Consider the following 72,089-nt stretch of genomic DNA (forward strand, 5'->3'; position numbering starts at 1 on the left):
ACACCGACATCCATTATTTATGGGATAATCGTTATTATTTAATACTGCAGACAACTATTTAATCTGAATTAGTAAATATGCATATCAGAGATGTGGTGATACATAACCATCCTTTTTTTTATTTACAAAAACATAAAATAGTTATAAAGACATTAAGTTTAAGAAAACAGACTTCAAACCACTGAATTTCACTGGTATTTGTTGAGTATGTTGACTGAGTATCCAGCTTTCCCTGAAGAAACATCCTGATTCAGTTTCATGCAGGACTGATGGTGTAAACCCAGTGTTTTTTTATGGGAGTTGATAGCACATGGAGAGGTGTGTGGTGATACAGTTGCTATATTTCTTTCAAGACAACTTAAAGTCCTAACAACATTTGGGTTGACACTAAAGTCAGACAGAAAGTCTCCACTAAAAAGTGGAAGCTGTTATACCTGCAACAGGAAACAGTTCAGAACGAGATGTCATAAAATCTCATGTAGGGGTAATTTTTAGTCAGCTCAATAGTTTTTGTCTGCAAAGTGTATTTTAGAATTCAAAAACTGAAACGTAAAAAGCACATTACATTTTACCCTGAACACTGCTTTCCTTTTCAGAGACAAAGCCCTTAAAGAGAAACTTACACTTTGTTTGTTGATCTGTGCATGAACAATGTCTGTTGGCTCTGAGTCAACAGACATATGCCAAGTGTTTGCTTGTGGTTTTGAGATGTATATCTAAGAGTGAATATAAGTGCAGGACTGAGGCTTATTTAGCACATCCACTCTGTAAGGCTGAGGTTATAGTCTGACACTGACAAGAAGAGAAGATATCCTACAATATTTGTGACATAAGATTCCTGATCATCTTCCATCCTTCCTTTTATTAACTGCTGGTCACTTTGGGTCTTCTGTTTCCTGCAGATACTAAAGATCACCATGATGAAGCTGATGACTGCTTCTGCACTTCTCTGTGCAATGGCGACCCTGACCACTGCTGCTGGTGAATATTATTGTATATTTCTTTTATCATACTGTAAAGGCAGGGAACAACACAGATGCAATAATTTTGGCTTCTTAGTGCTCTGATTACTTTGAGATAATATTTAGTATGTCTGGTTAACCTGAACTGAAAATTTAAATTCTAAACCGCCATAAAAGCCTCTAGAGTTTCTATCTTTAACCTCAACCATAACAAACAACTTTCCTAAATATGATATGTCTATTTTTCTTTTTTCAGAATTACTTGGAGGCAGTTGTTGGAATACATATTTGCTCATACAAAGAACATTTTAAATATATAGTTTAAACACCACATAATATTATCATGTTAATCTGCAAAGTCTGTGGTAAATACAATGATGTTAAAGGCTTATTTGATCAAATTAAACCAAACATATCTAATAATTGTTTTGTTTTTTTTATTCAGATTCTAATTATGAATATCGTAAGCAGTAGGGGTGCAACAATACTCGTATTGATTTTGAACCGTTCGATACAGTGCTTTCGGTTTGGTACGCATGTATCGAACAATACAATTTTTTACATTTATTTTATCAACTTTTCTTCTGACAATGCTGTCTGTGTTGAGCGCTCAGTGGATCTGCGTTCGACTACTCCACCTAGGCTGCACTGTCGAGTGCAGATCCACTGAGCGCAGCGCAAGCTAGGAAGACAGAAGCTAAGCTCATTGCAACATGGCAAATTGAACCTCCCCCACCCTCATTCAGATCTGGCCTTTGGAACTATTTTGGTCTTCATGTGAAGTATGACCCTGAAGGTAAGCGCGTCATGGACAAAAGTAAAACAGTATGTCGGATGTGCCACGCAACGCTCAATTGGTGGGAACTAGTGCGTTAGCGCAGTTAGCTTGTTAATGTGTTGATGCCGTCCAGCCCCACTCACGGGGTGATCCGCGGTAACTTGTTAACGGAGATTTGCCGCATTATGGCGTTAATATCATTTTAACGAGATTAACCCTGACAGCACTAGTGGGAACACAACAAATATGACTGCACATTTACGCCGACATCATCCTAGTGCAAAGACAAGTGGAAGCAGACAAAAACAACAAGCACGTGTGCTACAAACTTTACCCGAGTCATTGCCGTTAGCACATGATTCTCCTTATGGGGACCTGATATGTTTAATATGCTGCTGAGAATATAGCCCAGAAGAAGGGTACAGTATAGCTTTTATTTTGGAAAGAGCCATTTCTCTGTAATAAACTCTCTTTTCCAAAGATGAGCGATTTCTCGATCAGATAGATTTATTGTTTTTATTATTTTGTTGTTTCAGCGACATTAAATTTAAAAACTGTACTTTTGAGTTAAAATATATATTTATAATTTCAATAAATGACAAATTAAAAAGGCATGAACATTTTTTTGTATTGAAAAAATATCGAACTGTGACACCAAAGTATTGAACCGAACCGTGAATTTTGTGTATCGTTGCACCCCTAGTAAGCAGTACTAGTGTCAATGAAACCAGTTAATCACATACAATGACTCAATTCAAAATCATGTTGTTTGTCAATAGGAGAATGGTATCTTGTCAAGAAGTCCCCATCTTGTCCCTGTGGTTGGACTGAGTACTACGACCAGTGCTTCATCTATGTTGCTAAGCCCATGAGCTGGGCTCAGGCTGAGGTAATATCAGTGATTATCACCAACCAGTTTCTTGCAGTCTCACTCTTTTGGTCACTAGCCAGTAGTGATGTGTCGGTCGCGAACAAAACGGCTCTTAGAGCCGGATCTTTGACGTGAACGACGCGAACCGGCTCCTTATCGCGAGCCGTGTTTTTTTTTTTTCTTTCTCTCACCCTCTTTCTCGCACTTTTTTTCCGCTTCACTCAGCATGCGAGCCTTGTGCTTTGCGCTGGGAAGAGGGGGGAGGGGCGGTAGTTACACTCTTAGTAGCACAGGAACCGAGCGGGAGGGAGAGACAGAGAAAGAGAGCCAGGGACAACAACGTCACATTAGAAAGGTATAGTAATCATCCACAACTATTTTCAGTTGCAGATGATTAAGGATTCAGAAAGTTTATTCATGCAGGTCTATATGACAGAGAATATGGATGTTCTTGTTGTTTTGATATTTTAATTTATATTTTATTGTATTGTGGTTTGCAGTGTTTTGTGTTTTTTCACTTTACATTTGTTTAAAAGGAAAAAGCTGAAAATTTAAATAGTTAAAAGTTGAAATGTGAATAGTTGGTTTTTGTATTATATGATTTATTACATTTTATGTGGAGTGAATAAATAAAAGTATATTTACGGTGGCCCCTAGAGACAAAGCACGTACAAACTTCAAAACACGTACGAACTCTGAAGCACGTACAAACTCCAAAACACGTACAAAACACAACAGAAGTGCTCCAGGATGCTAGGTGCAGTGTTGATCTTTTGTTACCTAGTGGCTACACAAGCCAGCAAGTACCAATGACCGGGTTTGATGTGTGGTAGTAACAGGTAAATGAACATTTTTTTAATTATTTGAATATATATGAGTGCCTGTGTGTAAATACACATATGCTTTCAATTGTGTAATTTAAGTGATCTAGGTAGCTCTGTTTTGGAAGTTCAGTTAACGCTAGAAAAGTGTTTTGGAGTTTGTACGTGCTTTGTCTCAAGGGGCCACCGCATATATTTATATATAAACATATATAAATAAAACCACTTTTTTTTTTACATTAGTAATTCCTTTTGTGCATAATTTTGTATTGTTGTTAATAATAAATTAATTAAAGCAACAAAACAGCCGAAAGAGCCGGCTCTTTTTAGTGAGCCGAGCCAAAAGAGCCGGTTCTCTAAAAAGAGCCGGAAATCCCATCACTACTAGCCAGAGCTCGTGGCCATAGGTCAGGGTAGAAATGTAATACTGAATAGACACCTTTGCGTTTACGCTATACATGTTCTGCCCTCGCACTTAACTAGGCAGATAGATAACTGTCACGGTTCTGGGTCCGTCGGACCCAGTATTTTGAGTTTATTGTGTTTTGGTTTCATTTTGCATCATGGATTGTTTTCTTGTTCTCTTGTTGTGGTTGTGATGATTATTGTTTGAGTTTCATGTTTCTGTTATCCATGTTTTAGGAATTGTGGTTTCATGTATAGTTCAGTTCCATGTGTCATTTTCTGTCTCTCTGTGTTGAGTCCGTGTCTCTGAGTTGTGATACATGTTTCCTGTTTTATTGTGAAAGTCTTTGTCTTATGTTAGTGTGTGCAGCTTTGTTCCCCATGTCTCGTTAGCCCTGATCTCTCCCAGCTGTGTCACCCTCCTGTTGCCGATTCCCCCATTACTACCCTGTGTATATAAGCCCTGTGTTTTCCCATGCTTGGTGTTGCGTCGTACCATCAGATTATGCCTGTGTGTTTTTTGGTCTCAGTGTTCAGTCCTCACTTCATGTTTTGTTTTCTTGCCAGCAATAAAGCTGAGGTTTCTGAGTTGCATTCCGTTTTCCGAGTCCTGCATTTGGATCCTCATCTCTGCCTGCCCGCAGAGATGCATATATATATATATGCATATATATATATATATATATATATATATACATATATATACACACACATATATATATATATATATATATATGCATATATATATATATATATATATATATATATGCATATATATATATATATATATATATATATATGCATATATATATATATACACACATATATATATATATATATGCATATATATATGCATATATATATGCATATATATATGCATATATATATATATATATATATGCATATATATGCATATATATATATATATATATATATATATATATATATATATATATATATATGCACCTGATTTCTATAATCCATTCGATTCCGGTTTTCAAAGTCCCGATTCGGTTCAACTTAGCCTCAGACAGTCAGAAATATTATAATTCTGATCATTTATCAGTACTGACTTCATCAGAATTGTGAACATCACAGCAGATGCCTTTGTGTGAAAGTAACTGAGAATAAAACACAGAAAAACATGAAGGAGATTTTCCTGGTCTGGCTTTTTATAGCAGATAACCTTAAGCTTGAAACCTGGATCCCCCGTAGCCGGTTACCAAGATTACGTGAAGTACCCTCAGAAGGTCTGCTAGATGATATTAATGCAGCACTACGGACGATACCTACAGCCACGATTACCGACACTAACAAACTGATCTACAATACGGCAGCAGTGATCAGTGAGATGCTTGGCTACAAGCTGAACAGCCACAAGGGGCAGTACCCTCCATGGAGAAGGAGGCTAGAGAGCAAGATCAAAGCAGCACGGAGGGAGGTTAGCCAACTAACGGAGTTGCAGAAAGGTGCGGCAAAGAAGGTGCATAAGAAATACAGCAAACTGTCCATACCTGAGGCCTTGGAAACTGCCAAGCAAAGACTCACAGCCTTGGCCAGCCGCTTGAGGAGGTACACCAGAGAGATAGAAGGCAGGAGAATAAACCAGCTGTTCTCCACAGAACCAGCAAAGGTGTACTCTCAGTGGCAAGGGAACAATAAGAGAACAGCACCACCAAGGCTGGAGACGGAGCAATACTGGAAGAGCATATGGGAGAAGGACGCAACCCATAACGGCAATGCTCAGTGGCTAGTGGATCTGAGGGCAGACCATAGCGACCTCCCTGAACAGGGACCAGTAACCATCACAGTGGCAGATATCCAAGAAAGGGTCTCCAGTATGAAGAGTTGGACAGCACCAGGGCCCGACATGGTTCACGCCTACTGGCTGAAGAAGCTGACTGCACTCCACGAGCTTCTGGCAGCACAAATGAACCAGCTGCTAGTTAACGAGAGACACCCGGAATGGCTAACCGAAGGTCGAACGGTCCTGATCCCCAAGGACCCCAAGAAGGGACCGGTCCCATCCAACTACCGACCAATAACCTGCCTCAGTACTACATGGAAGCTCCTGTCAGGCATCATATCGGCTAAGATGAACAGGCACATGGGTCAATACATGAGTGGGGCACAGAAAGGGATTGGCAAGAATACCAGAGGTGCAAAACACCAGCTACTGGTAGACAGAACAGTCAGCCGAGACTGCAAGACCAGACTGACCAACCTGTGCACTGCCTGGATTGATTACAAGAAGGCCTATGACTCAATGCCCCACAGCTGGATCCTGGAATGGTTAGAATTGTACAAGATCAACAGGACCCTAAGAGCCTTCATCAGGAACTCAATGGGGATGTGGCGTACAACACTAGAGGCCAACTCCAAGCCCATAGCACAAGTCACCATCAAGTGCGGGATCTACCAAGGAGATGCTCTGTCCCCACTGCTGTTCTGCATAGGCCTGAACCCCCTCAGTGAGATCATTAACAAGACTGGCTACGGATACCGACTACGGAACGGAGCAGTTGTCAGCCACCTCCTGTACATGGATGACATCAAGCTGTATGCCAAGAGTGAACGAGACATCGATTCACTGATCCACACTACCAGGCTATACAGCAATGACATTGGAATGTCGTTCGGACTGGAGAAGTGTAGTCGAATGGTAACGAAGAGAGGGAAGGTAGTCAGAACTGAGGGGATTGAACTACCAGAAGGCAACATTGCAGACATAGAGGACAGTTACAAGTACCTGGGGATCCCGCAGGCGAATGGGAACCATGAAGAGGCCGCTAGAAAGGCTGCAACCACCAAGTACCTGCAGAGGGTCAGGCAAGTCCTGAGGAGTCAGCTGAACAGTAAGAACAAGATCCGGGCCATTTACACCTACGCCCTGCCCGTGATCAGGTACCCTGCTGGGGTAATAGGCTGGCCAAAGGAGGAGATAGAAGCCACTGACATAAAGACAAGAAAGCTCCTTACCATGCATGGAGGGTTTCACCCCAAGTCCAGCACCCTGACGCTGTACGCTAAGTGGAAGGAAGGGGGCCGGGGACTGGTGAGTGTCAGCACCACAGTCCAGGATGAGACAACGAACATCCAAGAATACATTGGGAAGATGGCCCCAACTGACCGAGTGCTCAGTGAATACCTCAGGCAGCAGAAACCCAAGAAAGAGGAGGGAGACGAGGAACCATCATGGAAGGACAGGGCCCTGCACGGTATGTACCACCGGCAGATAGAGGAGGTGGCTGACATCCAGAAATCCTACCAGTGGCTGGACAAAGCTGGACTGAAAGACAGCACAGAGGCACTAATCATGGCAGCACAAGAACAAGCTCTGAGTACAAGATCCATAGAGGCTGGGGTCTATCACACCAGGCAAGACCCCAGGTGCAGGCTGTGTAAAGATGCTCCAGAGACAATCCAGCACATAACAGCAGGGTGCAAGATGCTAGCAGGCAAGGCATACATGGAACGCCATAACCAAGTGGCCGGCATAGTGTACAGGAACATCTGTGCCGAGTATAACCTGGAAGTCCCGAGGTCAAAATGGGAGATGCCCCCCAAGGGTGGTGGAGAATGACCGAGCTAAGATCCTGTGGGACTTCCAGATACAGACGGACAAAATGGTGGTGGCTAACCAACCGGACATAGTGGTGGTAGACAAACAGAAGAAGACGGCCGTAGTGATCGATGTAGCGGTTCCGAATGACAGCAATATCAGGAAGAAGGAACACGAGAAGCTGGAGAAATACCAAGGGCTCAGAGAAGAGCTCGAGAGGATGTGGAGGGTGAAGGTGACGGTGGTCCCCGTGGTAATCGGAGCACTAGGTGCGGTGACTCCCAAGCTAGGCGAGTGGCTCCAGCAGATCCCGGGAACAACATCGGAGATCTCTGTCCAGAAGAGCGCAGTCCTAGGAACAGCTAAGATACTGCGCAGGACCCTCAAGCTCCCAGGCCTCTGGTAGAGGACCCGAGCTTGAAGGATAAACCGCCCGCAGGGGCGAGATGGGTGTTTTTTTTATATATATATATATATATATGTATATATATATATATATATATATATATATATGGAGTAAAACTACTGCTAATAACTAAATTTGTATTAATTGTGGTTAATATAAAATGCAACATTGATTTATACGTTTACCAATTGAAAGAAAAAAAAATATTTTTTTTGGCAATTCTGCTGTCTCTTCACTGTAGATAAACTGTCAGTCCATGAATGCAAACCTTGCATCTGTGCACAGCCTTGAGGAGTACCAGAGGATTCAGAGTCTGATATCTGATGCTACTCAGCAGAATGGACATGCTTGGATTGGAGCTTCGGATGGAATAAAGGTATGCTAACATACATAAAGTTATTTACCAGGAAATTAAGAAAAACAAGAATAAAAAAGAATTCCATATGCAAAAAACAAAAAGGTTTTTTTTTTATGCCTTTATAGACAAAAGACGAAAGACAACTATCAATGTGCCTTTTTTAGAAAGCATAATTTATTATTTTGTGTTTCCCAGGAAAAGGTTTGGTTTTGGAGTGATGGGACACCTCTCAAATACACAAACTGGTGTACTGGACAGCCTGATAACTTTCAGGGCAATCAGAACTGTGCATATGTAAATTTCTCAGGTAAATCACTGTGTGGTCATGATAAAATGATCATGTGTTTACTTAGCACTAACTAGGTTTTTGGTACTTACAGACAACAAGTGCTGGGATGACGGTCACTGTGAATCTGTTATTCCATCTGTCTGCGCCAAGAAAATCTGATGAAAGCACAAATACTTCACACAAGATATCACCTGAAGAATCTGTGTGTCATTATACATCTTTTATCTCCTTTATTGCTGTAATGCTACGCAAGGAATGAAGCGACAAGTAACAAGAGCTGGGTTGTCTCTTAAAACAAGAGAAATGAATTTGTTGTGGAAAGAATGCTTTTCGCACAGTTTCATTTAGATGTAGACTGAACTCTTATCTCTCATCTTCTAAATCAATAAAGAAAGAGCATTGAATGAAGGTGTGTGTGAAGAGAAAAGTTATTAGAAAGGCAAATGAAGTCACACTCAGATATCTAATTTTTTTACATGCGCATGGGCGGTCAGTCCGATCTGCTCTGCTGTCAAAGTGCGCACAACAGATGTGACAGAAAAACCGCCCAGGGCTCTCAGCGCATTCTTTATTTATACTCCAAGTGAGCTTTCAAGGAAGTGGGAGTGGTATGTTCAGTATACAAAAACGTTTCCATAATAGGAGAAACCTTTAGCTTGTCTGTTGAAATAGGAGATAGCTTGGTATGTATAGAAACTTAAACATTTCCTTAAAAGGAGAGTGAGAGAGGGGGGTGACCGTTAACTCAGGATGTAGTATGTATGTCACCGCATTCCTCTACACATCTGGTTCCACTTTCCTTTCCTGTGGTGGTTCCAACTCACAAGCTCTCCTATCTTAAATGAAGCTACAACTAAACAATAATCACAAAACTAAAAAATCTCTTATCATTCCCTCCTGTTTGTAGCGATTTTAAGCAAATACATCAATGTGTTTCAGACACAGACCCTACATTGTGAGTGCTTTCGGTCTGGTCGTCATAAAATGTGTATCATTCAAACATAATCATTCATCACATTTGTTTCATACTCATCGTCTTCTCCTTCTTCGTCGTCTGGCACAGTGACATATGCAACAAGAGATTGGGATATCATTCTTGATACCATTCCTCTTACACAGGGGATAATGAATGTAGTAAAGATACAAAACATAATAAGTATTAGGCCAATAAACATTAAAACCTTAAACATCAGTGTTCTCCATGAGCCGCTCATAAACCAATTCCACCAATTACTTTGTGAATTTGCCCAATCGGTTACCTGTGCCTGTTGAACGTTTCTAAGTAATTGTAGAGCATTTGTCATATTATCAGAATGCACATTGTCTGGAATATATGTACAACAAGTTATATTAAACAAAACACAGTCCGCGCTTTTCTGCCAAGATCATGTCCAGGGCAACTCGGTGTTGCATAACAGTTATTCTTATGGCATCAATTTCCTGATTTTGCTCTTTGTTGATGCTGGTCGATGCATTTAAAAACAGTCCAAAACTATAGTCCAATAGTCAGGAGGTCGCTGTGGTTTAGGACAATTCCTAAATATTGATAACCTAGACTGACAAAGCTTGCTGCGCATGTCACTTGAATCATGTTCATAAGTCTGCCATATAATGTAGCATGCTGTGTTGTAGCAGGCATGTGTGAGCATATATAACAATCTTTGTCTTCTTTGCGATTATATATATATATCTATACCAGGCGTTGTTCATCCAGGGATGGATGTGGTCCTGTGTCACTTCAGTCAGGTGTGAGTTGTCATATGTCCATGCTCTTCTATGCATGTTGGCTTCTTGATCCTTTAAGTGCATCAGGGTCCATGCTGTAAGCAGCAGGGCCAAGGTGGTAAGCAGAATAATCTTCATGATGACCAGACACACCGATTTACTCTGGTGAGTAGACTACAGGCGAGAAGTAGAAGGCGGGATATACCCAATCAGCCCTCCCTTCACTTGTAGATCACCAAAGAGTCGGGGTGGTGGTGTCTTTAGGTTGTGCTGTCACTCACTTCCATTTTTGCAATGGCTCTGGTGGATCCAAGAGGGCCTCTCAGCGATTTTGCAAGCTGTTGGCGTCGTTAGGAGTACTTGGTATGGACCTTCCCACCGGGATGGGTTCCAATTCTTTCTCTGGAGTACTCATATAAGGACCCAATAGCCTGGTTTTAATCTGCAAGAGACTTGAGAAGCGTCGCACGGCAGTTCAAAACAATATCCCTATTTTCTACTAGTTTTGCCATTCATTCTACTAAAGTTGTCTTTCTAACAGATTTATCTATTGGTTCATTTTCATCAATTCATGCATCTTTTCACTGAGATCTGATTCAAACTATCTTACTTCTGATTCTTTCCAAAAATAATTTCACATGTAACATTTTATATATGTGTGTTTTCTATTTTTGTTTACCTCTTTATTGTGATCTGGTGGACATCTCTAAACACCATCATAAGTTCAGACTTCAATTTCAACCCAATTATACTCCTCTGGGCTTCACCTTCCCACTGGCCCCTGTACCCTTCTCAAAGTGTCCTTTGTTGTCTTAAATCTCCAGCAAACACAATCTGTTTCTTCTCTGTTTCTTCCTTTTAGATTAAGTCCCAGCCAGGCAAAATATCACATTCAGTGCCTTTAAACAGTCATGTCACACTGTTCTTACCAGCCTGCTGTTAATTCTTCAATTCCACGATATTCTGTTGGTTTTCATCAGGAGATTGACTGTCCTTTGAGCTTCTTTTCAGGATCGGGACAAGTGGGAGGTCAAGCTATAAAATTTTAAGCCAAACTTTGGCTTGTTTTCTCCCAATTATGTTAATTTATGGTTTTGCTGCTATGCTCAAAATTCTAGGTTGAGAAAAGTCCACCTTTATTTATTTGTGACCTATATTGACACACTAAACCATACCATTAATATCATTTTCATTTCTTTTCTTAAAGCCTCCATTTGCTTCATCTGGCTAGAGTCTGTCTCTTCTGTTTTTCTCTCTGGGTGCTCACTCCTTATATGGGCATGCAAAGTTCCTGTCACACACACACTTCCTGTTACTCTCTTTTGTGTTTCTACAGGCTAATCAAACTCATTTTGTATTTACAGTCTACAAACCCTCTGTAATTCTACTAACTTCTAATCTAAAATGTAACGTCATTCACACAATAATTTCATAATCCTCTCACACACACTGCCTTTTAAATAAACTAAACTCTTTGCATTTTTATCTATTTCAGACATTTTCTGAGTCTCTGTTTTATGGTGCTGTTAGTTCTCTCTACTAACCCTGCACTCCATAGATGATAAGCACAATGATTTCTTATGCTGAATCCTAGTGCTTCAGAGACCTTACTGATCACATCATTGACAAAATGTGTCCCATTGTCTGATCTTATCAGAGAAGGGATACCATATGTTGGAATAAAATGATTACATAAACATTTTGCAATGGAGATTGCCTCTGCTTTCACTGGATATATCTCTGGTCAGTTTGAAAACACATCTATGATCACTAAGGCATATTTTAATCCTTGACATTCATTCAATTCAATAAAATCCATGTGGATGGTGTGGAGAACTGGCCTCTCTTAGGTCTTAAGTTTCCTTGTGAGTTGTGTTTTTGACAGAATAGGCATGTTCTTACAAATTTTTCGCTGAAGTTTCAAAATTTATAGTGTAAAAGTATTATTTATCTATACTATATTTCCCTCCTGTTGACACATGTATTACTTCATGTGTCACTACAGCCACTATCCTGTGTAACGACTCTGGTAATATTGGTTTTCCATCACAGACCATTAAGTCATCTTTCAGTTGTGCTCCACATTTCAGCCACTTGTTCTGTTCAGTGATTGTTGCAGCTTTTTGTTCGGTTTTTAGTACATCAAGTGGTATTTGTGTACAATGTTCGGATGTTAGAAGCGTTATCGTTTGTTGTGCAGCCCGCTTTGCTGTTTGATCTGCAAAATTATTTCCTTTTGTGACAATAAAATTGTCTTTTTGATGTGCTGCACATTTACAAAGTGCCAATTGTTTTGGCAAGCTAATCACTTCCAATAAGATTTTTAATAAGCTGCCGTGTTGCACGGGGTTATCCGTAGAGGTGACCATACCTCTGTTATGCCAAATTTTGGCAAAGTGGTGCACTGCTGAAAAAACAAACTGGCTGTCAGTGTACATATTTATATTTTGGCCTGCGTGCAATTCATATGCACATATGACTGCATACGTGCAGCCGACTCTTTTACTGCCTCTGCTGCGGCTGCATAGGCTTACATATGCAGGCAGGCCTGACGCTACAGAGTCTAATTTACACGAGTCTAAATTTCACCAGGAATGTTAACGAGCGTTGTTTTTCTCCAAATGCCTGTGTTATCACAGCTTCCATATAACCTGCTCCTCTATCTACACGTAAGTAGAAAGGCTTATCATAGTCAGGCAGTGCTAAAACTGTATCTGTCTGTAATGCCTATTTTTAAATAACTGAATGCTTCTTTTGTCTTCTCTATAGATGCAACATTACATTTTCACTTAATGCATTTTTAGATATTTTCTAGTTTTTCAAAGAATCCACCCATCTCACACATCTTACACATTTCAAACTTTGAAGTTAGGTTTTTTTTTTTATATATATATATATATATATATTTTAAACTTTGAATTGCTCACAGTTCTAAAACTAGGCATTTGTAAATCATATGCCTAATCACTATGTGTCACTGTGATCCACAAGTATGGTCACAAATTCACTTCCAAATCAACAAAATAAAATAATCAAACAAAACAGGAAACATACATGAGTCGGGACACAAAGAGAAAAATGCTGCTACTAAAACAGAGCAGAAGTGTGAGGGAAAAACTGAGCTCACAGACAGCTGCTGTTGTTGGCTTTTAATGCAGCTTCTGCTCTAAAAACAAATAAATAAAAATAAAAGAAAATGTGTAACATGCTCATCAACTTAGCGGTGTTCACTTATTTAATTCAACTTCTCAATCCTGTAGCTTTAGCTGTTGTCTACAGGGTTTGGCTTATTAGTTGTTATTATAGGTGTGCTCTATATCTCAGTAATATTTTATCCAGGATAAATGACAGATGTTTAAGCAGGTCAAGTGCCTCTATGCACGTAATTAGTTTAGATAGTTTCTTTATTTTCTTCATCTCATGTGTCATTATACTGAGTTTGAGCAAACCTTAAGCTTGATGCAGATTACTTCATAACAATCATCCACTTCACATCATAACTGACTAGGTTGCTTCTCATTATTAATATTATGTCATTATTAATATTATCATCTTTTTCTTTCTATATAATGACAATAGTATACTACAATATTTTATTAGTGTATACCACTATACTACTACTGAGCCAATTTAATAGTTAGGATCATCTTACTCAGCAAACAGATAATTTAGAATTCATCCAATCTGTACAAATTTGCTTTTCTCTGAACAGGTTTGCACCTACTTCTTAGACTGGTCTTCTGTTTGTCTCATCTCAGATCCAACCTTCAGTCACATTCATTCTCTCTGTTGTGTAGCGAACCAAGCAATTTATTATTATATATTTTATATTTTATTTTGTATCCATCAAGGGCTTCGGGTGATCTGCAGTTTCACCCTTTCCCAAGCTGGAGACATTCACCTTTTCACACACTTTCCTTGGCTGAACAATGACACAGCCCTAATGTACCTTATGCACCTCTCTATTTTATTTAAAAGGTTTTCGTGTGAATTATTTCCTTTTATTGATTTTATACATTCTGGGCATGATTGTCATGCCAACTATGTTTCATTGTTAATATCAGCTTACAGGTTGTTATCCTTCCTATTATTAGTTTCAATACGGTAAAAATAAGTTCTAATATAATTTTGTCTTTATTTATTTTATTTTTGTACTTCTTATATTTATATCTATTCGGTGGGGTCTGTTTCCAACCTTTTTAAACTACTTTAAACTATTTTGATCTCTAGTTTTCACTTAATAAGGGTTTTATTAGTCACTGCACTGTAGTGTGACCTGATGCTGATTTTACTATTAGAGTATCTTCTGAGAATTGTACTTCCTGTGGTCTTCTGTTCAAAACGGTTTTACATACTCCTGTATCACATAACATCTGCACTGGTTTGCTATTAACATATACTGTCAGTGTAGGTTTGCCTTTTACTTCAGACACTAATTGATAGACAGTAAATACTTCTGCGTCACTTTTATCATTTTCATTTGGCTTTTTCTCATTTAGTCATTCATTTGAATATTGCCGTTTGTCTGTTTTATGTCTGCAATCTCTGGCGAAATGCCCTTCCTTGCCACAATTCCAGCACGTATTATCTCTTTCTTCACTTCTTTCGCGTAAGTCTGTCTGTCCTACATATCTCTGGCCCTTTCCTCTAAATCCTCCTCTGTCCCTGTCTGTTACCTCTCCACCTTCTCCACCTTCCCCTGCGGGATGGCCGTATCTGGGGTTTAGTACTGCTATCATGGGAAAAATGCCGGGAGGACCAGGTGGATCAACATCACCTCCCATATCTCCTCCGTAGCGATCTTTTCCTTTTTTTTTTTTTTTTTTTTTTTTTTTTTTTTTGTGGATTTTCACCTAGTGCTATTTTATCTAACATGTTTTGTGCCTCTGCATAAGGACCAGGTTGAGGTCTGAACGGATCACAGGATTGTTTAAGGGAGGTCGCAGCAGCGGAAGTGGGGGCTGGTTTCACAGCAGCAAAAGTGGGGGTCGGCCTCGCAGCAGCGAGTGGAGCATATGGTGGGGGGTCTAATACCTCTGCCTTTTCTTTCTTCTTTTCTTGTTTCTTTTGTTTATTCTCACATCGTCTATCTGCCTCTCTCTTCCATGCTTGGAAATATTCTAATTCTTACGTGCGTTTTCCTTCTTTCTTTCTTTATTTTGTCTCTCCTATTTCTTTCAGTAATGCTTCTTTAAGTTGTATTAATGCAGATGGGCTACATTCTCATTTAGTCTTTTTAGAATTTCTCCATCTTTGCACACTGATTTGTCCGGCGCCTGGACACTTTTTTCCTAACCACTGTTCGTCAACAGTAAACTTAGTGGGCTGATTACCCATTAAAACAGAACTGCAGAGCCTTCTCTGGTATTAGACTTAAAGAGTGGTTACTGACTACGCCCTTCTACTCCACTCTAATTAGTGGAGCGGTGTCAGTTTTGTGAGGCGGAACTCAACCGTTCTCTTTTGTCACCAGTACTTCAGCTACTGACAGGAAATAAAATGACAATAACAATGAGAGTGATTCAGCAGCGTATTTGTGCTGTTTAAATCAATTCACTCTCAACACACAGAAAACACAAACATTTAAACAGACATTTCACACAATCGCGCAGACCTTTTCGGAAGGCCAGTCCTAAAGCTTTTATTTTGAAAATCCTTTCGGCGGATCAGTCCAACGCTTTTATTTTGAAAATCCGTTCGGTGGATTACCCCAACGCGTTTATTTTGAAAATCCGTTCGGTGGATCACCCCAGCGCTTTTACAAATCCGTTCGGTGGATCACCCCAGCGCTTTTACAAATCCGTTCGGTGGATCACCCCAGCGCTTTTACAAATCCGTGCAGTGGATTAGACTAATTACACCCTTTCGGCGGGTGAGACCAAAGTTCGTTTTACGCGAGTGTAAATGAGTGACTTCCTTTACCTTCCCAAGATTCTCTGGCTATGTTGAAAGTCAGCCACTGGATCCCAGCGTCGTGGACCACTTGATAAAACACTGGCCAGGAATCGAATTTTAGCGTCCCTGGACTTTTTCACTCCTACCTAGAGGACAGATTTCAGTGCAGCTTTCCACGACGGCAGGACACAGCGGCCGATGCTTCCTATCCGGCTCGGAGGACCAAGAAAATGTGAAGAGAAAAGTTATTAGAAAGGCAAATGAAGTCACACTCAGATATCTAATTTTTTTACATGCGCATGGGCGGTCAGTCCGATCTGCTCTGCTGTCAAAGTGCGCACAACAGATGTGACAGAAAAACCGCCCAGGGCTCTCAGCGCATTCTTTATTTATACTCCAAGTGAGCTTTCAAGGAAGTGGGAGTGGTATGTTCAGTATACAAAAACGTTTCCATAATAGGAGAAACCTTTAGCTTGTCTGTTGAAATAGGAGATAGCTTGGTATGTATAGAAACTTAAACATTTCCTTAAAAGGAGAGTGAGAGAGGGGGGTGACCGTTAACTCAGGATGTAGTATGTATGTCACCGCATTCCTCTACACATCTGGTTCCACTTTCCTTTCCTGTGGTGGTTCCAACTCACAAGCTCTCCTATCTTAAATGAAGCTACAACTAAACAATAATCACAAAACTAAAAAATCTCTTATCAGTGTGTCATTAATCTGTCTTAAATTCATTAAAGCTTTGCAATATGTACTTCAGAATCTGTACAGTTCTGCAACTATCACTGTGTGGTTTAATATTCGCAACATCTGGAGCTACAAAGTCATGGAATATAATAGAAAATCTGGAAATCTTTTTTTAAGTGGCGTTTGTAGGGTTACTGAAGTTGGGCTAGCTGGTATATAAAGATGTTCTATATGGTGGCTAGCTACACAGCTATGGTTAGCATAATATAAACACAGTGAAGCTGGGGGATGAATGCTAACTTTTTTCCACTCGATAAAAGTTAACATGAGGGTTCCCGAAGGGTTAGGAACAAATGTGACTGCATGGGAGGATTCTGTAATCGGACCAAAATTCAGTGAGGAGAACAACTGCAATATAAGGTTAGTCATTAATATACTGCTGTATGGGCTGGGCTGTAGTTGCATCATACTCTTTTCTCTCTGCAGAACATTTCAGTGCATGTGCCAAAGAAAATGAAACAAAATGGCTATTGTTCAAGTCATTACTACTGCAAGCGAGTGCTTGTATAAACAAGAGCTGTGCTACCCTACTATTGCCAATGTAGGGTACCAATGCAATGCTACCCTGGAAAGACACATACAAACTCACACTTGGCCCTCTCTCTTTCACACACACACACACACACACACTGTGCATTTCTATTTATGTTGTATCTTTCTATTACATACCCCTTTTTTCTGCCTGTCCTGCCTCAGACATGTCAAACTGTATACCACAAATAATGTAGTAGCACAAAAAGAACACGAATGGAAATGAAGAAATAAACAGATAAAAGAAAAACCTGAACAAGAGGAGCCTATAGAAAATTTATCAAGCAATCTTGGAAAAGAAAAAGAGAGAAGGAAATTTCATGACTTTAGCAACATTTCTAACGGGTTGAGTTCACTTTTTAGACCACACACGTCAGAGAAACATATCTTTGTATGTTTAGATATTTTGGGCTCTGTCAGATTTCAGTGAAACAAAGCAGTGTTTATTGAATTAGGCTCCAAGTTCCATTAAATTGTTTGGTCTTATGTGTTATTTTCCTATAGTTGTTTCTTCTGTTTTTCAGCTTCCTAATAACCTTGAATACTGTTTAGGCCTTGGGGCACAATTCTCTGATCTTCTGTTGTCTTACAAGAAGATATTTTACCATTCCTGTTGGAAACTTCCAATCTGATATGGTTGAAGTTGCTCAAAGATCAGATTTTAGCCTGCTGGGTGTGTATTTCTGGTGGACTGGTTTGGGGAAACTAAACATTAGAATGCCTGTCTGTCTAAATCGTTACATTCCAAGAAGATTCCATCTATTTCAACATGAGCTAGGGTCAAGTCCGGCGTTTTCAGGAGGAGAGTGTTGTGTACTTCAGTAAACCCAGGGGAGCTTGGAGGTGAGAAGCTCTGCACACAGGAGAATTTGTGTTGGTGTGTAATTTAAAAAAAATATTTAAAAACAACAAAAAAATAATTATATGTTTTATTTTTAAGAAAATAATTCCAACTTTATTTGTCACGGCTGGGGCACCAGTCGTGTGATGGAGTGAATGAGGACCCAAGTTGCAGACAGCGATGGAGATGCGAGTGAGGTTTTATTTACAGTGTTGCAAAGTGACAAACAGGAAATGAGGAACAAGTCAAGCAAAACCTAAGCAGGGAAAACTAAAAACCAAACCTGACATCATAACACAAAGGGAGGACACGAGGCGAGGAGCAGAGAAACACCAAACTAACACAGAGTGACACAGACAAACCGACAAGGAACACTGACTGACACCCACTATATATACACACACAAGGTAATCAGGTAATGGCACACAGGAGAGGAGCACAGCTGATCCTAATTCACAAGATGACAGGAAGACACAAGCTGACACAGTGATAACAGACACAGACCTTCAAAGTAAAACAGGAAATTCACAAAGACAAACTCAGGGACACAAACAGAGCAAAGGAGGGAGAACACTAAAGCGCTACACAGAAGAACCAAACCCTAAGCACTAATACAAAATAAGAATTAACACAAAACATAAGATGAATCCAAAATGAAACACAAAACGCTGGGTAAACGACCCAGGATCATGACTAGGGATGGGTACCGGTATCCGGTGCCATGATGGCACCGGTTCTGACATAAACGGTAGTAACCAGACCGAAAAGCAGCGCACATTTCGGTGCTTTATTTCGGTGCTTTTTTTTCCTGATATGTCACACACTTTGAATTCTAGCCAATCATTTTACGTTTCCGAGGATAGTAGGCGGGTCCAGGTACGTACGTTCTTTTAGAGCAGAGCTACAGATTAAAAATGCCCAAGGCGAAGCGATCAAAAGTCTGGCTGTACTTCACAGCAAAAGATGCAAACTCAGCAGCCTGCAACAAGTGCTTTAAGGTGATACTATCAAAGGAAGTAACACCTCAAATCTGATGAAACACCTGGCGACGCATAGCGTTTTTTTTTTTAAAGCCGAAAAATGCGCCGTACTTGATAGCTTGCTGCGAGACCTCACACCGAGCACATCTACTGCGGGTGGGTTGCCTGTTATCGGACCCGGAGTTAGCAACATCCCCCAAAAACCCGAAGAGGAGAGTCCTGGCCCCTAGCCCTGCCAGTGTAGCAGAAATGATGACGGATGATGATGGCAGCAGCAGCCGTTCTTCTCTGCGTGAGTAGCTTAATGTTGTTCGTGTGTAATTTACGTTGAGTAGGCTAACCACGTTATTACATTAATGCATGTAAGGTGAACTAGCAAACACCGTCGTAGTTACATGCAGCTGTCTTCTTGTTTGATGGCAGATACTCCCTTCACCATGGCCAAAAAGGCTAAAATGACCAAAGAAAAAGTGGAAAACAGTTAAACATGAGAGGTTTTTGGACAAAGTTTGTGTTTTTTCCATTGTTTAACCCTTTAAGACCTACCATAGAACCAAGTCCGCCAGAGCTTATATTATATTTTTACATGGTGTGGTGCCATTTTTGGGAGCATTTCAAGTTGCTATACATCAATACAACCATTATAGCCCAAATTTTAATAATATGTCTGCATTAAGTGCATAGTAATTACATAAATTGCAAAAAAGTGCAATAAACTACAAAAAAATTGAAAATCGTTTTTGCTTTTTTAACATATATTTCTAGTTAGAGAAATTTAAGAGGCTTATCCCTCAAAACTGTAAATACAAAAAAGTTGCACAAAATAGTTTCCTACCACAGGAAATTTATTTTGAGTGTCTTCATAGTTTTATTTTTGAAATACACCAATTTTTATACACCGCAGGAAAAACGAAAATAAATATTATACTGCAAATTTGCAAAAAAGCAGCATATGCATCAAAATAAACTATTTCCAGCAGTGCAATATGAGTCCTAAGCATCCCAGAAACGACACAGAAAGTCATAAAGTCAAACATAACTTTTAAAAACACCAGTATAGGCCCTGAGGCCCTGATGGTAAAAAAAAATACATTTCCGCGAAAATGACGTCACTTCCGGTTTCGGGCAGGTAATGGCGGACATGCAAAAGTTCGCGCTGACGTCTATTCCAATGTAGGAAGTGTTATGAACAGCTGATCGGATGGTGTTTCTGGAATATTATGTTTTTGTTGCTGCAAGTGCTTTTTATGCAGTTTTTGCAAAGCTATATGTGGAAGGAAACCGTGACCTAGGACAAGCTGATGGCATAAGATGTAAGTACAGCTCCTCCGGTTTCATATGCAAAAAAAATGATTGCGCTAGCTTACGTGGTTGCAGAGCTACCGGGATTTAAAAATAGCTATGCAAAATAGAGCATGCCCGCTCCGACCGGCTCTAAAGGGTTAAGCACTGCTTCCAGCCAAGAGTGATACCATATATGCCCTATAGCTGCAGAAAAGGCTAACATTGTTATCTTTTTACAAAAAAAACAGCTGAACATGAGAGGTTTTTGGACCAATTTTGTGTTCTCCATTCTTTAAGCACCGGTTTGAGCACCGTTTAAGCACCGGCACAGTTTCAAAAGTACCGGTTTGGCACCGGTATCGGATAAAACCTAAATGATACCCATCCCTAATCATGACAGTACCACCACCACCCCCCGGCTGGCTCCCGACAGCCTCAAAATACACCACCAGATCCAGGTGGTTCAGGATGGAGGGCCAGGAACAGAACAAAACAAGAGCCCCCAGGAGTCCAAACAAAGCGTCCATAATACACTCACAGGAGCAGAGTCCAAAACATAGTTCAGGGGGCCGGCTCGGGGACTGATAGCACAACAGTTCACATAGTTGCTGGCTCAATGACCCAGGATCATGACATCATTGTTTACTTTCAAAAAACAAAATCAGCCCAATATGGTGAATGTATCTGCCACATATACCACTGTTAAGATAAATTGCAGAAATATATTTAATATACATATTATAAAAGCCCCTTGATGGAAATTTTGGATTGTTTTTAGGTCATGAGTAGGGATGGGTATTGTTTAGGTTTTATCCGAAACCAGTACCAAACCGGTACTTTTGAAACGGTGCCGGTGCTTAAAGAATGAAGAACACAAAATTGGTCCAAAAACCTCTCATGTTCAGCTGTTTTTTTGTAAAAAGATAACAATGTTAGCCTTTTCTGCAGCTATGGGGCATATATGGTATCACTCTTGGCTGGAAGCAGTGCTTAATCAATGGAAAAAAACACAAACTTTGTCCAAAAACCTCTCATGTTTAGCTGTTTTCCACTTTTTCTTTGGTCATTTTAGCCTTTTTGGCCAGGGTGAAGGGAGTATCTGCCATCAAACAAGACAGCCGCATGTAACTACGACTGTGTTTGCTAGTTCACCTTACGTGCATTAATGTAATAACGTGGTTAGCCTACTCAACGTAAATTACACACGGACAACATTAAGCTACTCACGCAGAGAAGAACGGCTGCTGCTGCCATCATCATCCGTCATCATTTCTGCTACACTGGCAGGGCTAGGGGCCAGGACTCTCCTCTTCGGGTTTTTGGGGGATGTTGCTAACTCCGGGTCCGATAACAGGCAACCCACCCGCAGTAGATGTGCTCGGTGTGAGGTCTCGCAGCAAGCTATCAAATACGGCGCATTTCTCGGCTTTTAACAAAATGCTATAGGTCGCCAGGTGTTTCATCAGATTTGAGGAGTTACCTCCCTTGCACAGTATCACCTTAAAGCACTTGTTGCAGGCTGCTGAGTTTGCATCTTTTGCTGTGAAGTATACAGCCAGACTTTGACCGCTTCGCCTTGGGCATTTTTAATCTGTAGCTCTGCTTTAAAAGAATGTACGTACCTGGGCCCGCCTACTACGCTTGCAAAGGTAAAATGATTGGCTAGAATCCGAAGTGTATGACATTTTAGGAAAAAAAAGCACCGAAATAAAGCACCAAAATGTGCGCTGCTTTTCGGTCTGGTTACTACCGTTTATGTCAGAACCGCTTCCTCTAAAGTGACAAAGTGAATCCTGTGTGCCTACTAAATAATTTGAAGAAACTTTCCATTTTATGAGTTTATATGTCATCATGACCACTGATTATTAAATGTTTGTATTGTTCCTTGTCTATCCATTAGCATTTTACATTTAAAATTTGCTGTAACACTGAACTGGAAGAGAGAACAAAACTTTCTGACATGTAAGCAACATGATGTAACTTTGGTTACCAGTACCGGTCCGTGGCCGGGGGGTTGGGGACCACTGGCGTAGTGTGTTACTGATGCTGTGGATGACACATTAGCAAATCACATAGTAAGGACAGTCAGCAGCACCATATTCTTTAACCTGTGCAGGTACATAAAGTTTCGCTGGTATGCAGATGTGAATTTAAATGAAATGTTTTTAAACAAATAAACAAATACTTTATACTTTAAGACAATTTCCCAGGACATAAATATCTTCAACAGAGGGTTAAAGTAGAAGCTTCTCTGGGAGTCAGTCACTCAAGATACTCTTCACAGCAACAGTCTTTGACAGGACATACATCTCCCACTTTATGTCATGTGCTAGGTAATGTCTGTAAAGTCAGTTCACTGTTTGTGCATGTTCTGTGTCAGACTGAAGGTTTTGATCTATTTTGCTACCCTGTAACCTATTACACATACACACATCTACTACTGTATACCTCACATACATCCCAGTGTCTCTTTCTATGTAAATGGTCTAGGTTCTGGTACTCAATGTTTGACTAACATAAACTATTATACTAATAATGTGAATCAATGTGGTTGTTAGTTTCAAGAGCAGCTGGGTGTTCTCGAACCATAACAAATGACAGCCAGTTTACCCTGTTGTCTCTGGTTCAGTGCCGCTTCAGTTCTTTTTGGGAGGCATCACAGTGCAAAACTAATGGTTTTTCAAAATCAGGATAGCCCAAGAGTGGTGGACTTAGCAAATTGTCAATAAGATGGTAGAGCACTGCCTGATGTTGGTCTGTCAATGTGATTGGCTGGCTTGAGGGAATTTGGTCTGATTTCTTCTGTCTCTTCTTGTGCATGCTTCCATTCGATCCTTTGTCTTTGTCTTTTGGGCAGACAACAGACTGTAAAGTGGCCTGGGAGTGGGTGAGAAGTTTGGTATATATGGACGGTAGTAGAACAAGGAAAACCAGAATTTTTCTCAAATCTCCCACCGTCTCAGACTTGCAGGTTTTCAGTGCCTAAACGGGTGCTAACTCAGTGTGATCCATGCAGTAGCCTTTAGACACAATTCTTCCCAGAAATGTCACCTTGTCTTTGTATTGGAATTTCATTTACTGATGTATTGGTCACTTTTTGTAGTTTATTGCACTTTTTTGCAATTTATGTAATTACTATGCACTTAATGCATACATATTATTAAAATTTGGGCTATAATGGTTGTATTGATGTATAGCAACTTGAAATGCTCCCAAAAATGGCACTACAACATGTAAAAATATAATATAAGCTCTGGCGGACTTGGTTCTATGGTAGGTCTTAAAGGGTTAACTTTATTGCAGGCAGGCTGACCCCAGAGTGGGGCAGGATTCCACAGGTAGTGAAGTCTTTTGTCCACCATGTCTTTGAGAATGGGGGAAGTGGCAGAGTGGCAAAGAGCTGGGTTGACCCTGTAAAGAGGTGATTAGGGTAAACTCTTTCCTTGGAGGAAATCATAGGTGTAAACAACAGCTGTGTAATACCTTTTGTTCTCTTGACTGTATTTAAACCCAGGGCTGTGCAGGGAAGGACAGAGAGAGACTGCTGTCAGTGCAGTGATGGCCTCTCTTTCACTCAAGCTTGGTTTTTATTAAAATATGTTAGCTACTCCTCATTGTATCTCTGCAGGCTTTGTTAATTAAATGTCCATAACTTCTTTAAACACCTCACACTTGTTTGGAGTCAGCTCCACACCATGTGCTTGATAGTTGTACATAATATCACACAGATGGTACTCAAATTATTTGCTGTGGACATAATTGTTATCCACATATGGCTGAGATATTTCATCGGCACTCCTCCATACTGCACTGGAACTCCAGCAGGAGGCGAGTAAAAGTCAAAGGTGTAATAAAGGATGTGAGTGATCTGCTACTCTCCTCCAGAAAACCCTAATGATATGTCCAACACTGAGAAGCAGTCACACACAGACTGTGGTTGATGAGTATGGGGACCATGATTTCTGAATTTATCCTCTTCTTCAGCAGGTCCTCCAAATACATCTTTAGCTCCTTGTGGAGTGGCTTGGGTAATGAGGTGTATGTGCACTTTACTAGGGTTGTGTCACTCCACGTAAACTTTCCTCCGCCTCAACTTTCTGTTATTTTAGTGCAGCTTTATTGTTTGACTGAGTTTGTTTCTTTGTATTGTTGCGTCCCCACGTAGAGGTCTAGGTGGGTGTGTGGGGACTGGTAACAAATGGGTCAGGAACTGAATGAAAGGAAACCATACAGACTGTTCAGTATATATTACAGCTTTATTACAAATAATCTTTACTGAAAGAGCCGGCAACACCACCAACGTTTTTCCAATAACACTAGAAAAAGAAAAATGTCGCCGATACCAAACAAAAAACTCCACACTACGAGGAGGCACTTCTGGGGGCCCACAAGCCCACACCACTCACATGAAGGCTACTCTTCCTACTGCTCCTACAACTCCACACCACAGACAGGACAATCACATAATAGGACCTCTTTCGCCACCTTCACACACAACTTGGGGACACCAGAGGAAACCACCCTCCCACATCCAGTTCATCCCCAGCTTATATGACCTCACGGAGGTGATAGCTGACTGGGCCCAGGTGGTAAACGAGGCCAGTGAACAGCAGCTGTGTCCTGGGGAGAGAGAAGACTGAGAGAGAGACAGAGGGGTGGAGCAAGAGTCGAGGAGGCGGTACAAGGGCAGTTTCAGGAGGCCCTGCTAGGGCCTGTTTAAGAAGTGTTAAGTCATAAAAACAGTTACCTTAATGGGCTTTATATTGTAAGGTAAAGACCCTTTACCTTAAAAGTAAAATGAGGGAATTTCTAATCATATTTTTCTCACATTTAATTTTCAGTAATGATCTGAATTAAAGATGTTTTTTCTACAATTTTACTAATTTTACCAGATTTTTAATCATAACATTTGGCCAAACAAGTACAGTGGAGTATACAGTACCACGAGCTACATTTGAGGTCAGATCAGTGCATTTATTGATGTGATGGACATTATTTCTTGTATTTTATTTGCCTCCTATTGTGGTTGAACTTCTCTGCAGCCACAGCAAAGACAGGAGGACACCAACCATGAAACATGAAATCATTTATCAGCTTAATTCTAAAGGAAACAATAAAGTTAATCAAACTTTTACATGTAATGGCTTTAAACACTCGTGTTTTATTCTATATCCCTTCAAGCCAATATAAGAGTGCCATTTATATAACTTTGGTTCTGCTTCGTGTTATGTATGACTTATGTGTTAATGGTCCAGGTAAAAATGTAATGTCGAATACAGACATTTAACAAGTTGAAAAAACATGATTACAGCAACGTTTTGTTATCAAAATACCTTCATCACAGTTCAGTGTTTCACACGTCAGTTCTGCATTTCTCTGCATTTTTCTCACTAAGCATGCTGTGATCTTATCTCACAGTAAATGAAGAATGAAAAATGTGTTAAACAGAGGGACTATTTTTTCAGTGACTTCTCCTCTCTCAGAAAGGCTTCTCTTATGTTTATCCTCTTCAGTTCAGCTACCTCATACTTCAGTCCACCTTCAGTCTAGAGTCTGTGGTTCCCCTGGAGTCTGTCACTGGTTTGCTCTTTATGGTAAAACATTTGAGGTGTTTCTAAAAATTAAAAAGGTCCTCTGATAATGTTACACATCACCACAAATGTCCCATCCCCATTTAAAGGGTTAAATGCTGTGTCAGGGTTTTATGGCAGATTTTGTGCATGTACCTTTTTGTACAATAGGTGTTGACTCATTTTTGAGTCAAACTTCTATTAAAGGTCAGATTGTGGAATCTATTCAGTAAATATCTGGGAACAGTTGTTGATACAAAGCTTAATTTTACTTTAATTAAATTTTAAGCTGTGTGCAAAAAGGGCCACCGGTGATTCCCATGTTTGTTTCCACAGTGATTAAACCATGATGATTCTCTTTTATTGCATTTTAATGAATCTGTTTCATGTTTTTCTTTATCGTTATGGTTTGGATATCTGTAAAGAACAGAAGTTTAGTCAAATTGTTAAGTGGTCTAACTGGCTGATTGGCGAACCAAGCACCCCTCGAAACGAGTCGGTTACAGCAGTTGGCAGGTCGATGTTTCTTGATGATTTATAACCTTTGCAAAGTAAATTTCTGGTCCCACAACATAAAACAACACGGTGTGAAATAGCTTTGCTGTAGCAGCAACTTACTTTAATACAGTCATTGGTTGCACATGCAGAAGTAAAATGATGAAATTGCAGCACTTTTAATTGTCTGAAAGAGGAAGGAAGCAGCAGGTTAAACTAAGAAGTTTGTGTCTCGAACACAGTGAGATTGCAAAGCAGAAATTCTGCACTCCGATCACATTTTAGGCATTTACAGTAACTGTGCACACTAACTATAGTGGACAGCACCATCCGCTACACATCAGATCAATATGATGGACATCATTTCTTGTATATATCATTTACCTGCTGATGTGTTTGAACTTGTCTGCAGCCACAGCAAAGAGAGGAGGACACCAACCATGAGACTGAAAGGAGCACAAGCTGCAATCATCTGTCTTCTCACTTTGTCAGGTATTTTATATTTACATTTTCATATATTACAGATAACAGACTTTTGATTAACTATAAGAAAATACACAGAAATATGGAACATTTGCAATTGATGGTTTTCTAAACATTTTAAACTCCAGCTCTGTTTATGCAAGACTTGAAGAGAAAAAGTTTCTGTTAAACTTCTTTAACAGTCAATTTCTTTTTCAAGTGTATTTTTTTCTGTTTGACAAGTCTTTCTTCAAGTACATCATAAATAACTGTTCAGATGCAGACATAGGCTGAGCAATATTGTGTCATGGTCCGCGGTCAGTGAACCAGTGTATTGAGTTTTGTGCTTTTAATTTCTAAGGATGGTTGTGTTTCAGGTTTCAGTTTGTGCTTCTAGCTCTTCTGTTCTCCTTGGTTTGAGATTTCTACTGCTTAGCTTTTGGACCCTGTACCCCCATGTTCTGTGTTGATTTACTTCCGTTCAGTGTCTATTCTGGGTCTGTGTGTGTGTCGTGTACTTCCTGTTTTACTTTAACAGTCTCTCGTCAGTGTACATCATATTGTGTTTGGTCTTTCCCCGTCTCATTATTATTATTAGTGTCAGCTGTGTCCCCTGTGCTGTTCGTTGTTAGCTTTCTGTGTATTTATGTCACAGTCTCCCTCAGTTCCGTGTCATGTCATCCCTGGTTTTGTGGAATTCTCCATGTGTTTCCTGAGTGGTCAGCTAACTAGCTTTTCCCAGTTTAGGTTTGTATTGTTTATTTCCCCAGTCTGTAAATAAAGCCATTTTTTGAGTTACGCTCCACTTCCGAGTCTGCATCTGGGTCTTTCCTGCCTGCACATAGCTGCTCCCTGACATGATGTAAGAAACTTTCCCTTCAGCTGTAAAGTTCCACACATCAGTTTCTGCTTTTCTCATTTATTTCTGTCACATCTCTTTTCTCACAAAAACCTTTCTCTTCAGTTCAGCCTCCTCGTGGCTCACAGGTGAAATTCCTTCGCTGCACCTTCAGAGTGTGTGTCCTCCTGCCTCAGCTCACATACAGGTTAACTCTAGAGAGCGTGGACACACCTTTAAAAGCAGAAGAATTCATTGTTTTGTTTCTGATGTGTTTCAGCAGTTCAGGGTCAGGATGGTTGGTCAGTGACTTACACCTCTACTCAGATTTGTGCCTTAAAAGGATCAACAGTGGACATACGCTGCACCTACACGTACCCATCCAGAGTGAATGGGAACGTGACTGTAGTTGAAAAAGCTGTATGGTTTACTAAAATGAAAGGTGATGAACATGTGGATGTGAGGACAGAGGCAGAGTTTGCAGGTCGTGTTCAGTATCACTGCGATAACAAAGACTGCACTCTGAGAATCACAGACCTGAGAGAGAGCGACTCAGCTGAGTACAAGTTCAGATTTATGACAAACCAACCAGGAGGGAAATATGCTGGATCACCTGGAGTCACTCTGTCTGTCACAGGTCAGATTTTTATATTTAAATGTATAACATGTTTTCAAAATAAAATGTTTTGCTTAAACTTTGGGAAACTACAAGCTATGAATGTTGTGCATGTTTTATAGTCTGCTGTGTATAATTTTTAGTTCTCCAGGCACAAGTGATAAAAACTTGGCCAACCTTGTATCCTGCTTGGAAAAAGGTGACGTGTCAGAGCAGTTGTCGTCTACCTGATCCTCATTCATATGTCTGGTACCAGAACGAAGTGAATATTGACAGAAAGGAGTCTTCTTTTGAAAAATACTTTGATCATACAGACAGCATTTCCTGTGCTGTAAAAGGATACGAGAAGCTTCCCTCTCCTTCAGTGTGTGAGTTTACTTCAGTCTTACATTGACAAAACACATCATTCATTTCTGTTTCTAATAAAAAAGATGTTGCTGCATCTTCATGTTTATTTTATATCTCAGTAAAGCCAATAAATCAACAATAAGTCCCAACAGCCTCCTGCTCTGTGGTGCTGCAGTCAAATCTTCCTCTAACAAATCTGTTTCATATATTTTAGGTGTTGATGATCAAACCTGTAACAGAGTGACTTACACCAGCAGAAGCATCTGTGCCCTCAAAGGTTCATCAGTGGACATTTCTTGCATCTACAGCCATACACATGCTGCTGTGTCCAAATTCTGGTTCAGTCCTGAACGTAGTCATCAGTGGCAGCATCGCTCACACCCCGAGGACCTCAGAACAGACTCCCACTATGCAGGTCGTGTTGAGGTCATTGAAACAGAGAGAGGGCGCTCCACTCTGAGAATCAGAGACCTGACAGAGAGGGATTCAGCCGAGTATCACTTTACATTCAAATCACAAAGCTTTGAACTGAAGAGTAGTTTACCTGGAACAACTCTGAGTGTCACAGGTACTGATGCACGCACAGTGTTAGCAGGTTTTTGTTTTTGTGATCTCAGATATCAAAGGTAGACTTTCATATCCACACATAAAGCCTCTCTCTACATGATGTCACTGCTGTGCTGTCATATTCAGCTCTGCAGGTGAAGGTGAGCAGAATAATATCAGTCCAGCAGACTCAGACTGAGGCAGAGCTGAAGTGTCAAAGCAGCTGCAGTCCAGCTGGTCGTCTTTCTTACGTCTGGTTCAAGAACGGACAGAAAAACATGACACAGCAAACTTCTGCTTATACAGACTACTTTAATCCTGGAGACATCATCTCCTGTGCTTTCTCTGGATACGAGGATTACCGCTCTCCATCAGTGTGTGAGTTTAATTCACTGTGTCACCAACAACATATCACAGCTCCAAGCCACCTACAGTTTATCATGCTGTATTGTTACATGAGTTTAAACTCCAACTTTAATAAAGAAAACTTTTATCTGCAGATCCGTCAAAGCTTCCCTCTGTGTCAGTGAGTCCCTCTGGTGAGATAGTGGAGGGCAGTTCAGTCACTCTGACCTGTCGTACACATGCTAATTCAGCAGCTAAGAACACTTTGTACAAAGACAACCAAATCTTGCCTCTAACACCAGAAGGTGTTTATAATTTCACCTCCATCAGCTCTGAGGGCAGAGGAATCTACGACTGCAAGACTGAGGATCAGCTCTCTGTGTCTTTATTCATAGATGTCCAGTGTAAGTAAACAGCAGCAGATCAGTGATCAGCTGGGAGGTGTGTTCAATTTATTTCCATCATATAAACAATACACAGAAGTTCATTGAGCAAAGAATACAAAAGGCTATACAAATAACGCAACTACATTTCAATATCGCTTCACCTGTTCTGATTCAGCTAAATATCAAAAATGAGTTGGAAGAAGTTCACACTTCTTTAATGCCCCTTTCACCTTAAGTTATCGATCAATATTTGAGCTTCCTTGCTGATATAATCTGCACAAATAATATTGAACGTGTTTCTAATATAATATATACAGCACACATAGCACAAATTATGATAATAGTTAATATCATAGTATTATAAGAATTCTTATTTTCATATGAATTATGATCATATCACATCATATGATCATTATATCAGTGATTAACAGTTTCCTGTCATGTTTTTATTCTTGATGGAAATTTTCTCACACTGAATATTAAAATGTTGCTGTAAAAATTTCACAATAATTTTTCTCGGTTTCCTCCAGATGCTCCAAAGATTCCCTCTGTGTCAGTCAGTCCCTCTGGTGAGTTAGTGGAGGGCAGTTCAGTGACTCTGACCTGTAGCAGTGATGCTAACCCAGCAGCTAACTACACCTGGTACAAGGAGGATGATAACTCAGCAAAAGCATCTGGACAGAACTTCATCATCACTGACTTCAGACCTGAACACAATGGAAGTTATTACTGTGAAGCCCAGAACACAAGAGGATGTCGCAGCTCCACCTCCCATCATCTCACTGTTGTGACAGGTGCTCTTTCTACATTTACAAGTCTGTTTATTGCAACAATTTTCATTGATGCATTACTAAAAAAACAGTTACAAAGAAAATAAGATTCCTCTCCAGGTTTTCAAAAACAAAGTGTATGCTATCTCTCAATCACATCAAATTTCTATCTCCATTTTTAGGGAAATCAATATTATCAGATTAACTTTGGTGGTCCTGATGCTGATTCCTCTGCTTCTTGTGATTTTGTGGATGAGGTAAAATAAAACATCGCTCTGTTGCAGAAGTGGTCTTTGACTTTCTAATTTAATAGTTTTACATTTAAAATGTGATTATTTGTTATTAGCAAGAAGAAACCTTGGAGCTCTACAGCTGAATCAAATGAACTTATGGAGACAATGGAGGTGAGAGTGAGATAGAGACAGTGTCAGAATTGAATTGATGTTGTTGAAACATCTTGTCTAATCTCTTACTCTGTTTAATATACTATCATTATCCATGCTATTGTAAATATTTTAGTAGTTTATTACAAATGGATTTTTAGTAGAAAAGTTAATTTCTGTAAAAACATTTGACCACATTTTATAAAGAAATCTGATTGTATCCATGACAATCTGTTTTGAGTTTGCTGGATGGAAACATCAGGCCAACCTTCAAGCAAAAGTTCACCATCTAATTTTTGAGAAGATCTAATCAGAAACTCTGTTACTTTGTACAGATGCAGTCAAACCATAAACAGGACTCAGCTGATGGAAACAGAAAGTAAAAAACAGCACAGTGGAGAGTGATGCTGATGCATACAGATTTATATTTTTACGTTTAGCTCCAGTTATATAAAGTTTATTTGTCAGCAGCAGAACGTTAGACTAGAATTACAGCTTATTGTTGTCCTTCTGTTACCTGTTCAGATTATGTGTAGTACAGAAGTTCTTATCCGAGGTGTATTTTTAGATTCATTTGTTTGTAAAAGTTAAAGATGCAGTAAAAACTGCTTTCCCAACAAAAAGATGCTGATCTAGAAGAAAATATTTTACAGCACTTGCGGCTTGTTTTTTGTTAACAAAACAGAAAAACCTGCAGCTACAACAGCTCTGTATATTGAAGATCAGTTCCCTGTGAATGCTACAGAGGTCATCATTATGCAACAAGTTTTGTTTTTCAAATTGAAATAAACTCTTTATTTTTTCAGAATAGACGTTTCATGTCCTTCAGAGGTTGATGCTTGTCATTGCAACACATTATTACAAAGGTAGAACACACCATAAAGCAAAAATAATTGCTTCATGAATTCAGACATCGTTGGATTTGATATGAAAATAAATGCCAAGATTATAAACTCTGCCAGTTATCAGCAGCTGGATAGATTTACAAGCACAATCCCAAGACCTGACACAGCATGCTATATGTGACCTACATTACAGCGGTCATTGGATGCATATGCAAGGATAAAAATAATGATGAGCTTGACCTCATAATTTAGCTAGACTCTACCTTTATGTAGTACACTGTGACAAGGAGCCGACACACTCACAAGCAGTGATTCAGGACAAGAGTCCATTTATTCACCTTCACGGTGTCAGGGCTCTGGGTCTTGGACCCAGCTTTTGAGTTACAGCAATACGTCACGTGTCTGAATTTAAAGGGATTGTTTTTTCATTTTGACATACTCTATTAGCACAATTAATCTAAATTTTTGACAAAAAACATAAAATCTGAGTAGGAAGAAAATAAAAATCAGTGATGTGATGACAGTGTGTGCAAACATACAAGTACTACAGGCGAAGGTTGACAAGCTCATGATTAATTTCATTTGTGAAGGTCATTTTCTGTGGTTGAACAACCTTCTTTTAGATAACTTACATTGACACTGAATCCACAATGAAAAGTCATTTGCAGGCATACTCAACCATAATAGAGGGAGCTGCCAATAAGAAGAAAAAAACTTTGATGTTGCACCTCAGTAAAGTCAGCCATGTTGCCACCATTACAGATTGTTGGACAGTACACCAGCAGTTTCATAGGGTCACAGCTCTTTGGATCGATGAGGAAACCTTGGAGAGCTGATCTACTGCCCATTCAATTCAATTCAATTTTATTTATATAGCGCCAAATCACAACAATAGTTGCCTCAAGGCGCTTTATATTGTACAGATCGTACAATAATAGATACAGAGAAAAACCCAACAATCATATGACCCCCTATGAGCAAGCACTTTGGCGACAGTGGGAAGGAAAAATTCCCTTTTAACAGGAAGAAACCTCCGGCAGAACCAAGCTCAGGGAGGGGCTAATAAACTAATAACTCAGGTAGCTTCAGCCATTGTTTTCCATTTGTCTTTTACTTCATAGTTTAGAAACAAAAAACTTTTCACTATGAATTCTTCACAGATATTCCTGATAGCATCCTCCCCCTTCTCTTGTATGATCCGTGTGATTCTTTCCAGAGCTATGTATGTTGAGTTCCACTGAGTTTAATTGGGCCGGATAAGTTGGAAAATTCATTTACTTTCCACAATTTCTGCCATGTAGGACCGACCCGACTTATTCCAGATTGCCTGACATTTCTGAAGGCGGCTTGTGATAGCCGTTTGTATGCATCATGCATCTCTTGCAGCATCTGTTGTGGCAACTAAATTTAATAGGTGGCATGCACACGTTTGATGTGGAGGAATCTGATACTCAAGACTGGCATCCTGCTCCAGGATGATGAATGTCTGGGTAGTCCCCTTTGGTCTCTTCAGAAGTCTTGATCCGACTCTGATGCCGCTTTCTCAGGCCGACGTTGTTCACCAAACACAAGGAATGCTTTTATAAAGTTTGAGCCACTGTCTGGTGTAGTTCTTACCACTTCCCACCTTATTCTGTATTGACAATGAATGTCATCAAGGGCACCAGCTAGAACATCAAAGGTGTGGGACCCTTTCAACCCCTGGCAAGCAAGGCCAGCTGTCAGTATTTTTATTTTTTTGCACTGTTTTGTAGAGACATGATAATTCCTTCAAGGCAAGTTAAAATGTATGTACAATAAACCTTGGGTGACTAAATCTGTGAAGTCCAGCATACAGAAAAGGAATTATATCTTTAAACATGGTACACCTTCTGACCTCCAGATAGCCAGTAAGGAGCTGAAAATTGAAAGTCTGACGGAAATATAAAGCAGACTTGGAGAGCAAAATGGCTGCAAATAAGCTGGTTCGTGTCCAGTCTTAGAAAAACAGCAAGCCTTTGGGACCCAAAGAGTAGCAGCAGTGTCACTCTGCATGGCTTCCATTCAGACTCTGAGTTAACTGATGCTAACTCAGAGTCTGGCCTTCCACTCCATAATAAATAAGTCTTAAGGACCCAATAACATACATTTATAGTCATTTACTTAAACCTTGCACTCAAAAAAAGTTTATGTAGCACTAAATCACAGCAGCTGCCTGAAGATATTGTTAAGCAAAGACACTACAATAAAATAACTTATACACACAAAATCATTTCTTTTAGACTTCAGTTAAAGCTCACGTTGTGAAATATGTTGACTGTTATAAATATCTTAGAACAGTGTTGATTCAAAGCTTTATTATGATGTATTTAAGCTGTGTGCAAAAAGGGGCACCAGCAATATTCATGTTTGTTTCTCATTTTCACAGCGATTAAACCATGATGATTCTCCTTTGTCATGCATGTTGAATCTGTTTTTCTTTTTCTTTAGTGTTGTGTTTTGGATATCTGTAAGAAACAGAAACTTAGTCAAACTGTTAAGTGGCCCAAATGGCTAAATGGTGAATCACCAGCTGAACCAAGCACCCATGCAAACAAGTCGGGTACAGCAACGGCAGGTCGATGTTTCTTGAAGATTCACATCCTTTGTAAAATAGCCAGCCATTATTTTTAGCCATTTATTCTTTTTTTTTTCTTTTCTTTTAGTGAGTCTTTGTTTTTCAGTATCTTGCACTATGGGCAATGTTATATTTTTTGTATTGTCATTTATGCTTAGAAATATATAATCATTTGTATGCCGATAAAGTATCTTATCCTTATTAGGTCTGATAAGAGTCTGTGTGCACTTGTGCACCATGAGATGAGCGGAAGCAGCCTTGACGTTATAATTTCCATTAAAGCTGTAGAAACCAGACTGTCTTGTTCGTTATCTCAAAGTGTAAGACTTCACACCTTTAAATGTCCTACTGCAAGTCCATGTTTTTATATTTTAGCAAGACGCTTACTTCTGCTTTTCTTCATACCTCATACACACAGTTTAAGTTAATTGAAAGGTCGTATGTGGCCCTGCGACAGACTGGCAACCTTTCCAGGGTGTACCCCGCCTCTCGCCCTATGACAGCTGGGATAGGCTCCAGCGCCCCCCACGTCCCTGAAAAGGATAAGCGGAAGCAAATGGATGGATGGATGGATGGAAAGGTCGTATGTCTATGTATGGTATAGCTGGAAACACACACACACACACACACACAGAGAATATAGACACTGATGTTGCTTAAGAATGTCACGCAATGTTCCCTCTAAGCTGCGCGCGTGCGCAATAGCGCACTGTTGGCATGGTCTCTGCGCAGAAAAAATGTGGGTTGCGCACAGATTCTAACCTGAATTGAAATTAAAGTAAATATGTGACACCGGTGTTTTAGCTAGAAAAGGGGCTGACGTGGACTGAAGCCACGTTAATGACAATGTGTACAACCACTGGAGATGTGAGCAGGACAGACGGAACAATTGATGGAAAACTTGTGGACTTTACACCAGTTTTTAAATTGTGTTGATAGGCCACGAAAAACCAGAGTTGTGATAAAAAAAAATATGTAATGTTTGGTTTTCCTGGATACTACCGTTGTTTATATTTACTGTGGGAAAAAACGCTGAAAACGGTTTTTTTTAAGGAAAACGCTCTCCGTCTGTGAGTAAAGACAAAACCAATACACCCCCACCCTTTCCCATTGGTTGAAAAATGTACCATGTCGACCAATCAAAACGTGGCATTTAGTTGTTAAGATACGGGAGGAAGTTTTAGGAGTGACGGCGGTGTTTTGAGATGTGAGACATTTGCAACGTTTAGCGCAAATGTTGTGTAGTTAGTGTGTAGTGTAGTCAATAGTTTTGTTGTGTGTGTCAGAACAATGAGGCGACTGCTGAATGTTACAGGTGTTACAGGAGTGATACATCTCATCTCCTGTTGTCAGGCCTGCAGGTATCAGGCTGTTGTTCTCCTCTATCTCATAGTGGACAGAAATTATTTTTTGGAGTGGCACAAACAATTTGTGTGGCATCAAATTTGATGCAGAACAGCTGATTGTTCTGTAAATAGTTTGAAATGTTTGTTTAAAAAACACCTTGGCTGCATTTTTAGGTAAACAGCTGCAAAAACTGTTGTTTGCAAAACTCAGTAACTTTTTTGAAGAAGTAACTATATAATTAATTGCCAAACATTGGTCTTTATTTACTGTATTTTGCAGACAGGGAGTTACAGGACTCTCTCCCAGACCACAGACTCATAATCAGTGTTGGGTAAGTTACTTGAAATTAGTAACTTAGTTACATTACTAGTTACTTCCATCAAAAGTAACTCAGTTACTTCATGTTACTCGTTACTTTCAAAATAAGTAGTTAATAGGGAAAGTAACTTTGGTTTTACTCAGACTTCTCTTGTTAACCCTTTAAAACCGGTCGGAGCGGACACGCTCCATTTTGCCTAACTATTTTTAAATCCCGGTAGCACTGCAACCACGTGAGCTAGCGCAATAATTTTTTTTGCATATGAAACCGGAGGAGTTGTACTTACATCTTATGCCATCAGCTTGTCCTAGGTCACAGTTTCCTTCCACATATAGCTTTGCAAAAACTGAATAAAAAGCACTTGCAGCAACAAAAACATAATATTCCAGAAACACGCTTGCCGATCCGATCAGCTGTTCATATCACCTACGTCCATCAGCACAAACTTTCGCATGTCCGCCATGACTTGCCCGAAACCGGAAGTGACGTCATTTTTGCGGAAATGTAGTTTTTTACCATCAAGGCCTCATGAGCCTTTACTGGTGTTTTTAAAAGTTATGGTTGACTTTATGACTTTCTGTGTCGTTTCTGGGATGCTTAGAACTAATATTGCACTGCTGGAAATAGTTTATTTTGATGCATATGCTGCTTTTTTGCAAATTTGCACTATAATATTTATTTTCGTTTTTCCTGCAGTGTATAGAAATTGGTGTATTTCAAAAATAAAACTATGAAGACACTCAAAATAAATTTCCTGTGGTGGGAAACTATTTTGTGCAACTTTTTTGTATTTACAGTTTTGAGGGATAAGCCTCTTAAATTTCTCTAACTAGAAATATATGTTAAAAAAACAAAAACGATTTTCAATTTTTTTGTAGTTTATTGCACTTTTTTGCAATTTATGTAATTATTATATACTTAATGCATACATATTATTAAAATTTAGGCTGTAATGGTTGTATTGATGTATAGCAACTTGAAATGCTCCCAAAAATGGCTCTACAACATTTAAAAATATAATATAAGCTCTGGCGGACTTGGTTCTATGGTAGGTCTTAAAGGGTTAATGTGTTGCTTCCGTAACTGGATACCCAGCAAGATTGCCAGTCTTCTAGCTTGCTTACTTGCCACAAGTGCACTGTGCCACCTACCAATAGAAAGGAAAAGATAATGTGCATATTTCCACGAGAGAAATCCCACACCTGGACCGTCATTGACCGCCGCCATGATTCTAGCCTACGTCACTGGGACAAAATATCGGCCTTTTGACTAGAGACCGGCCCGCCATTATAGGAAAAATCATAAAGCCTTTGAATGCAAACAAACGCTGTTGTGACAGTGATGTACACTGTCTTGATGGTATATATGTATCAATCTATCAATCGTTTGTTGTAAGACTCAGATAATTATTTATTAAAAGCGAGACATTTTAAATGAGAATAAGAAAGTATTTCTTTGTGCCCCCCTTTCCCTGTTAATGCCCTACCTGGCCCCCTGGCAACACTTTGCTAGACCCGCCCCTGCACAGTTACCAGGTGTCAGCTACATAGAAAAGGATCCTGGTGTTATTTGTCTCTCAGAAACAGTTCATAACTTCCCTTCAACTCATTCATGTCACCTAAAAGGTAAACCTGTTTCTCCATCACCTGTTCAGCTCTGATGATTCAGTAAGGACATCTCCTGGTTTCATCTTCATGTTTCCTCTGACCAGATAACCAAACCGATATCATGACCAGCAGCTTTACAGCTGTGGCTCCAGCAAACATCAACTGATACTAGAAAGTAATATTACCCATATGGAAAAGATATATATAAATCTTATAAAGTTTGTATCTGTCTTGTGTGAAACTTGTATGAAAAGCATACAAGAGTGAAAACGGATATAAGATCCCTTGAAAAATTATATAATGAAACTTGTATGTTTTGGATACTTACTAAAACAATATATGAAAGTAATGAGAAAGTGGCCACTTTCATGAGTAAATCATATAAGTTTTTACTATTTCTTTTCCATATGGGTAAATAAATTCTAACAACAGCTGATCAAACGTGCTGCTGTTGCTTAATGCGACATCCGCTGGTTTCCTCTTTCTAGCGCGAAGTGGGCGATAAACAAACAAGGGAGAAAAGCCGATCAGCTGATCATTGATCAGTTTCATGATTGAAGTAGAAACAGGAGAGGGAGGGGGAGAGAATGAGAGAAGAAGAGGCAGCTGACAGCTTAAAGCCACAAAGACAAAAAACTCTGTCTTATCTTGTTTTGTCGTGCAGTTTGTTGGTCTTGTGTTCCACTGGCCTAGATAAACCCTACAGGCAATAGTTGTGTGATGTGGCTGTATTGATATATATATATATATATATATATATATATATATATATATATATATATTAGGGGTGCAACGATACACAAAATTCACGGTTCGGTTCGATACTTTGGTGTCACGGTTTGATATTTTATCGATACAAAAAAATGTTCATGCCTTTTAAATTTGTCATTTATTAAAATTATAAATATATATTTTAACTCAAAAGTACAGTTTTTAAATTTAATGTTGGTGAAACAACAAAGTAATAATAAAAAAATCTATCTGATCGAGAAATCACTCATCTTTGGAAAAGAGTTTATTACAGAGAAATGGCTCTTTCTAAAATAAAAGCTATACTATACGCTTCTTCTGGGCTATATTCTCAGCAGCATATTAAACATATCAGGTCCCCATAAGGAGAATCATGTGCTAACGGCTGTCTAAATGACTCGGGTAAAGTTTGTAGCATGCGTGCTTGTTGTTTTTGTCTGCTTCCACTTGTCTTTGCACTAGGATGATGTCAGCGTAAATGTGCAGTCATATTCGTTGTGTTCCCACTAGTGCTGTCAGCGTTAATCTCGTTGAAATGACGTTAACACTATAACGCGGGAAATCTCCGTTAACTAGTTACCGCGGATCGCCCCGTGCATGGAGCTGGACGCCAACACGTTAACAAGCTAACTGCGCTAACGCACTAGTTCCCACCAATTGAGCATTGCGTGGCACATCCGACATACTGTTTTACTTTTGTCCATGGCGCGCTTACCATCAGGGTCATACTTCACATGAAAACCAAAATAGTTCCAAACACCAGATCTGAATGAGGGTGGGGGAGGTTCAATTTCGGGTAGCGTTCAGTGGATCTGCACTCGACAGTGCAGCCTAGGCGGAGTAGTCGAACACAGATCCACTGAGCGCTCAACACAGACAGCATTGTCAGAAGAAAAGTTGATAAAATTTAAAAAAAAAATTATTTTTCGATACATATGCGTGCCGAACCGAAAGCACTGCATCGAACCTAAACTTCACATGTACCCTATAGGGTTTTATTATTTTCACATATGTGTAATAATAGTGTGTGTGAGGTGGTATATTTGTCTCGGCTGTGCGGACCACTTCAGTTTGTCTTTGGCTGTTTATTCTTGTAACTGGATGGATATGCAGAAGTAAAATGATGAAATTGCAGCACTTTTAGTTGTCTGAAAGAGGAAGGAAGCAGCAGGTTAAACTAAGAAGTTTGTGTCTCGAACACAGTGAGATTGCAAAGCAGAAATTCTGCACTCCGATCACATTTTAGGCATTTACAGTAACTGTGCACACTAACTATAGTGGACAGCACCATCCGCTACACATCAGATCAATATGATGGACATCATTTCTTGTATATATCATTTACCTGCTGATGTGTTTGAACTTGTCTGCAGCCACAGCAAAGAGAGGAGGACACCAACCATGAGACTGAAAGGAGCACAAGCTGCAATCATCTGTCTTCTCACTTTGTCAGGTATTTTATATTTACATTTTCATATATTACAGATAACAGACTTTTGATTAACTATAAGAAAATACACAGAAATATGGAACATTTGCAGTTTAGTACTTTCTAAATATTTTAAACTCCAGCTCTGTTTATGCAAAAGTTGAAGAGAAGATAGTTTCTGTTAAACTTTCCTCTGCCTCCATTTTGTCACATTAGCAAGAAAACACACAGACACAACACAAAGAAACAAACTGAGTTAATGAAGCTACACTAAAATCACACAAAGGTCCAAGTGTCATTTTAATGATGTTGATAAACCACCTGAACACAGTCTGTAAAACATTTTTTTAAATATTTTGAACCGTAAATTGTCTCGACCTCTCTTATAGCGAGCTTGTATCCTCAGTTACACAATGAGTACTTTAAATGTATTGAGTTTACAACTGTGAATGCAGTCACGCTGGGACTGCTTGGTCTTATTCTTATTATCACCCGACTCAGCTGTAACCTGCTTTTAGTTAGTTTCAGCATCAGTTTTTTTTTCGAGAGCACTTTTCCTGTTTGACAATTCTTCCCGCAAGTGCATCATAAATAACTGCTCACATGCAGACAAAGGTTGACCAATGTTTTAAGAAACTTTCCCTTCAGCTGTAAAGTTCCACACATCAGTTTCTGCTTTTCTCATTTATTTCTGTCACATCTCTTTTCTCACAAAAACCTTTCTCTTCAGTTCAGCCTCCTCGTGGCTCACAGGTGAAATTCCTTCGCTGCACCTTCAGAGTGTGTGTCCTCCTGCCTCAGCTCACATACAGGTTAACTCTAGAGAGCGTGGACACACCTTTAAAAGCAGAAGAATTCATTGTTTTGTTTCTGATGTGTTTCAGCAGTTCAGGGTCAGGATGGTTGGTCAGTGACTTACACCTCTACTCAGATTTGTGCCTTAAAAGGATCAACAGTGGACATACGCTGCACCTACACGTACCCATCCAGAGTGAATGGGAACGTGACTGTAGTTGAAAAAGCTGTATGGTTTACTAAAATGAAAGGTGATGAACATGTGGATGTGAGGACAGAGGCAGAGTTTGCAGGTCGTGTTCAGTATCACTGCGATAACAAAGACTGCACTCTGAGAATCACAGACCTGAGAGAGAGCGACTCAGCTGAGTACAAGTTCAGATTTATGACAAACCAACCAGGAGGGAAATATGCTGGATCACCTGGAGTCACTCTGTCTGTCACAGGTCAGATTTTTATATTTAAATGTATAACATGTTTTCAAAATGAATAGTTTTGGTGGAACTTTGAGACACTACAAGCTATGAATGTTGTGTATTTTTTTTATTTTGCTGTGTATAATTTTTAGTTCTCCAGGCACAAGTGATAAAAACTTGGCCAACCTTGTATCCTACTTGGAAAAAGGTGACGTGTCAGAGCAGTTGTCGTCTACCTGATCCTCATTCATATGTCTGGTACCAGAACGAAGTGAATATTGACAGAAAGGAGTCTTCTTTTGAAAAATACTTTGATCATACAGACAGCATTTCCTGTGCTGTAAAAGGATACGAGAAGCTTCCCTCTCCTTCAGTGTGTGAGTTTACTTCAGTCTTACATTGACAAAACACATCATTCATTTCTGTTTCTAATAAAAAAGATGTTGCTGCATCTTCATGTTTATTTTATATCTCAGTAAAGCCAATAAATCAACAATAAGTCCCAACAGCCTCCTGCTCTGTGGTGCTGCAGTCAAATCTTCCTCTAACAAATCTGTTTCATATATTTTAGGTGTTGGTGATCAAACCTGTAACAGAGTGACTTACACCAGCAGAAGCATCTGTGCCCTCAAAGGTTCATCAGTGGACATTTCTTGCATCTACAGTCATACACATGCTGCTGTGTCCAAATTCTGGTTCAGTCCTGAACGTAGTCATCAGTGGCAGCATCGCTCACACCCCGAGGACCTCAGAACAGACTCCCACTATGCAGGTCGTGTTGAGGTCATTGAAACAGAGAGAGGGCGCTCCACTCTGAGAATCAGAGACCTGACAGAGAGGGATTCAGCCGAGTATCACTTTACATTCAAAACACAAAGCTTTGAACTGAAGAGTAGTTTACCTGGAACAACTCTGACTGTCACAGGTACTGATGAACACACAATGTTAGCAGGTTTTTGTGATCTCAGATATCAAAGGTAGACTTTCATATCCACACATAAAGCCTCTCTCTACATGATGTCACTGCTGTGCTGTCATATTCAGCTCTGCAGGTGAAGGTGAGCAGAATAATATCAGTCCAGCAGACTCAGACTGAGGCAGAGCTGAAGTGTCAAAGCAGCTGCAGTCCAGCTGGTCGTCTTTCTTACGTCTGGTTCAGGAACGGACAGAAAAACACGACACAGCAAACTTCTGCTTATACAGACTACTTTAATCCTGGAGACATCATCTCCTGTGCTTTCTCTGGATACAAGGATTACCGCTCTCCATCAGTGTGTGAGTTTAATTCACTGTGTCACCAACAACATATCACAGCTCCAAGCCACCTACAGTTTATCATGCTGTAATGTTACATGAGTTTAAACTCCAACTTTAATAAAGAAAACTTTTATCTGCAGATCCGTCAAAGCTTCCCTCTGTGTCAGTGAGTCCCTCTGGTGAGATAGTGGAGGGCAGTTCAGTCACTCTGACCTGTCATACACATGCTAATCCAGCAGCTAAGAACACTTTGTACAAAGGCAACCAAATCTTGCCTCTAACACCAGAAGGTATTTATAATTTCACCTCCATCAGCTCTGAGGACAGAGGAATCTACGACTGCAAGACTGAGGATCAGCTCTCTGTGTCTTTATTCATAGATGTCCAGTGTAAGTAAACAGCAGCAGATCAGTGATCTGTTTGGATAACAGTTTCCTGTAATGTTTTCATTCTTGGTGGAAATTTTCTCACACTGAATGTAAATATTTTTTCTCGGTTTCCTCCAGATGCTCCAAAGATTCCCTCTGTGTCAGTCAGTCCCTCTGGTGAGTTAGTGGAGGGCAGTTCAGTGACTCTGACCTGCAGCAGTGATGCTAACCCAGCAGCTAACTACACCTGGTACAAGGAGGATGATAACTCAGCAAAAGCATCTGGACAGAACTTCATCATCACTGACTTCAGACCTGAACACAGTGGGAGTTATTACTGTGAAGCCCAGAACACAAGAGGACGTCGCAGCTCCACCTCCCATCATCTCACTTTTGTGACAGGTAAGTTACTGATGCACCAGATGTTGAAACTGATAATATTATTGTTTGGTTTTCACCTCACAATAAAAACTACTGTGAGGGGACTGTTGTAATTTTTCACAAATAAAAGTAAACTGAAAAAATAAAAAACATCCTGGAATCCTCGATTATCCAGTTTTGGTTTTAGTTGACAGCATTAAGTCCTGATATTCTAACATTTTTAGAGAAAATTGTATTATTTCATGATCAGTCACTGATTAACCCATCAAGTTCAATGTTTTTGTTTCACTTACTTCCAGGCTCATGGAAACTTCCTGTAATCCTCTCAGTCTCTGTTACTGCTCTGGTCATCATACTCCTCTTTCTCCTGCTCTGGATTAGGTGGGATGTTTTAATAACTGATTTGGATTTTAAAGGTGTTTTTTGTTCAAGTCAATCTTAAGACAATAGTCAGAAATACATTTTCTGTCAAAAATATTCAACTTTGATATGTTAATCTCATAACCTAGTTTTTGTCAGATTTGTGTGATTTCATGGCATCTTTAACAAAAACATGTGATGTAATCCTTCAGCGTTGTCGGGGTTTTGCAAAATGTAATCACAATTGTTGCAACCTTTTGGGAATGAACAAAACATTGAAATGACTTCATCTGACAGATATTAATTCTGTAGATGTACAGGTTCACACTGAGAGCACAGAAAAGACCAACAACTAAGAGATCGTTTTATTAGTCAACTCCAGACACTTAAAGTTCTCTGAGACTTTGTTGACAAATTCATTGACAAGTTTAAAAGTTATGGTACATGGTGTGAAGCTGATCAGTTATTACAGATTATAAGAACATCGCTAAACAAGCAAGCAAGCAATAAGTGCTGGAAAAACATACAGCAAAGGGTTTGTGTAGCATTAAAACTTATGACTAACCATCTCAGTCCATGGATTTCACTCGTTTTGAAAATCGCAGAATGATTGTGAGCCTAAACCTTTTATACTGGCAAGAATTTTAAAAGAGAGCTGCATAGAGATATGGCCTCATATCTAATGTTGACTTCCTTTGAATGTTTATCCAGACTTTTCTGCACTTTTCTGATATATTTACATTACAACTTATGCTCATAACATCACTTTCCTGCAGGTTCGGTTGGCTGAAGACTGCTTCTGTTAGCTGTGATAATTTATCTTGTTCATAGTTTGGGAATTTATTCCACTGGACATTTGTATCATTAAAACATGAATCCATCCTGTTTGCTGAAATGTGTATTTTATTGTCTTATCAGAAGATCATTGAAACCCCAATCAGAGGCTGCAGAGAAGCCAGACAACGGAGCACAGGTGAGTGATGAGACTTCAGATATTCCAGTGAAAACATCCTAAAACATAATGTTCAGACTTCAGAGTCACCAATTAGCTCAACCCATCACACAGACTGATTACATCCATTGTATCAATGTTCACCCATATTATTCATCTCGTCCTTCCACATTCATGCTTTTCTGCATTAACTTATTAGCAAAACCAAGACACCTTGAGGTAGTAACAGATATTTAACTGTAAGAGGGGAGGGAGGAAGGAAGAAAGTGTAATGATATTAACGGTTTTAGTTTATTAGTTCCGTTTGCAAAAAGTCAAAAAGCCCTAAAAAAAATGTTCATCCATGTGTTTGACAGACGGATGAAATTCAATATGCTGCTGTACAATTTAGTACAAACCGGCCAGACTTTGCTAACTCCAACTTCAGCTCAGTTCAGCGTGACAGATACCAGGAAGAGAGTGTTATATACTCCACCATGAATGTCAGAAGTGCTAGAAGGTGAGCAGCTCTTCACACAGGATAACTGCACCTCAAGTTTATTGTTTTAATACTTTGTATACAATAGTAGTATCATTTTATTGTTTACTTCACAGATCAAAACACCAAGCTGCTGTGGAGGATGCCTCTGCACTGTACAGCACCGTTAACAAACATCCCAGAGTGTGAACACAGCCTGGAGCTGCTGTGTGTTTCATCAGGCTCCTCTGTTTCTGGGGGTAATAAGTGACTTGCCATGAATATAAATCATCAACACAAACCTCCAAAAGGACCATAAAGTACAACCAGCATCTCTTAAATCTAATGTGAACAAACTTCTCATTTTATGTTTATGTATTTTTATTTCTTTGTCATCACAGCTCATAACCGAGTACTTTGCTGTATGTATGATCAATTTTGAAATGTCTCTTTATATTTCCAATGTTAATTTCTGTTGCTTTATCTCACCAGTAGTTAGTAGGAACAAAGATGTTATTTCCCACACTAACTGTATCACAGTTTAGGTTAACTGTAGTTTAAATATCTTGTTTAAAGTTCAAAGAGACAGATTAGTGATCTCTGGTGCCACCTTCAGACAAAAATACTTTGTGCTCAACAAAAAAAGTAAAGTTGTGGCTGTCTCAGTTTTTCCAGATAATAAAGAAATGGTAATTCATTTAATTGGTACTTTATTGCCCAACCTGTCCTCTATTTATAAAATTTCTGTTTACAGTAATGTTAGCAAAAAATTGCTTTTTTTGTGAACCCATTGTAAAGGCTTTATTTTTTATGGTCAGGAATTTTTTCTATTATTTAATATTCTATATATTATTTAATAACTACTTAGTTGTAGTATGAATAGTAATGAAGTGGTATTTATCAATAGGGAAAAAAAGAGGGCATGTCATGATGTGCATGAATAGTTGTTGCAGTTCATGTGGAAGCCAGAGGGGGGAGGTGTTATGGAAATAATAAAAGTTATGGCAGAAACCTGAGAACACGGGGTCACGTCTGCTCCATAAAGCCATATTGTAACATCAGTAAAGAGTGACTTGCACTTTTGGCCCATGTGTAATAAACCAAATGCTGGGGTTGTTGATTTTGCACTTTAGGGAAACACTCAAACAAATGACCAAAGACTCTCAGAATCGCTGCTTCCAACAGGTTTTACTGGCAGCAAGGACTGAACCATACAAATTCTTTGCCTCCTGAGTTACTCAATCAGTGTTGGAATGTCCCACTGCACGTGTATTCACACTGGACACTACATGGTCTTGTTTTTATTAGCCCTCAACGCAGCAGTGACCTGCTTTCAATAAGTTACAGGGTCGGTTTCCTTTTCATCAAGTCTTCTTACAAGTACGTCAGAACTATCTGCTCTCATGCAGACATACGTTGAGCAATGGTTTAACACAATTTTCCACAAAGCATAAAGGGAAGCTGGATTTAAACTGAACATAGTCGTGTTGGATGCAAGTTAAGGAAATACAAGTATTAAGTGTGACTATGGAGGACATCTCCTTCAATGTTCACAATTACCAAAGTGAATGACTACAGGCATTTCTCTCAGTCACCTGATTGTTCGGTGCAGAGATGTCAAACCAACCAAAAGCAAGCACAAAGCCCTTCACACCAGCTTCTTTTTCTCTCCTCTTTGGATAGCCTCCCCAGCAGCATAGGCTCCTTGATGGAAATATTTTTGGCATTAGCAGCTGCTCTTTCAGAGGATGGAGGATGTGGTGGAGCTGTAGCTGTACCATGAAGAAACCATGACATAATTTGTTGGTCTACCTGCAGAACAAGATCTACAGTCTCACCCAGAGTCTTGGGTGCCTCACGTCCTGCTATGTCATCTTGGATGTAATCGGCCAACCTCTCCATAAAAAATGACCGGGGAGCCGTATCTCCCCAGGTCAATTTTGTAGCTAGATCACAGAACTCTGAGATAAAGTGGCACATGGACTGATTACCCTGATGTAAATGAAGTAACTTTGACTCCACCTATACTTCCTGAAAAGGGGGATCAAAGCTTTTCTTTAACTCCTCCACAAACAAGGCTTAATTATTGCAGGCATGAAACCTGCCATTGTAAAGGGCTGTTGTCCACTCCTGGGCATGGCCAGACAAAAGGGAGGTTAACTGTTGGGTTTAAGTCAACCCTGCTGGTAAACAGAAGCTGTTACTGAAAGCAACCACACAGACACTAGTGTACTTTTTACTTGCAAGGGGAGGGTTGGAGAGCAATGTTGTCACTCACCTGTCCAAGCAACTCGAACTCCTCTGCGAGGTTACACATAATTCAGTTAACCATGTGACAGTTTTATACGCCTGTCTGTGTGTGTGTGTTTCCAGCTATACATTGTGATATTATTATGTTATCATATGGTATTTTATATCTGTAGTTAAAGTAGTTGAATTATGTTAACAGCTGTAGGACATATATTATCCTTTAGTTTAGATGGTGTGCTGTGTATGTAGTTTAGTCCTCATTATACTTTTGGGTTAAAAGAACATAATCATTTTTGTAGTTCATTAGATAAGTGTGCATCACTCTGTATCCTTGATCTGCTGTGAATGTGTTACACTGTTTTCTTGACATGCTTTATTGTTGAATCATAAAAAGAAGGTTGTAGGCAGGAGACTTGGTGTGTAGGGCAGAAGAGATAAACCACATTCCATACCCCCACCTTACAGAGAGCAGAGAAACAACTGCCGAGGTCATAACTTAGGCGCCGTAAGAGAGAAAGAATGTGAATGTTTAGGCTTTTACGACTAGGTGGGGGCCGCTAGGAGCTATAAGAGGCTGTGTAACCCGTCACCATTTTGAGACTCGCTGTGACCCTCTTCATGCATGTCTCCCCATCATGATGGTTTTAATGCTCTTTGTGTTGAATTGTATGGAAATAAATGATTGTTGATTGAGCATTTATACACCGAGTATTGTCCTTCCTTCAGCCCAAAGATTAAAAGAATTGGGAGATTACAACAACTTGGTGCCGTGACCCGGATCTTTGGTGTGCTGAGGAGGTGCAGATTTGGCCTGTGGTGAGATTGTGGGGCGAGGCGAACAGAAGGCCAGCCTAAAACAGAAAGGTAAGAACAGCCTGTTGTATTATAAATACCAAATGTGCATATTGGGCTTTCCAAATTAATCTGTTCGCTGAGTTACACGTATTTTCACATTAAATTTGTCGGTGTCTGGTTTTTGGCGCAAGATACTAACAACATAAGTTGAGGCTGAATTCCAGGGTGTTAGATAAACTGCTTCTACCGAGAAACTAATGACATACTACGTTGAGCTAGTTGCAGCCCACTTTACCTTCCACATTTAACTTTGTCTAAGACTGGCTTCTGTAGCAATAATACATTAGAATCTCTTGGAGACGCGGCCATAAGTCCAGTACATTGAATAGAGGTTTTGAAGTTGGTTTATGGTGTCGGTTAAGTCCTCGTTGATGCGGCTATAAAATTGAATATAGAATTAAGGAAAAGCAGATGCTGGCTTACGGTGCAGTTGAACACTGGCAACGCCAAAAGCGCAACACGTCCGTAGGTTTTGGTTTATGATACGGCCGTGTTCCGGTGGTGCGGCCGTGAGTGCAGTAGTGATTGGTGCTGATTTCAGTACATTGAATAGAGGTTTGACGGTGGTTTATGGTATCAGTTGAGCCTCGAGGGCTGCGGTCATAAAATAATAAGTAAAATTTTACTTGCCATGAAATAAAGGTAAAGCAGAACCTGGCTTATGATATCAGTAATAACTTCAGGGGACGTATGCATCACCTTTACGATGCGATTTTGCCCCGTGGTGGCGGTCATAAGCGCAGAGAAAGGGGTATCTGTTCGATGGTGCAGTGGTGCTTTAAGGGGTTCTAACAGTTGAGCTCAGAGGTTTCTGTGTAAAGTTCCGCTGATGAGAAGTGTTGTGTGTGTAAGGCGCGCTCTGGGTGTGTTTCTGTGTGTGAAGCGTGAACACAGTGACAGTGACGGTTGATGTGTTTGAATAGGAGGACATTAGTGCGAAGAGAATGCTTTAAGATCAAAGGTTGACACCTAGTGTACCTGTGGAAATTAAGTTTGTTCAAGGTGTGGCGAGCCTTCTGTTCGTGGACGCGCGGGCAGGCCCAGCGGCGTCTGGATGCCGAGGTGGCGACTTGGGAACTGAGGACTCCCGCATAGCTACAGAAATAACACTGGAACGGCCGTGTAATCACGGGTTCACATTTATTCTGGAATAGAACAAGAGAATGCTTTTACATCTAAAGGTTGAGTTCTATCGTAGCTGAAATATAAAAGGTTGAAATTCCTCGTTTAAGTGGTTGAAATTCTTGTGTGCCTGTCCCCTGACGAGTGTGAAATTAAATAAAGAGGGAATTTGGAGCCACATAGAGATAGACGGGCATAATTGGGTGTATTACTCTGTGGTGTAATAAAAAAAAGAAAGAAAAAGAGGAGTCAAAGCAGTAAGAGGTGAGTAGTGGTGTGAAATAGGTTGGGTTTTAAATCTGACGTAGAGAAAGGAGAAATGGAGGGAGAGTGGAGAATTATGGAGGAGTAGAGAGAGGAATGTGTTGGGAGATTGGCGTGCAGTTTACGCTGTCGAGGTAGGCGTGTTGCCTGCTTATCTGTTTAACAGTGATGAAAATGAAATTAAATAAATCTCTTAGTGTGTTAATACAGGAACCTGCGGACCTGGACCAACTGCCCCCACAAGCACAGCGGCCGAAGCAAAATTATAAGTAATGGGAACCACACCCAGCACGAATCAGCAGCTGTGAAACAGACAGCAGCGAGGAGAGAATTAGAGGAGAAATGAAGGTTTTAAGAGCACAGGAAATTGGGTTGAATTTTGGGGCCAACGGACTTGTGGAGGTTGGGAAGGCGTCCGGAGCATCACAACAAAAGGTGAAAAAAAACATACACAAGCAGAGAAATGTGAGAGAAAGGCTCCTTTTAAGGTAACGCCTAGTTTGAGAAAAAATTAAAATTAACCTGCCTGCCTACAAATGCACACACATGCAATGAAAAAACAGCTTACACTCATGAACATGTGAAGATTTTCCAGCAAGGTTAAAGCAAAAAAAAAAAAAAAAAAAAAATTAACATACTTCTGTTGTTAAATGATGAAGTTTATCCATTACTGACAAAGAAACCCTCTGGGTTGCAGGACAACAATTTAACTTCAAAAAAAAAAAAGACACTGGTCTGACCAACCAGCGAAGACACGACAAATTTAGTGGTTAAAAGATTCAAATTGTGACATGTTTTCTGCTGATTGATGGATACAAGTGATTACTGAATGAAAGAAAATTCCTTTTTGGGCTTTTAAACATGATCTTAAGAATTTTAACATGTACCTGTGTTGTCCTGTCAGCTTGGTGGGTTATGAGTTGATTATACGGTGAGAAAAAAACAAAAAAAGGGGGAGAGAAGGCTGACACAGGGCCTGGCCCCGTTGTTTCTCCCCTCTCTGAATAACACAGCCAACACAACATCATTTTCCTGTTCGTTTGTTTTTGTTTTGTTTTGTTTTTGTTTTTTCTCTTTATGCTTAATTACAGGCTGCTTTGCCGGCCCTGAAAGCAGAGGCTGACTTGGACTCCTGCTCTCCCCTCTACGTGACCCTGACCAAATGCTGCAACAGCTGGACCCACAACAACGACCTGAAAATGTCAACAGTGCTGCAGGAATGCGATCTCATGCAGCAGAGACGGAGAGCGTTAAAACCAAGGCCCGTTTCACTACACGGGGGAAAATTCTCAGACAGCTTCAGCTGACAGAGCTGTGGCAAGACGCCCGCCAAGCCCGAATGAAAAGTAAGGCCGAGCAAAGGAATGCTGACCTTAACAACTCTGCATTAACACTGTGCAGGACAGTGATGGACCAACACGGATGATCGGGCAGCGAAAAGGGCGTGACCGAGACAGGAGGAGTAACTGAGGTCAGAAGGCACCTCAGAATGGACAAAAAACACAGGAGAAGATGCAGGTTTCACCTGCGGTGAGCATGGACACTGGAGAAAGGACTGCCCCAACTGGGGTCAGAACCAGGACGGACAGAACTTTGAGCAGCAGCAGCAGCAATGGTCGCAAACAGACTGAAAAGGAGGAGGGCAGGACCCCAGGGCATGCCTCAGGCCGTGGTTTACCCAGAACACCAGAACAGGAAGGTGATGAACATACACACACACACGTCTACACATACACAGATTCAGAATCAAGTGAAATACACACATGAACACATGTGCACTCGTTGATTGAGTGAGAAATGACACACACACACACACACATTGGAATGCTGATTCACTGAGAAGTGATCCACACACATACACATGCACACGCTTGTGCAATGAAGAAGTGACGCACACACACACACACGCTGATGCAATGAAGAATGCTTTGCGAAACATACATAGACATACGACCTTTCAATGAACTTAAACTGTGTGTATGAGGTATGCAGAAAAGCAGAAGTAAGCATCAGGAATTTGCAATGGGTCATGTCTCAAATGCACATTTAAAGGTATGAAGTCTTGCACTTGAACAGTCTGGTTTCTAAATCTATAATGGAAATTATAACGTCAAGGCTGCTTCTAACCTAAGAAAGTTCAATTGCAGAAATCAGTAAATGTATTTTTATTTTTTATAAGTCATATATAAAGCATTCATATTAAATATTGTACTCTGAATTACAACTATAATTTATCTGCAGACAATGCTGCTTGCCATAGCCATTACTGGGCTCTCCCGGGCGCCAGTGTGTATAGCGGAAATGGCTCCCATCAACCAAACATTTTCCTAGAAGACAGAAGTTGATAGCATTATTTCAGGCAGGCCAAAAGATTCTGCCTAACCAAAGTCTTGTGAAACAGGAAAAAAAAAATGTAACGATTGAATAAAAGTACCCCAGATGCACCAGTTCCTCCAATCCAAGTAGTTTTGAAGCCATGAGGGCCAGTCAGCTTCAAAATCAGAAGGTACTCGCTGCTGCTGTGCACAGATGCAAGGTGGCCCCCCATGGACAAGCTGTTTCTCTTCACTTGCAAGAGACAGAGAGAGCAAATGTGTTTTAAGATATTTTTCTCAAGTACTGAAGGCAATACAATTAGAAGGAACTTACCTCACCGTGAGCCCAACTCATGGCTCTTGGAATATAGACAAAGCAGCGACGATAGAACCGAGTCCAACCACGAGGACAACTAGAGGACATGTTGACCTGGTAACTACTTCCTGGGGAAAAATAGTTTTATACGTGACTCCAGCTGATATTTATTCTACATTATTTTAGATAATGACAAATACAATGAAAGAAGAAAACAGGGCACTTTTACTCCTTCACAGTTATAAAGTGTAATTATATGTATGCAAGTGTAATTTTTTTTCATAATTATTAATCATATAATTCTAGTTATTACAGTAATACCTAATCTGTTTATACACCTATTTTGAATAAAGTTTAGAAAGTCCTTTTACAAACAATCAAAATCAAAATCATATTAACTTATGGTCGACAGAAAGTTTCCAAAGGGTCCAGCGACAGAACACCTTATAAAGCTTTCTTGAAAAAGTTACGGTGGTAAAGAGAAACTCTGTTGAAGGAGAATAAAACACATACAAAAATGTATTGCCACCCCTTGATGCCATCATTGTGACTGAAAATATTGTTGCTTTTATATATAAATTGGCAAATGAAAGTTCATCATGTTCAATTAATTCCCTGCTCTACATGGTGTTCTTCACCTTTTGGAGCCATCATCTAAACATAACCTTGACTTCCTCTGCTGCAATCTTTCACTACAGTCTTTCAGGGTTCAAAACTTCCCTGGATGTCAGCCACGGCATGTACCTGGGCAGGAAGCTGAGGTTGTAGTGTAATTTGTACAGCATCACCTGTGATATGGCCAGAGGATATGGAAGCAAACCAAGTGGGCCCTCTGCTGCACATTGGAACAAAATTGTTGCTCTGCTGAGTGGAGGAGGTCTCTGGTCCCACAGTACACTGAAGGTCAAAGGGTATGATTATCATACCTCAAGTGCATGTCTAACAAAATATCATAATAACGTTATCTACCAGAAGCATCTTGGCACAGTGATTTGCACTACTGCCTTATGTACCTGTGGGATAAAAAACGATCAAGAGCAAATCATAGGTTCTGATATGCTCTTCTTGGCAAACTGTATGGTGAAGAAAATAGATCTCCTTAGGAAAAGATTTTTTTTTTCTACATAGCTCTGTCAGTTTTGGCTGGCGGTCATAGGTTCTTTCCAATAATATGACACGAGACTGGAATAAAATATATCCATGGACTGGCACTTTATTAAAGGAGGCACATGTTAACAGCACAAAACACTAACAATAACTTTAAAAACAAAATGTCTTCCTTTTATACTCTACCTATTCAGGTGAGCATCCGGACTAGCCCAAGTATAGGGGTTAACTAATCAAAATGAAAACATAACCCTCCACACAAACAAACATACAATAACATTAAAGCACATAACAAACATGTACATATTTCCAACACGTACTATAAACAAACCAATAACATAAGCTTCAACCATTACTATCTAAATTAAAACCCTTCTTAACCATACTCCCTAACTTGGCACACTGGTCTGCTCCAGGAGCTCTTAAGCAGGTGATTGAGCTGCTTTCACTCTTTTGCGCCACATCCTGCAAGAAGCAACCAGGACAGGTGAGTACTTTTACAAATTCTCATTTTACATATATTTAGGTTACTGACAAATGATTAACTGTAAGCAGCTCTAACTTGGGCTCTTTTCTGACACAGGAGAATGGCCAGTCCCCCTGTCTCTTCACTAGTGATGGTGAGATGAAGCCTCGTGATGAACTGAAGCTTTCCATCCAACTGATCAACTAATGGTTCTGAGCATTGTGATGATTCGTTTGCTCTACTGCGCCATCAAGTGGACAATTCCAAGGAAACAGGCTCTTTGATTATAATGATGTGATGTGTAAACCTCTAAACTGAATAAATAAATTGTTTTCATGGTTATTTATCACAAATATTGTCTCAGTATGTCTGATTCAAAATAGAAAGTGGAAACTATCAAGACAGAGTTTTGGTATGATTGTGTTACTGTGTAATCATGCTTATGTACATCTGGATAATGACACAAACTAGTGTGTGGCGCTTCACTTTTTAATAAACTAAAAGCCAGAAATCAGATTATAGGATCTGTAGTGTTGTTTATTTATATTATGTTACTTATCATTTGTGATATTTATTACTGTGTGCATACTTTATTAGAAGAGATGAAATGAAAAAATCTCTTCCTTGCTGGTTCCATCGAAGAAGAAATGCTCAAGTAACTATGTAGCACATACATAATCCAATTCCAGTACACAATGTGATGGGGGAAATCAGCTGTGTTTTGCTGTCCATTTTATTTCGAATCTGGCGCGAACCGGCGAGCCAGTTCCTGAATCAGTCACGTGGTACGGACTGCCCGCGAGGCCTCGAACGTCACTGCATATGTAATCAAAGCAAGCCTCGATACGCGCTTCACAAAAACTCCCCTGAGATTACCCGACACGCAGGACACATCACTACTCTTCACTTTTACAAGCTGTCAATTTAATCCTACGTCAAGTAAACTGAATAAAGAATTCATAAGAACTAATGTGTGTTTTCTTTATACTATTTTAAATTCTCAATCCATCAGTTAATTACTAACAGTGCCAACAAGGTAATGGAACGCCTGGTTTCCATTACAAGCTCCCTATCAATAGCCACAAAACTTTATTTACATTGACAATAAGTCACTGTGCTGTGTGGGAGGCTTGACTTTTGACTCTTACAAATTTGCCAAACTAACAAATATTACAACTAAGCATATTTTTTCTTTATGTCGGACCCTGCTAATGTTTAGGTAAAAGACATATTTTTAGCCACTGTACATCACCACAGTGGATTGTAAATCAAACAATCAATATGTGACTGAAGTGCAGACTTTCAACTTTAACTAAAGGGGTTTTACATACATTTTGCATGACCTATTTAACAATCAGAACCATTTTTATACACAGTTCACCATTTCCAATGGGACAGTTGACTGATAAGCATGGCCAGATGAGGCCTACTCCCTTATTCTTTCATGGCAAATGAACTAGACATAATATCTGAAGTTGATTCAACTGTTACTTGTTACTTCAGTTTTATTGTTATTTCAATTAGAATAATATCATAAATATGAGAACTAAATTTCTCAGGCAATTTTAAGTCTTTGTCTTATAAATGAATTAATAAAACTATCAAGTAAAAAGGGGAACTGTTGTGTACATAAAAGCGATGATGAAATTAATTTTCCTTCCAAAACGGAAGTTACAAAACACCATATTGTCTAGACAGAAATTGTACAACACCAGTTCCAAAGAAGTTTCAATGCTGAATAAAATATGAGTAAATAAATTAATAAGAAAATGAAATAACTCATTGATGTTTCAAACTGACAAGCCCAGATTTTATCCATAACTGAGCACAGAAAACATACAAACATGGGGTCAAAGCTGATTTAAAATGACAGGCAAAATTGCAAAATTACTGTTTTGTGGTCAGACAAATTCAAATTGTTTTTGGAAAACAATGAAAGATGTCTAGGACATTATGTTTCAGTCCATCCAACGCCACTAGATTGCTCCGGGTCAAAGAGATCAGTGATGCCTTGAGTTGTACAGTACATCATGGTACCCCTTTTGTAACAGGTTCAACACAGACAGCCAAACAAACATTTGCGCTCACATCCATCCCTATGGTCAATTTAGATTTATCCTAACACGGATGTCTTTGAACTGTGGAAAGAAGCCATGGTACCCAGAATTTAGATCAAAGTATTGATAAAAAATATCTATTTCTTACTCAAAAATTCAACCAATTAAATCATGACTTCCTTTTTTCAACATGACTTGTGTCACTACTAAAAACCAGTCATTCTCTGATAACCCTCAAGTGAATTACTTAGGAACCAAAATATGCAATTTCCTGTTTTTTTTAAGCAGTTTCATCCAGTTTAGGGAAATGGTTCCTGCTTCTCATTATCAGCGACATCAAAAATTGTTATTTCAAATTACACATTTATTTTTAACATCAGGGGTTTTTAGTTTTGTTCTATCCCTATCCAATTGGACAGGTATGACCGTACGTTGATGTTGCATGGGATGGCCAAAATAAGTATCTGGACTAATGCAATGAAAAAAAAGAGAGAACAAAACATGCAACTCTCGAGAGAAAATATAGATGTCATGTTTTCCCTACGGAGAAAGGACATTTGGGAGATGGAGTCCAATGTCTCTGAAATCCAGGGGGTTGCCCTGCTCTACTTCTTGGAGAACAAGTAAGACAGACTTTTACAAATGTATTGTATTTATTTAGTGATCTGGATTGACCCCAGCATTTTCTATAACAGAAACTGCTTCCCCAGGCCTTCCTGGAGGTCTTTCAAGTGGCTAACCCCTTTTATTCTGGGCTTTCTCCACAGGTCCCAGCCATTATAGACACCACAGCCAGCTCACCGGGGGCTACACAGGCACCAGGGCAGAAGTGCCAAAAACAGCAGGTGCAGGGTCAAGTACCAAGGTCCCTATCACTAAATGCTATCTGTAGATGGGCCATCTTTGATTAACCCTTTGTTTTGCCTTATCACAACAGGTCATAACACGGTAAAAAGTTGCACATTAATCCTAATTATTAAATCTTAAAACAAGGAGTATGTATAAATACTCCAGTGTAGGTTTTTAGTGTGTGTGTGTGTGTGTGTGTGTGTGTATACATGATTATTTAATTCTTAAGGTGATTTCCTTGTAATGTATTGTCTGTGAAGGTTCTCAGTCATCCAGGTCATCGTAATCTAAGGAGCTTGGAAAGAAAAGCGTCTGGACTTCTTTAGGTTGCTTGAAGACGTTTCACCTCTCATCCGAGAAGCTTCTTCAGTTCTAAGGTCAAATGGTGGAGAGTCCCAGATTGAAACCCAGTGGGAGTTTCCCCCCAAAGAGGGACAAAGGACCCCCTGATGATCCTCTACCTAATCACATGAGCCAAGGTGTGAAAGCGGGTGTGGGTCACAATCAGCCAGGGTTTCGGGTGAGCTCATTGTGAAACCTGGCCCCACCCTATCATGTGATTTCCTGAGGTCAGATGGCCCAGGATGTGAGTGGGCGTTAAGGCGTCTGGGAAGGGATCTCAAAACTGGATTATAGATGGCAGACAGTTGGTGTTGTAAACCACCGCCTCTGTTCAAAGATGGTCGCTCACAGTAGACATAGATTGCTTTTCACTCCTCTTTCAAACCATCTGTCCTCTCTGTCCAAAATGTGAACATTGGCATCCTCGAAAGAGTGACCTTTGTCCTTTAGATGCAGATGAACTGCTGAGTCTTGTCCCGTGGAGGTGGCTCTTCTATGTTGTGCCATGCGCTTGTGAAGTGGCTGTTTGGTCTCTCCAATGTAGAGGTCTGGGTTACCCTACCCTAACCCCCTAACCCTAACCCTAAGGTTAACTAAACTTGAAATATGCCCATTTCTATTAAGACCTAACCATTCTAATATAAACAGAGCCAGTGCTTCTATCTGAATACCTCCCCGATCGGAATATGGCTTCGGGGGGTGGGGTGGCTAACAGCTATTAGCAGCTAGCATCGCATTGAGCATCGACAGTAAAACATCTTTAGCTCAAAGCATTCAACACTTATAACACACTGTAAAGAACAACAAGAGCAGTAAAACAACACACCAGATTCTCAAAGCTTCCGATTGTTTTTTGTTCAAAGGTTTCTGAATCGGCTAGTGAAATACATTATCTAACTTAACAGGTAGCTAACAAAAGCATATGACTCACCGGGATTTTCCAACACAAATAACTTGACAGACGTTATTCCCTTTGTGGTCAGAGTTCGGGGCCTAATAAAAGAGTAACTTTTTAGCATTTATACGTAACACAATCTGGTCTCATTAACGGGGTTGCAGCATTGCATACCCGGATATTTTTTCCATGCGCTCCGACACGCACTTGACCGCCATCAGAGGGAAGATCTCACAGGAAGAGACAGGTAATGCTTCCTGCGCACTAGACGCAAGGTTGTCAGAAAACAAGACTGCATTACAGCACTTGTGACAATAACAGGCTAAAACCTTAGATAACAAAAATGGATTTTGCAGCCCTGTATTTCACATGGGTTACACCAGGAAACTCACCGTGTCGCATTGCCAAGACAGGGCGCCGGTCTCGCTGGTTGCCAGAGGGAGCGTTGAGTGCTGGGAACCACGGGCCTAGCTCGGTTAACAACTCGTGTGTTTCCGTGTTTCCGTGTCTGAGAGGCAAACATTTTTTTTCCATCCTGCCACGGGAGCGTGTTGTAAATGGTAATCATCCAATTCTGAGATGTCTAAACAGTTTGAAAAATATAAGATGGTTAATGTTATTGTGTACAATTAACTGTTAATTGGGAGAGCAAGAATGAAAAAACTTACCAATATCATCGAGAGAAAGGGGGATAGAACCCAGCTGGCTTAATTCAGAGTCTAAAAAAGATAAAGAAAAACAAAGAGCTTTTAAAAAACTCGTAAGCACAAGTTTAACTAAGCACTCTGCTATGGTTTAACACATTTTTGCACACACACATAACACGCACACACCCATAAACAGATGGCATTTTTGGCCATAAAAAAGTTAACTTATTTTTTTGGCTTAAAATGAGAAAAATGCTCTTGATGATAAATAATTCTATATTTTTCATGATCATATTTTTCAGTTATTGAAAATTAGCAGGAGGGAAATTGCATAATTCGCATGATTAATTTTCAAGGTTGACTTTAATGTCTTTTCTTTTTTCTAAGATTTCCAAAATGCATCTGTGGAGGTGTAAATAATCCTTGAGAGGTTACAGAGCCATGATTTTACAGCACATAATTGTCTGCCTTCTCCTGATACCCAGAGGTGAGTTCATAGTTTTATCAACGTGTTGTCTTTGCACATCAGATTGCACACGCTGCCTCTTAACTACGTGCTAAACAGTTGTGGCTTTATGAGATCAGTAACTTCCTCCTAGAGAAGCAAACAGCCAACCCACAAAGCACTTCACACAACAACCCCCATCAAGCATTTCTTTGTGTAGTCTTTTGTATACTTTGTTCTACTGAACGCTCCTTTGATGTCGCCATTAGATGCATATTAATTTTTTTAGTGCGTAATTGTTAAGTGCTATATGTTTTGTTAAACAACCTTTTGTGTTTCCCCTGCTTAAACTATTACTAAGAAAAAAAAAGTAAAAATGACATTTTGAAGAAATCGTTTGGTTTTTGTTGCCTGAACAGATCATGATTGTTGTCACATATTGTATTTTTGTCTTTAGAATGGAGACACTGTCTTGTTGTTCTCATGGAAACATCACAAAGTAGTTCAGATCAAGTTATCCTTTAGTCCCATGAAGTAGAGGGATTTTTCATTCACAGATAGCAACTAAGGTAAACATGTCTCTCTTTTTAAAATAGTGTTTTTGTCATTACATAAACATGAAATTGTCTATACTGATATCTGTGAAACCATCGCAAACATGTCCCTAAACTTCTTTTTTTCAATTATGAAGAATCAAAATAAGTCAATTCCAAATTTTCAGAAAAATACTTTAAAAAGTGGGATAAACTGAACCATTAAAGAAACACAAGTGAATTCTCTCCTCTGTGAATTGTATACATTGTTTTCTGTAATCACAAACAACACAAAATGACAAGTTAACATTGTATTTTTTAACTAGGATTACTGAACATGCTGAAAAAGAGGTGATGCTCAAGAATCCAGATGTGTAAACACCACAAGGAACAGCTTTGATAGAAAACCACACAAATCCAGAGGGGCAAGAACTTCAGATCAAGTAAGAACAGGAAGTGGAGCTTCTGAAATATCTGGAGGAAGCAGGAGAGCAGCTGAAGAAGCTACACATTTCAATGACAGGAAAACAGGCTTTGAGAAAGAGTTTATATGAATACAGTGACTGTCATTGTCAGTATCCCTGAACAAAGCACCTGTGCCTAAACAGTCTTCAGTGTGGCTTTGGTCTCTCAGTCTGGACTTCTGTATGCATTTATGAATGGCAATAACTCAAACAAGCCCCGAGTTCATCTGTGCAAATTGGTTGTTACATTTCTTACTTTGTTAGAGGGCTTCTAGCATCTGTAGTGTCCATGACTGTTCCACAACCTTAAATGTGTATTTATTATTGAACCAATGATGAAAAAGGCCCTTTGACCTCCATGGAGTACCTATTAAAGGAATCTTTACCCAACTTGAACCACATAAATTGTAGTTGTGAATGTTCACTATAATAGATGGGAAAGTTTCAGATAATGGGATCATGTAATCTTTGTAAGCCGAACGCTTCATAATGCTCTAGACATTCACTTTTATTCTGTTATATCCTCAATACTTTCATCTGAGACACGCAGTTCTGACCATTAGCACAAAAGGTCCCCTTACAATTCAAATCTTCTGTCTATGAGGGAAACCAATCAGATGAAAGTTGGCTTATAGGGAGAGAAGCCAAGAAAAGACAGAAGATGAACTGAAGTGTCAAACTGGGGATAAAATCAAAGTATTTTGAACTCTGAACCATCCTAAGCTGCTTAGGAATCCAAGAATAAAATATATTGTGTTGGAAACAAGGAGAATATGCTTAATTTCCCATTTCAGTGCATTATTGTAACTTTGTAACTACTTCTCTGGTTTTAGGTGCACCATTTCAGTAAAAAGTGGCCACAGTAATGCGGACGCAGTACCGGTCTGTTGTGGTGAAGAGAGAGCTGAGTGTAAAAGCGAAGCTCTCATTTACCGGTCAATCTACGTCCCTACCCTTAGCTATGGTCACGAGCTGTGGGTAGTGACTGAAAGAACGAGATCGCGAATACAAGCGGCGGAAATGGGTTTCCTCCGAAGGGTGGCTGGCCTCTCCCTTAGAGATAGGGTGAGAAGTTCGGCCATTCGGTAGGGACTCAGAGTAGAGCCGCTGCTCCTCCACATCAAAAAGAGCCAGTTGAGGTGCTTCGGGCATCTGAAAAGGATGCCCCCTGGGTGAGATTTTCAAAGCATGTCCCACCGGGAGGAAGCTCCGGGGTAGACCCCAGGACACACTGGAGAGATTATATCTCTCGGCTGGCCTGGGAACGCCTTGGTGTTCCTTCAGACAAGCTGGAGGCGGTGGCAGGGGAGAGGGAGGTCTGGGCTTCTCTGCTTGGGGTGCTGCCCCCACAACATGGCTCCTGATAAGCGAAAGAAATTAGATGGATGGAAAGTTGTTATCTGTGGTAATTTACTCAAGCAGTTCAGTCCTGCATTTTATAACATTTTCATTAAGTCTTTAAGTAAGTAAGTAAGTAAGTAAGTAAAATTTTATTTATATAGCACATTTCTAGATAAAAGATCTCAAAGTGCTTCACAAGGTATAAAACAAAAACAGTCAAAAGTTAACAAAATGCAATTTTAAAAAGATGTGTTTTTAGCTGTTTTTTAAAAGTAATCACTGAGTCTGCAGATCTTAAGTTCTGAGGAAGAGAATTCCACAGTCTGGCGGCCACAGTAGCAAAAGCTCTATCACCCTTGGTTTTCAGTCTTGTATACTGAATAACAAGTAGGCCCTGATCACAAGACCTCAGGGACCTACTAGGGGCATGGGGCTGTAAAAGTTCAATGATGTACGCTGGTGCTTGTTCTTGAAGAGCCTTAAATGTCAGAACCAGAATCTTAAAGTGGACTCTGAATTCAATGGGGAGCCAGTGCAGCTGTATAAGCAATGGTGTTACATGAGAGTATTTCGATGTTTTTGTCAGAAGCCTTGCTGCGGCATTTTGGACAATCTGCAGACGCTCCAAGGAGTTTTTGTTTAGACATGTAAACAGTGAATTACAGTAGTCCAATCGTGATGAAATGAATGCATGAATAACAAGATGCTGTTATGGTTCTACTTATAAATTCAATTATCTCAAATCTTTAAATGATTTCAGATTGTTTGCTGCAATGATAGATGTAGTGAGAAAAATGGATATGGTCAGAAATTGTGAGGAAGAACTCTGCATGTCCTTGATCTCTCGCCGTTTGCCTGTAAGCAAAAGAGGGGTGTAGAAGATGTTACAGTAACTTTATTTTACTTGCTTGTTATCATATTGCAAACAGTAATACATTAACCAGTTAGAGGAGTTTGAGATGTTATAATATTTTTTATAGACCAGTCACTTTCCATTATGATATGTATATAAATATATATTTACAAGTAGTCTTAACAAAAATGCTTTTGAAATGTCACATAGAGATCTTTTGTTTTTTGACATTGGCCTCAGTGACCCCTGTTACCTAAAATACAAAATATCAAAGATTGAATAATAACTCTTATGAAATTTTATTTCAACTTAAGTTTTAAAGGGAATTTTCAAAAGTTGAAGCTTCTTAAGAATTTTATGAGGGTTGTTGTTTAAGCCCTTCCTTGATTGTGATTTCTACAGGGCTAATTGGATATTGTAATTTTGTCTGTAAATTAAAACATAATAATAATACACATCTTTCATCAACGATTTGTATATTCTCTCTAGTGAAAAATGGTTGATGAGTATGATAATGTGAAGAGCACATGGTAAAATCGAGATGGACAGAATATCCACATAAAGCTGGCCTCCTTTTTTTCTGAAACCATTAACTCTATCACTAACTTTCATCTAATATGGTGGAAAGTATATGATGAAAAGCTATCACATTGGAAAGTTGTAAAGACAAAATAGGCTCAGACGGGAAAATTAATTTGTCACGTGCCTGGGTCTGAAGGACCCAGGGTTTTTGAATGAGTATGGACATGTGTATTTTTGGTGCTGCTGTCCTTTGTTTTCCATGTGTGTGTGTATAGGTGGGTTTGTGTGGGTGTGACAGAGCACCTGCGGAGGAGGATCACACACACCTGGAGCTGATCATACCTCATCGGGGAGCTTAACAGTGTGGCTGAGCGCTCCTTGATGCTGGATTGTTGCGAGAGACTCCCCTAAAAGATCCCTCACCAACAGTTGTTGGTGGCAGCGAGTGACAGCAGCAGCACACAGCAGCTGGCCCTGGCTTCCAAACCTTGTGTTATTTGTGTGTGGTTCCTGAGATTTACTGAGCGTTGTATATAGTGTGTAAATTAGTCTTCACTTGTAAATAGTACATTGTAAATAGACACTGAAACAGAAGGGGTGAGCTGCCTTATTATTTTCTTGTACCGTTTTCTCCTGTTTGTTTCAGTTAGTGAGTTAGGTGTAGCATATTCACTCAGAGAGATTCTCTCTCTGAGTGATTAATGTGATTAATGGAGCCACTTGTGTTGCTTCTTGTGCGAAAATATGGACAGTATTCTTTGGACGAATTCATGGATTTTGCTGTTGCTGGTACAGGGACAGGTGCTGCTAGGGCGAGACAGACGTCTCTCGCAGAGTCCTTTAGTCCTGCAGGCAGGCAACGTGTTCAAATAGCGTTTGTTATTTCTGTATGATAATTCTGCATTATTAAGCAATAAGAACAAGTAATCTGATGTCCTATAATCATTATGAAGCTCTATTATTATATTATTATTACAATTACATAATACAATTATATATTGTATTATGAAATACAATGAAACATTACGTTTTTGTACAGAGTATCGGTATCAGATCAGTATCGTTGATACCACCCTGAATTTTACTCGGTATCAGATCGGAAAGGGAATCAGTGGTATCGCACATAACTAATAATCACTATAAAGTTTACAGAGGCATGCATAGAATTGCACTATATAAATGTGAAGGAGTCAAAATATTCTGTTCATTGTCGATCATTTAACTAATGTTTATTTTTCAAGATGATCGTTTTCATTTATAGTAGATGTCAGGATTAAGATATTACAAAATAAGATATCAGCTGGAGACACAACATGTACAACTTTTTATTGACCCCCAGCAAAGCGTGACCTAATCAAAACATCCGGTGGTTGTCCTCATGGCTGGACTGAGTTTAGAGATCGCTGCTTTGTTTACGTTCCAACATCCATGACTTGGCCTAGAGCTGAGGTAGGTTAACTTATTTGTATTGTCTTCAACACTTGATTAAAATACATAAAATACATACATGAATAAAACTCCACTCTCCATTGAAGAGAAACTGCTTGTCCATGGGTGCAAACCTTGCATCTGTGCACAGCAGCAGCGAATACCATATGATTCAGAAGATGACTGGTCCTCATGGCTACCAAACAACTTGGGTTGGAGGAACCAATGCACCAGGGGTACTTTTTTTTATCTTTACACAGTATTTCTCTTTTTGTATTAATGATAGAAGATGTTACATTTTGTCAAAAAATATGTGAATAGAGGATCTAGGGTGGAGATGGGTTGCACTAATACAGGGACTGTGACAAGGCTTGACCTTTTGAACTAATGCTGTGTTTAATTTCAGGAGCATATTTGGTTTTGGAGTGATGGGAGGCCTTTCCAGTACACAAACTGGTGCCCAGGAGAGCCCATGAGTGGTTCCCGTCCATTTTGCCTACAGATTAATTATAGTGGTAATTCAGAACATGGTTGCTTAATTTGTGAATAATTTAAGTGCTTTAAATAAAATACTACATAAATCAAAACTTACAATCTTGCTTTGGATTGCGTCTTTAACACTTTGTGTGACATTTTACTGATTTCTCCTTTTGAACCTCGCAGATGGCAAATGCTGGGATGATGTGTGATGTGATATTTCCCGTCCTTCTGTCTGTGCCAAGAAGAGATCAGGACTCCTGGACTGACACACATGAAATTTGAATCAAAACAGCAGACTGAAATACACTGTTTCTGTTTTGTTCCTATATCTTTATGTGCAGCATTCTATTTTCCTCTCTGTTTAACACTTAAACAACAAAATCACAAGTCAACAGAAGTGTGATTGTGTCATCAGTAGACTGATTTTACCATGTTTCTTTGTATTGTCTTCCAAGAAAACTATTCTGTTTTAATTCTTTGTTTTTAAGTTTCCTTCTTGCTACATTAAAGCTTTTGGGCAAGCATCTACCCGTGTCTGTTGTGTAGCTACATATAAATTCAATAGTCATAACATGCATTAATTTGGGGTACTTATTGAGTGGGTAATATTTACCTGCACTTACTGTTTTTTATTGTCTAGCTCAGTTACATTTTGTTTTTCTGCCAACAGTAATGCTGATTTGGAAATCATATGTCTTTGTGAGTCTTTCTGTAACAGTTAAACTTGGTATGATAAAAAAAAAGAAATGTGGTACTTAAGTTGCAATACATTTGCAAGAAACTATTTTGAAAATAGTAAGTTATAACAAAATCTGTATTTTCATCTAGTTACTGTCACAGCTAGTGAAGTGCTGTGTGGAGGAAATATATGGGGACCCAAGAGCAGGCACTAGCTGAGATGTGAAGAAGGTTTATTGCAAAATAAAGCACAAGGTGAAAATGGCAAAATGGAACTAAAGATAATCTATACTGGGGAAAACTAAACAGTAGTGATGGCCCGCTTGAAGCTGACGCTTCGGTGCGGGTGTCAAAAAAATCAACACACTGCTTCAGAAGCACTGTGTCGAAGCTTGATTTGTTTGGCCAGAGTCACGTGATCAGTGACGTCCGAAGCTTCATTTACAGTCTAACTGCTTCGGTGTCTGATTCAATGGTTTATAAGGAAGTGAATCATTCACGGTATTTGTGGAGTTTTGATGGTGACAGATAGCAAACCACTGATCATTCCACTGAGAGATTTGGAGCCAGCGAGGAATAGAGGAGGTTCTGTTGTGTGGGAGTATTTTGAGTTGATTTTGGTCAGTTGGGTGGGTTTTACAGCTTTGTGTTCTGGCTGTTTGCTTTTGTTTTGTGTGTGTTTATTTGATCTTATAATGGGAAAAAACTTAAAATGTCAAAAAATCTGCTTCCATAATATAAATATCATTAAATAACTTTCACTTGACTCTTTACATGTAATGTTATAAAAATATATATTTTATTGTTTAATTAATCTGAAAATGTTAGTCTGCCAAATGTGCAGCAATTTAATTTATTTATTCTCTTTATCTGATAGTTTGTGGGGCCCAGGTAGACTGTATAACTGCATCTCTACCAGTTTCTCTGCACTCCAGCCTCCTCTGTGCCATGTGAAGGGACTTTCCTTAAGGCAGGAGAAATGATCTCCACGAAAAGGAACAGGTTCGGCCATCGCAGAGTGAAACAAATTTTCTTCTTAAATACAAATGAAAAAGGACTTTAAATGCATCATGTTTTTAATTTGCCAGTTCATAAGCATTTTCCCTTTCCATTTCACAATCAATTCTACCCCCAGGTCAAAAATATGTATAGGAAAATTTCCCTAATATAATATTGTTAATAAATATACCCGTCTAGCACTTGCACAAGTGGATGGAGACAGGACCTCACAGCAGAAGCATACTCCATAATGTGCTGTACATTATTATATGTATATTATATGTAATGTGGTATTTTTCAATTATTGTATTTACCAACATCAAGAAGTCACAAGCAAAGAAAGACCACACCATGGTGCATATTTGAACAAGGAAAGTTTACTGATCAAAACTATTTATTAAACAAATAAACCACTTTTTTTTTTTAACCCCCTAAAAATACACATTCAAAGCAACACAACGGAGGCCCAATATCAGACAGAATTCCACTCTGTACAGTGAGCAGTCATTATGAAGCAGTTGGTTTTATTTTGTGGATTCAAGCTGCTCTTCATATTTTTGGCCACCAGATGTCACCAGAGAGGACTGTGTTGAAAAGCTTCGAGTAATGAACCGTTTTTCAATACAAGTTTCAACGCTTCAGAAAGCTTCATTTGGCCATCACTACTAAACAGCAAACCTGAACACAAAGGAAGGTGGGCGATGGCACATGAAGGCTGACAGCAGGGAGAACACACGGTTGATACACAGACAGACCAGCAATCAGCACAAAAGTAGACACGACTTAAATACACACAGAAGAACACAGGCAGATTACACACAGGTGGGGAACACAGTTGGACCTGATAAGCCTGACGAGACGGGGGGAAGCAAAACTGAATACAATGAAATAAGACATGGACCTTCAAAGTAAAACAGGAAACAAGAAACAATTCACAAAGACACAGACTTGACACTGAACTAAACCTACACTAAACACGAGGGCACAAGACACAAAACCTAAAAACAAAACCCTAAACCACAACAAACTGAAACATAGAATTATAATATTCAGAACGGGATAACTAAAGAATCAGAACATAAACCATAATACAGATAAATACAAAAATACAAGAAACTGAAAATGCTGGGTCAAAATGACCTAGAACCATGACAGTTATATTAAAAAATGTTATGTCAGTGGAACTAATTCCTTTAGTATTGCTCAGTCAGAAAAATCAAGTTATCTTAATATCATGTACTCATAATGAACAACTTGCCCTAACTTAGTCTGAACCAAATCTGATGAGACAAGACAGCGAGGGCTTAAAACTGAATACACTCACACATGACTGTTAAAGTAAAACAGGAAATTCAAGACAGACATGGAAACGCAGTCATGACACTGAGACATGGCTGACTGGAAAAAACACACAGAACACTGGAAAGGCAAGGTAAAAAGAACCAAGGGCTCTCCAGAGCCGCCAGCGAAAGCAGCAGGTGGTGAAGCTGCAGGCGATGGCTGGACCGGCTCTCCACAGCCTCCAACAACATTCCCATGAGGACTATGATATTTGTCACAGTGTGGCTTGCGAGTTGTTCACATCCAAGTATCAGAGTGGATATTTCTTGTGAGGGGGAATGTGGGCAGGAATTTTCAGCAAGGACATTGACAGCTAAAGCCAAATAAGGGAGCCTTCTATCTAAATCATTACTCTTGGTGCACTGTGTACTCTGCAATCTGTATGCTCTCTAAAAAAATGTCCTCTGGGAAAAGTTTTACCGTCAGTGAGGTTTTGGCACAACTCTTTGACAGTCAAAGTGACACAGAGGAGAATGTGTCAGAGACAGAGGATTGTGTTGAGAAGGACCCTGATTTTGATTAATTCTCATGTGATAAGAATAACTGTGGTGGCCCTGCTGTTGCCTCTCAAGCACCAGCAGACACAGTTCCTTTCAGAATGGAAAGATAACATGGTCCCTTGCCCAACTCCAACAACAGGGTAGACTTAGTGCTGCTAATATTGTCAAAATGGTTCCTGGCCCCACCAGATACACAGTCAAGCCAATATTTATGTACTAAAACCACCTTATCATTTTTTTAATTTTCCACTCATGAACTTTTTCTTTTAGCATTCTGCAGTGTCGAGGGACCCTGAGCTAGTGCACGAGGTTGAGAAATACTTTAAAGTTTTTTAAAGTTTTAAATTGTGTAACAAAAGATATGCAAATGCCACTTTAATAAATGTTTAGGTATCATTAAATAGCACAAGCTACAATAGTAGGAATATACTTGTTTGTTATTCAGCAGAACAGTGTCCAGGATGTTTACTGATATACTTTTTTGCATTTAAAAGTCACAGTTGGACTGAGTTTAACTGCATTACAAGAAGTGCTGTTAATTTTTCTGAGCTATACTTATAGTGTTTATAGTGTTTAAGTGTTCTACTACAAATCTCAAGTCCAAGGATGATAAAACATAAGCAAAATTGAAACTAGTAAGCTACCACGAAATATATTTTTTAATTTAGTTAAATTTGAAATCTTTTTCAGTGGTTAAACAATTAGTATTGCTCACTCAGAAAAAATAAGTCATCTCTGGTCCTTTGTACTCACAATGATTAAGTTGTCCTAACTTAGTCATGGACAGCAAGTGTTGTTATTTTTTTTTTCTAGGCAACACGTTTGCATATGTTTTTTTTTTTTTGAGCTCAGAGAACTAGTTAGATTTTACAGTGCAGATATATGTGAAATTTAAGAGTACACTCATGAGTATTAAGCATTTAAATGCACAGACCAGTTTGATTCAATGCTTAAGATTTTAATGATGAAGAAGATGAGAAACAACAATTCATTCTGGGAAACAAAGTTTTGCTAAAAGCATTCTTTCATGTACACATGCAATTTGCTCCTGTTAAAAGAGCTCCTTCAGTTTATGTCACGTGTCGCTTCATTCCTTATGCAGCATTACAGTAAAAGAAAAGAAGTAAATCAAATCAGAACCAGATTCTTATTGTGATATATTAGAGTATTTGCTTTGTCGTCAGGTGGGCCACACCTTCATGACAGCCCAGGAATCATCAGATGGCCCTGACACAAATAAATGGGAATTGGCTGTCACATGTCCCATCATTCCAACACTTGCTTCCTGTAAGTACATAAAATCAGCATGAATTGAAATCATAATCACATGGAGAAATGATTACTAATCTAAATATTTTGTTCTGTATAACAGTAGCACCTGATGCATACATGTGTTTACTGCTGCATCAAAACGCTATGTAAATATTCAATATGATAAAAAATTGAACTGTTGTCTTTGTTAAAAATAAATTACACTACTTGTTTTACATTTCTGTCACACATTACTGTTTGTCACATTAAATGCATAAAAATTATTTGGGGAATTGTGGGTATTGTTTCCTTTTTTCTTTAACATTTACAGTGCTCATACATTGTACTTTTAGGGATTTCACAGATTTACCTGAAAAATTCACCAGCAAGCAATGCTTGTTTCCCCTATGGTTGTTAGGTTCTCCCCGACACCACTGCGTAAATGTGAAAGAGGTTCCATCGATCCAAAACCAGTAACCCTCCTAGAAAACAGAAAAAACAGACAAGAATACACTTAAAATTAAGCTACAGTTCCAAGTTCTAAATGTGCAGTTATAGACAATACTATCAAGAATGAATTTAAAAGTCTTGAAAAATCAGATCCCATCTGATCTTAAAGACCTCCTTATCTACTGCAGATGTGTGCTAATCCCTGAGCCTGGTTCTGCCTCAGGTTTCTTTCTGTTAAAAAATGTTTTTCTTCACCTCTGTCACCAAGTGCTTGCTAATGGGGAAGGGTGATCTGAATAATGATAAGTGAAATTATACCTGTTGACCATCTGAGCCACCAATCCACGTTAGTCCACTTTCATGAGTGGCACTAGATATGACGCGTCGAATGAACTGATACTCGTCGTAGCTGTGTACAGATGCCAGGTTTGCATTCATGTTTCGGCAGATTCTCTACAATGGAAATCAACAGAGTTCATAGAAATGACAACGTAAACAGAAAGATTTAAGATTTAACAAAGAATAAATGATAAATTTAGACCACTGCCTTTACCTGCGCCTGAGCCCAAGTCATTTGATCGTGATTGTAGAGAAAGCATCGATTCTCATACTGAGTCCAGCCACCTGGACAAGATGCTGCTCTCTTCTCAACACGATTTCCTCCTGAAGGCAATCAAAGATTATTGAGTTACTTTACTGTATAAGAAAAAAAAATGTTAAAATATAAATTCATGAAAAATATGTTTAAGTGTTAAAGATTAACTTTTTTTTTTTTTTTTAGCTATAAATGTACTTGTCCATCATACATGAAAAATAATTTATGAAAACTGACAGAGGAAAGCTGATGTACTCTTCTTCTGTTCAGAATGATAAAAATTTGATTAGTTTGGGTGACCTGCTGGAATTAATGCCTCTGTCCCATTACTGGCCACTTTACCCCGATGTGCTAAACAAATTACATCAGCAAATGTTGATTTTGGTCATTCATTTTCAGTTTAATATATTCATGCATAAGATGTATAGATGATGCACAGCATACTGGAATACTCACCACCAGCAGTGCCCAGAGCCACCATTGCGCAGAGAAGTGTAGACACAGTCAGCAGCTTCATGGTGATGTTTAGTGTCTCTGTACAAATCAGAAAATTTAAAGTGGCTGGTAGTTTATTAAAGAAAAGATAGACAGTAATTTGACAGTTTCCAGCAAGCCTTTGATATAATACCGTATCTTCCTTCTTATCAGCATCAGCTTGTAACTTCAGCCTTCAAGTGTGGAGGTGCTGATCAAACCTGACACCAGCACTTATATACTGTTTCTGTATCTTTACTCAAAACCAGGAACAAACACACTAAAAATACACTGTTATTTATTTTAGCTCCATGCTTTCAAGGTTCAAGGTTCTTTATTTGTCACGTGCATAGTTATACAAGTATAACACTCAGTGAAATGTAGCCTGACACGCTCCTCGACATGTGCAAAAATGGGGGGGGGGGGGGGGGGGGGGGGTAGAGGAAGAACATTATATATATATATATATAAATAGTATATACATTGGGTGAATGTGCAGTAGTAGCAGCAAGCAGGTGAATTCTGTACATTAATATGAATAGACATCTGACTATTTTACAGAATAGACAATATAAACATATTTAAAATTAAAGGAATTTGGAATGTACATTGTGCCTTGGTTTAGAGTGTCTGGAAGAGAGTCCTGTCTCAGTCAATTATAGATGATGTGAGAGGGCGGGTGTGTGTGTGTTTAGGGCCCGGATGGCTTGGGGATAGAAGCTCCTCTTGAGTCTCTCTGTCCTTGCCCGGATGATGCGGAACCTTCTACCAGATTGCAGAAGTTGGAACAGTTTGTTGCCAGGATGGGACGGGTCCTTCAGTATCTGCGCTGCTCTAGTCCGGCATCTCCTGGTGTAGGTGTCCTGAAGCGGGGGGAGAGCAATCCTGCAGCAGCGTTCTGCTGTACGGATCACTCTCTGGAGAGCTTTTTGGTCCTTCACACAGCTGTTCCCAAACCACGATGTGATGTTCTGTGTGAGGATGCTCTCCACAGCGCCTGTATAGAAAATCCTGAGGATCTTTGGAGAGACCCTGAACTTCCTCAGTTGTCGTAGGTGATACAGGCGCTGCCTAGCCTTTTTGGTCTGGACCTGAATGTGGGCAGCCCATGTCAGGTCTGAGGAGATGTGGACACCAAGATATTTGAAGGACTGCAC

The 72,089-nt window shown here is 39.5% G+C and overlaps 3 protein-coding genes and 1 pseudogene across 3 annotated transcripts; 3 read left to right on the forward strand and 1 right to left on the reverse strand.

Annotated features, from left to right (window-relative positions):
• The first annotated feature begins 761 nt into the window (after positions 1 to 761).
• Positions 762 to 11,662, forward strand: LOC146390185 (ladderlectin-like). Its single transcript, XM_084923216.1, has 5 exons — positions 762 to 981; positions 2,520 to 2,629; positions 8,047 to 8,181; positions 8,359 to 8,470; positions 8,544 to 11,662. The coding sequence occupies exons 1-5, from the start codon at positions 918 to 920 to the stop codon at positions 8,609 to 8,611; spliced, it is 489 nt and encodes a 162-aa protein (XP_084779342.1). The 5' UTR covers positions 762 to 917; the 3' UTR covers positions 8,612 to 11,662.
• Positions 11,663 to 28,096: 16,434 nt separating this feature from the next.
• LOC146390186 (uncharacterized) lies at positions 28,097 to 45,303 on the forward strand (the record flags this gene model as incomplete). The annotated part of the gene is made up of 18 exons (XM_084920955.1): positions 28,097 to 28,457; positions 28,580 to 28,804; positions 28,999 to 29,352; positions 29,478 to 29,708; positions 29,831 to 30,079; positions 30,592 to 30,880; positions 31,014 to 31,088; positions 40,838 to 40,860; positions 40,992 to 41,369; positions 41,471 to 41,695; positions 41,890 to 42,243; positions 42,363 to 42,593; positions 42,716 to 42,964; positions 43,082 to 43,345; positions 43,624 to 43,705; positions 44,603 to 44,657; positions 44,993 to 45,135; positions 45,231 to 45,303. Coding segments are annotated over 18 exons (3,861 nt in total), but the record flags the coding sequence as incomplete, so codon positions are not given.
• An 11,106-nt stretch (positions 45,304 to 56,409) lies between these two features.
• On the forward strand, positions 56,410 to 64,910 carry LOC146390187 (ladderlectin-like; annotated as a pseudogene).
• A 4,469-nt stretch (positions 64,911 to 69,379) lies between these two features.
• LOC146390188 (ladderlectin-like) lies at positions 69,380 to 71,109 on the reverse strand. The gene is made up of 6 exons (XM_084923219.1): positions 71,082 to 71,109; positions 70,915 to 70,986; positions 70,417 to 70,526; positions 70,182 to 70,316; positions 69,784 to 69,895; positions 69,380 to 69,447 (listed from the first exon to the last, which is right to left on the reverse strand). The coding sequence occupies exons 1-6, from the start codon at positions 71,107 to 71,109 to the stop codon at positions 69,380 to 69,382; spliced, it is 525 nt and encodes a 174-aa protein (XP_084779345.1).
• Between the last annotated feature and the right edge of the window lie 980 nt (positions 71,110 to 72,089).

The sequence above is a fragment of the Perissodus microlepis genome, chromosome 3, assembly GCF_051167445.1.
Source record: "Perissodus microlepis isolate ML-2025 ecotype Zambia chromosome 3, ASM5116744v1, whole genome shotgun sequence".
In the NCBI taxonomy this organism is placed as follows: Eukaryota; Metazoa; Chordata; class Actinopteri; order Cichliformes; family Cichlidae; genus Perissodus; species Perissodus microlepis.

Bases quoted from the DNA above. Each gene is read 5' to 3' on its own strand.
- LOC146390185 (XM_084923216.1), top strand. From the start codon at position 918: ATGATGAAGCTGATGACTGCTTCTGCACTTCTCTGTGCAATGGCGACC. The intron at 8,182-8,358 runs GTATGCTAACAT...TGTGTTTCCCAG, and splicing joins GAGCTTCGGATGGAATAAAG to GAAAAGGTTTGGTTTTGGAG. The intron at 8,471-8,543 runs GTAAATCACTGT...TGGTACTTACAG, and splicing joins TGCATATGTAAATTTCTCAG to ACAACAAGTGCTGGGATGAC.
- LOC146390188 (XM_084923219.1), bottom strand. From the start codon at position 71,109: ATGCTGATAAGAAGGAAGATACGGTATT. The intron at 69,896-70,181 runs GTATAATTTCAC...TCTGTTTTCTAG, and splicing joins GTGGCTCAGATGGTCAACAG to GAGGGTTACTGGTTTTGGAT. The intron at 69,448-69,783 runs GTAAATCTGTGA...ATGTACTTACAG, and splicing joins CTTGCTGGTGAATTTTTCAG to GAAGCAAGTGTTGGAATGAT.